The sequence below is a fragment of the Hippopotamus amphibius genome, chromosome 2, assembly GCF_030028045.1.
Source record: "Hippopotamus amphibius kiboko isolate mHipAmp2 chromosome 2, mHipAmp2.hap2, whole genome shotgun sequence".
NCBI lineage: Eukaryota > Metazoa > Chordata > Mammalia > Artiodactyla > Hippopotamidae > Hippopotamus > Hippopotamus amphibius.
The window spans coordinates 31,907,215-31,979,303 of record NC_080187.1 but is presented as its reverse complement, the minus strand read 5'-3'; the positions used below and the strand labels follow the sequence as shown (position 1 = coordinate 31,979,303).

General features: G+C 39.4%; 3 protein-coding genes and 1 pseudogene across 5 annotated transcripts; 1 reads left to right on the top strand and 3 right to left on the bottom strand.

Annotated features, from left to right (window-relative positions):
• Positions 1–4,848: 4,848 nt before the first annotated feature.
• On the bottom strand, positions 4,849–12,027 carry MRPL50 (mitochondrial ribosomal protein L50). Its single transcript, XM_057723024.1, has 2 exons — positions 11,926–12,027; positions 4,849–6,786 (listed from the first exon to the last, which is right to left on the bottom strand). The coding sequence occupies exons 1-2, from the start codon at positions 12,015–12,017 to the stop codon at positions 6,399–6,401; spliced, it is 480 nt and encodes a 159-aa protein (XP_057579007.1). The 5' UTR covers positions 12,018–12,027; the 3' UTR covers positions 4,849–6,398.
• Positions 12,028–12,306: 279 nt separating this feature from the next.
• ZNF189 (zinc finger protein 189) lies at positions 12,307–23,663 on the top strand. 3 transcript variants are annotated; one of them, XM_057724437.1, is made up of 3 exons: positions 12,307–12,623; positions 13,371–13,452; positions 20,918–23,663. In XM_057724437.1, exons 1-3 carry the CDS (start codon positions 12,591–12,593, stop codon positions 22,636–22,638), a joined length of 1,836 nt encoding a protein of 611 aa, XP_057580420.1. In that variant the 5' UTR covers positions 12,307–12,590; the 3' UTR covers positions 22,639–23,663. The 3 variants fall into 3 exon arrangements, with proteins under 3 accessions (XP_057580420.1, XP_057580419.1, XP_057580418.1); XM_057724436.1 differs by having other exon boundaries at positions 13,368–13,452; XM_057724435.1 differs by having other exon boundaries at positions 13,326–13,452.
• A 10,028-nt stretch (positions 23,664–33,691) lies between these two features.
• On the bottom strand, positions 33,692–50,526 carry ALDOB (aldolase, fructose-bisphosphate B). The gene is made up of 9 exons (XM_057724823.1): positions 50,454–50,526; positions 45,746–45,867; positions 44,747–44,958; positions 42,675–42,729; positions 41,520–41,680; positions 38,240–38,323; positions 37,196–37,370; positions 36,581–36,780; positions 33,692–34,226 (listed from the first exon to the last, which is right to left on the bottom strand). Exons 2-9 carry the CDS (start codon positions 45,855–45,857, stop codon positions 34,131–34,133), a joined length of 1,095 nt encoding a protein of 364 aa, XP_057580806.1. The 5' UTR covers positions 45,858–45,867; positions 50,454–50,526; the 3' UTR covers positions 33,692–34,130.
• Positions 40,294–41,401, bottom strand: LOC130846590 (NADH dehydrogenase (ubiquinone) complex I, assembly factor 6-like; annotated as a pseudogene).
• Positions 50,527–72,089: the final 21,563 nt, after the last annotated feature.

Here is a 72,089-nt window from a genome sequence, read left to right as displayed (position 1 = left end):
GCAGAGATGAGAGGAGTACAATGAACCAGAGTGGTCTGAGTCCTCGATTGCAACTTTCTTTAGAGACCGTCATGCACTGGCTGTACCTCAAGCCTGGTGTGGGGAGAGCAGCTAACCCCTATGTAGCCTGCCAGGTAAAGACTCTGTAATTGCCTATGGTAAGGCCTGAAAAATCACACACAGGTTTTTAACCAGGAGCTGTAACTCAGTTACATATTGTAATCTCTAAAGAAAGCACCTGCACATGTGGGCGTGTGTGTGCGTGCACGGGCGCGCGCACGGGCGCGCGCACACACAGTTAACCCAAAACGAGGCAGGTGTTCCAATTACTATGGCTGTGTAACAAACTACTCCAAAATTTAGAGGTGTGCCACAATTATTCATTATATTCATATATTCTGTGGGTCAGCAATTAGGAGAGGGCTCTGTGGGATCAGTTTGTCTCCATACCATAATGTCTTGTATTTCAACTGGAAGATCAAAGACGGGATAAAATCACCTGAAGCCTGATTCTTTCACAAGTCTGAGTTGATGCTGGCTCACAACTGGGGGCATCACTGTGGTCTTTCTGCATGGGCTAGTTTGGGCTCATAGCATGGTGGCTAGATTCCAAGGGTGACCATCCCAAGAGGGACGGAGCCAGGTAGAGGCTATATTCTCTTTATATCCTAGCCTTGGAAGTCATATGACATAATTTCTCCCCTTTTATATTGCTGTAGCAGTTACAAGTCCTCATCAAAATTCAAGTGGAGAGAACATAGACCCCTCCTCACAGTGGGAGAAATATTAGTCACATTGTTAAAAAAAAAAAACCATGTGGGATGGGACGTGTGTGTGTACATGTGTATTTGGGTAGCTGTCCTTTGGGAAATGCAATCTGCTGTAACAGGAAAGAAGGAATACATAAGTAAATAATAAATGAGATGAATATAAAACATAACAAGAGAGACTTGAATCCAACCATATTAATAACTGCATTAAATATAAATGAACTAAACACTCTAATTAGCTAAGGATGCAGATTGTCAGGCTAATTGAAAAAGTGACTATTTTTTTAGAAAGGTATTGTCAAGATAGGACAGACAGATTGAAAATAAAAGGGAAGAAAAATTTATGCAACACAGATACTGAGCATAAGAAAGCTAGTGGAACTATATTTATATCAACTTTATATCAATTTAAATCAAGACTATATACAGGACTTCCCTGATGGTCCAGTGGCTAAGACTGCAAGCTCCCGGTGCAGGGTCCTTGGTTCCACCTCTGGTCAGGGAACCAGATCACACATGCTGCAACTAAAGACCCCGCATGCCACAACGAAGATCCTGCCTGCCACAACTAAGACCGACACAGCCAAATAAATAAATATTTTTAAAAGATTACATATAGGTATATACAGATATACATACTTATATCCATTTAAGACAAAGAGTATTACTAGAGATAAAGGGGGTTATTTCAAAATAATAAAGAAATCAACTCATCAAGAAACTATATTTTTAAATGTATATACACTCTGTAATAACAGTTTCAAAATACATAAAGCAAAATTCAAAGAACTTTAAAAAAAGTCCACGATTATAGTTGAGAATTTTAGCAATTGTCTCTCAGCGAATGACAGATCAAGTTGATTTTAAAAATTCAGTAAGATACCAAACATTTGGACAACACTCCCAACCAACTTGATCTCATTGACATTTATAAAACACTACACCCCAAAACTGAAATATATATTCTTTCTAAAGAAACCAGGTACTGATTTCTGCTTAGAATGTAGGCAGCTGGAAAGAGTCTTGTTCCATCAATAACAAGAAAATGTGATTAATCTTGAAAATCATAACATATTGAATCTATCAGAGAGCTGAGGTTGCAGGGCAACTAATTAGCCTCAAAGGTAGGAAAAGAATGGCGCCTTCAGGATGAAACAACCTGGTAAACCTGCAGCAAAGCACAAGATGGTGCCTCCATACTAGCAGATAATTGGAATTTGGCTAAATTTTTGGTCAATTGCTAAAGGCTGAGTGTGAGCTAGTATAAACATAGGAAACACCCAGAAGCTGCAGCCACAAGAGAAGTTCACACCCAACAACTAGCTCTTCTCCATGTACTTCACCAGATGGTTATGAGAAAGATTGGGGTAAGAAACTGGAAAAATGTTTTCTGACTTGTGCAGTCCTTGAGGAGGGTAGTGGCCACCACTGCAAGAAAGGAACAAAGCCCCACCTGAAACTTTTTTCCCTGAGGAATAAAATCTTTAAGCCACTGGGAGAGAGGTAGACCAACTGAGCCAGTTTCTTAGGACTGACGCATTTCCCAATATGTAGGACTTTCAGTGCCAGAAAAGTCCTACAGTGCCAGAAAAATCAGGAGTTGTTCACCCTACTGGAGAAAGAACACCAAATCCCGTCAATGCCAAGGCATAGGAGACCTATTGCTGCTGGGGACAGGAAAAATGAATGGCAAAAAAAGAAACCTCTACACCTGGAGAAGGACAAGAAACCATCCTGGACTCAAATAATTAGAGGTCTCTCATCACTGGGAGAGGGCAGGATCACTGAGAAATCTCCACCCCCAGACAGAGGGGCACAGGGTCTGTCAAAGACAGATGCTCATCTAGGATAATGGAAAACCATCATGACTTCCCCCACACCAGGCTAGAAAGCACCAAATAACAAGCAACAACAGTCTATCATTTTGTCCAAAAACATGGGAAGAAACACTTTCTAACATGCAGGCACACAGGGAAGGCCTAAAGTTGAGGGTGGAAAGTGAACATTCAGAAAAATTATCTAGCAAACCTACCTCCTTTCTAAACACAAAGTAACACCAAAAGAATTTGAAGTTGGTGATTATAGTGAATATAACCATAGCAACAATGACAACAAAAAAAATGAGCTCAACTCTTGACTAGATTGACCCCACTAACAGACCAGCAGCAGAAGAGATATTTCTAGTTCAAGATGTAAATATATTAGTTTTTACTGTTCTATATACTATGTCTGACATTCAATTAGAAATTATGAGATACAACTCAATTGCAAAAATAAACAATCTGATTAAAAAATGGGCAGAGGATCTAAATAGATATTTTCTTAAAGAAGGCAAACAGATGGATAACAGGCACATGAAAAGGTGCTCAATTTCACTAATCACCAGAGAAATGCAAATCAAAATCACACCTGTTAGGAGATCTATTATCAAATTAACAAAGACAAAAGTTGGTTCTTTGAAAAGACCAACAAAATGGATAAACTCCAAGCTAGACTGGTCAAATTAAAAACAGGATAGAATACAAATAACAAATACCAAAAATAAAAGATGGCTTATCATTGCAGATCATGGAAGACATTAAAAGGAAAATAAGAGAATATTATGAACAACTATATGCCGACTTTGACAACTTAGATGAAATGAATAAATTCCTTATAAAATACAATTTACTGAAAAATTGTTTCAAAGTAAAGGAGGTTAAGCAGACATGATAATGAAATGTAAAGCATGAACCAGGAATAGACCCTGGATCAGGGGGTGAATTGCTACGGAGATCATCACTGGGACACTGGTGAAACGTGAATATGAACATTGTATAGTCCATGATGGACAGAAGCAGAAATTTGATGGCAGCTGGTCTGCTATAAGCCAAAGAAGCAGGACCAAGTTGTCCATTCCTAGGTTTACGGTCAAGAAATTTACAGTGGAGTGACTTTTTCTGAGGAGGAAGGAGTTTTATGGCACACCAACACTCAAAGAACTAGAAAAGCCAGATAAAAAAATAACATAAAAGCAAAAAATTGGCAGCAACTTAAAACCCAGTAACAGAATATTGGTTGAATAATTATGTAACATGCATTTATGGAATAATGCTATTACTGAAATCTGTTATTCTTAAGACTATTTAAAGAGGAGTAGAAATACTCATGATGTGAAGGGGTCACAGGGTACATGATGTAGCAAATTTTAAAATACAGGGAAGAAGGTTTTTTTCATTTGTTAATACACGTGTTAGGTGATTATCTGGGCAATGGGAAAGATATTTTTTGTCTTTCCCAATTTTCTAAAAAAAATGCCACCTTTATAATCAGCAAAAATATGGCAAGTTAAAATTAAAAAGAACAGAAGATAAGAAGTTTCTTTTATGCTGCTTGAAATATACACTGTTGTTAAAAAGGAGACAAACACAAAATGAAGTCATTTGTGCTAGGCCACGGGCAGCAAACCTCATTATAGGCTCAGCCCTCCCCAGGAATGTGACTTTTAACTAGCCAACCTGGAATTTCCTGGTTAGCACTAGGAAATCCACTGATAGACCCTATCCATCCCCCTTAAAGAAGGTGACCTTGCCTAAAACAATACATTTTTGCTAGTAATTTTTTTTCTGCTCCCTACCTTTAAAAACCTTTCCTTAAAAAAAAAAAAAAAAAAAAACCTTTCCTTTTCTGAAACTCAAAAGAGCATTGCTCTATGGCTGGATGGGATGCTGTCTGATTCATTTAATAAAGCCAATTAGAATCTTCAAATTAATCAGCTGAATCTTTGTTATTTAGCAACGTTTATGTAAGACCATTCTGACTCGGAATCTCTTATTAGCAGTTTTTATGTAAGCATACACACTGAGCTCAATGGCCCAACAAAGTAAAAATGTTAAGTTATTAGCAATCATTTAATTTTTAAAAATGTAACCCTTTTACAATTATATCATGTCTTTTAGTTACCTCAGTAAAGTTAGAAAACCTAATTTAATCTTTCCGGGAAAATTAAAGGTCATTATTCTGATATTGGGCTGTAAACCAGTGACTAACGCCCTCTAGAGTTATCGACGAATGTGCAGTTTACCTGCCTGGTCAGCTATACGTTCCAGGACTGTTGTTTCAGCGGGTAGTATTTGTCTCCCACCTCAATACTAGTCTAGGGTCATGATACTCAAAACACCATCAGAATAACCTAGGGGCTTTTAAGACAAGCTCAGGACCCATTTTTGACCTACAGAATTAGAATCTGCATTTTAAAAAGATCCCAAGTGATTCATAAGCACATAAAATTTTGAGAAACTGCTCCAGGCTAGAGAGGAGTAATTTCTTCAGCCATAACATTTACATGAAGGCTGGCGTTGCAGCTCTCCAATGAAACCAAGTGTTTTTCCATACTGCCCTCACCATCCCCTACTTCCACCTTGTCCTTTGCACGTTCTGTGTCTCCAGATTAAAAATTGTGCGGGAAATGAGATAATCAAATCCTGTATGTAAAATTCAAATGTTTCCATGCTGAACCCATTTCACATAGAAGCAGAAGGGATACAACAGCTCTAATGTTTAAGTTCCAGGGCTCCTAACATTTTGACACTCCAGGTACTTCTAAAGTTCTTCAATGTAGAGGTTATTGAAAATCTGATTGTCCGCTGATGACATTTATAGGGCATGACTATACTGTAATTTATTTTTCTAATAAACATACCAGAATTTATATACCCAACTAATTTTTGCCCTCTTCAAAGGAGTCACCCTAGGAAAGAAAATAAATAGAATTTCCTTTGTTTAAAACCTATCACTTTTCCTTCAGAATTATTAGTAAAGATAAAATATAAGAAATTCCTTCTCATTCTCTCTAGTCATATCTAAAGTCTGAACAAGAATAACTCCTAATTTAACCATTTTCTCATTTTTATCATTCAGAATCACCTGGTTAGCTCACTATTTGAGTAATTTCCACAAATTAAATACATTAAAGTCTGCAAAGACTTATCACCCTAGTGGATAAGTCATAAGTACTGAAGGCCACTTTTTAAAAGTTACAGAAAAGAAAAAACGTTTGAAATAAACGTCACGTCCTTTGAAGAGAATATCCATTTAGGTATAGAATCTGGTGTATCTGTTACCAAAAAAGGTCACAGCTCTTAACAGCTGGCACATACTGTGACTTTTTCATTTATAATACTTAAATTAAGAAAATGAGAAGGTAGAAAAGCAAATTTCACCTCAGAAAAATTAAAAACACACTTCAAGAAATCTTTAATTCCAAGAGATTAATCTAGATTGAACAGTATCATCTTCTACTATTTCTACTTGTACAGTAAAGCAAATAGTGAAACAACTTTCATAATATACTACACAGATTTTTGTTTCTTTTATGAATGTTACCTTGTTATGTAATATGTATTTTCATAAATTATTAATGACCTGGTTCCATTAAAAAAACAAAAAACAGAAAAGTTTCAGCAAATGTGAAAAAAAATCTTGTTTGTCAATTCATGGTGGTAAAAAAAAAAAAGAGAGAGAATACATTCTTCCACAGAAAAAAGTAGGTTTAGAGACCAGTTCTGACAGCATTTCACATGGTAAAGTATCAAAAGGTCACATGGTAAAGTATCAAAATTATTTCAATGTGCTCCTCCTTTGAACTTCTCAGTAACCCCAAGTGATTTTTAAATTGGGAGGTAGATTACTAGCAATAAGTTCATCAAATTTAGATATATCCTGAACAGGCACACTATAGAAATCAAGAACATCTCTGACCCTGCACATCTGGTGAAGCCTGGAGTTAGGCACTGCATGGCCTAAGTCATCAGTTAAACGGGCCAAGAAGCTGAACTTCAGATGAACATCTTCCAGGGAGATGTCCTGCCAATTGCTAGTTGCATATGAGCCAAAAACTTCTTTGACGTGAGATTCCAAACGACTCTGGAGATCTTCAGGTGGTATGTATGTTCGGCTTCGTAAGGGCGGACACACTGGGATAGGTTCTTTCTTCACCTCTTCTACTGTCTCAGCCACCACCGGCTGTTTCTCTTTTCTGGAATAATCAAAAACAAATGTGTGAATCTTTAGTTCACTGCAATTAACGAAGTTGGCAAGTTGACCAACACAAGACCTAATCTTGCCCATCAACCTAAATCAATATACTGCACACTTACTACTCTTCTGGGCACTGCTGAGAGAAGAATTAGATAGGCCCCTGCCCTTGGAAGTTTATAGTCGAACTGGACTGGCACGAAGAGAAAAAAGTTAATTTCAGATTTTATATGCTGTAAGAATTCCCAAGAACGGGTGAAGAAGATAAATCCTTTGAGATTTCCGGTCCTCCCAGATCCAAACCCAATCTACCTCTCTAACCTCATCTCCCACATGCATTCTAAGCCCTACCCAAACTAAACTACATTCTGTTTCCCACTTTCCTGATCTCGTTAGCTCAAGTTATATCCTATCTGAAATAACTATCCTTCATCTCTGCTTATAGAAATCTTACTTATTCTTTCAGTCCTATGACAAAACTCCTCTCTCAAGCTTTACTTGAATTCCCCAAATATAACTGTAAGCTCTTCTGATCTCTCATAGCACATTTTTAAAATTGAAGTATAATTGACTTACAATGTCATGTTAGTTTCAAGTACACAGCACAGTGATTCAGTTTTTCATATGTATATATTCTTTTTCCCTTATAGATTATTACAAAATAGAACAGAGTTCCCTGTGCTATACATTATGTCCTTGTTGGTTATCTATTTTCTATATAATAGTGTGTTTCTGTTAATACCAACCTCCTAATTTATCCCTCTCCCCCACTTTCCCCTTTGGTAACCATAAGTTTGTTTTCTATGTCTACTTCTGCTTTATAAATTCATCTGTATCTTTTTTTTTTTAGATTCCACATATATCATAACACTTTATACGGCTCTCAGGGCACACCACATCCTACCTGAATTTTAATTTTATTTACATTCTACTTCTCTTACTAAATCAGGGTTTCTCAGCCCAAGCATTATTGACATTTTGAACAATTCTTTGTTGTGGGAGGCTGTCCTGTTCACTGTAGGTTGTTCAGCAGCACCCCTGGCCTCTAACCACTAAATGCCAGTAGCACTCCTGTTCTCCAGTCATAATAACCAAAAGACATTGTCAAATGTCCCCTGGTTAAGAACTACTGTGCCAGATTATAAACTCCTGAATGCAGAGATGTATTATATTGATTTTGGGGTCTGTTAAAACTACTTCTGTAACTATTATTGAGTACATGGGCCAATGTAAGGGAATCTGTCTTGACACATTATTTCAGTGCTTAGTATTTGCTCATGAACTAACTCCTGTCTTCTATGGAGCTGGTGTCTGATTGGGATTGGTCATCCCTATAGAAACTGGAGGGTAGCAGAAATGAACAATGTCTAGCCAAGAAAATGGCTTGTAACTCTACTCAGACTCTTACAGTGATTTATCCCTCTTTCTGCATCAATTCTTTATCAATTTCTCCCTATCTACTAGAGTATTCCCATGACACACAAACATGCTGTAGCATCTACCCTCTTTAAAGGAAATTCTCCCCAGGTTCCACGTTCCACTCCACCTTCCTTTATAACAAAACTTTTCAAAAAGAGTTGCCTATGCTTATAGTCTCTACTTCCTCACATCCCATTTTCTCAAACTACTCCAGTCACATCTCATCATAATGAAATGTAATCTATTCCTTTCATGTCAGTATTCTCTTATACTGGCATATCTCATCTTACTGCACTTCACAGATACTGTGTTTTTTAAAAATTGAAGGTTGTGGCAACCCTGCATCAATCAAGTCTACGGGAGCCATTTTGCCAACAGCATTTGCTCACTTTGTGTCCATCACATTTTGGGAATTCTCGCAATACTTCAAACTTTTTCAATATTATTATATTTGTTATGGTAATGACCAGTAATCTTTGACTTACTATTGCAATTGTTTTGAGGTGTCACAAACCATGCTCATACAGACAACAAACTTAAATGATAAATGTGTGTGTTCTGACTGCCTCACCAACTGGTTGTTGCCCAGTCTTTCTCCCTCTCCTTGGACAGCCCTAGTCCCTGAGACATAACAATATTGAAACTAGGCCAATTAATAACACCACACTAGCCTATAAGTGTTCAAGTGAAAGGAACAGTTGCACACTTTTTGCTTTAAATCAAAAGCTAGAATGATTAAGCTGAGTGAGGAAAGTATGTTGAAAGCTAGGACAGGCTGAAAGGCCTCTTGGCTGAACAGTTAGCCAAATTGTGAATGCAAAATTCTTGAAGGAAATTAAAAGTGTTACTCTAGTGAATATACAAATGTTAACAAAGCGAAACAGCCTTATTACTGATGTGGAGAAAGTTTTAGCGGTCTGGATATAAGATCAAACCAGCAGCAATATTCCCTTAAATCAAAGCCTAATCCAGAGCAAGGCCCCAACTCTATTCAATTCTATGAAGGCTAAGTAAGGTGAGTTAGTTGCAGAAGAAAAGTTTGAAGCTAGCACAGGTTGGTTCATGAGGCTTAAGCAAAAAAGCTGTCCCCATAACATAAAAGTGCAGGATGAAGCAGCAAGTAGAAGTTGCAGCAAGTTATCCAGAAAATCTAGCTAAGATAATGAAGGTGGCTACACTAAACAACTGATTTTCCATGTAGACAAAACAGCCTTCTATTGGAAAATGTCATCTAGGACTTTCATAGCTAGAGAGGAGAAAGTCAATGCCTGGCTTCAAAGCTTCAAAAGACAGACTGACTCTTGTTAAAGGCTAATATAGCTGGTGATTTGAAGTTAAAACCAATGCTCATTTACCATTCTGAAAATCCTAGGGCCCTTAAGAATTATGCTAAATCTACTCTGTGCTCTGTAAATGAAACAACAAAGCCTGGAAGACAGCACATCTGTTTACAACATGGTTTACTGTATATTTGAAGCCCACAGTTGAGACCTACTGCTCAGAAAAAAAATTCCTTTCAAAATATTACTGCTCATTGACAATGCAACAACTGGTCACCCAAGAGCTAGCTCCCTGATGAAGATGTACAACGAGATTAATGTTGTTTTCATGCCTGCTAACACAACATCCACTCTGCGCTCCATGGAGCAAGGAGTAATTTTTACTTTCCAATCTTACTATTTAAGAAATACATTTTGTAAGGCTACAGCTGCCATAGGTAATAATTCCTCTGATGGATCTGGGCAAAGTCAGTTGAAAACCTTCTGGAAATAATTCATCATTCTAGGTGCCATTGAGAATATTCATGATTCATAGGAAAAGGTCAAAATATCAATATAAACAGTAGTTTGGAAAAAGTTCGTTCTAACCCTCATGGACGACTTTCAGAAGTTTCAAAATATCAGTGAAGAAGTAATTGCAAACGTACTAGAAATAGCAATAGAACTAGAATTAGAAGCAAGAGAACTAGATTTAGAAGCAGACCCTAAAGATGTAAATGAATTGCTGCAATCTCATGATAAAACCTCATCATTGAAGAGATGCTTCTTATGGATGACCAAAGAAAATAGTGTTTTGAGATCCAATCTACTCCTCGTAAAGATACTGTGAAAATTGCTGAAAAGACAACAAAGGATTTAGAACGTTACATAAAATTACTTGATAAACAAGGCGCAGAGTTTGAGAGAATTGATTCCAATATTGAAAAAAGTTCTACTGTGGGTAAAACGCTATGAAACAGCATTGCATGCTACAGAGAAATCATTCATGAAAGGAAGAGTCAATTGATGCTGCCAACTCCCTTGTTGTCTTATGTTAAAAAATTGCAAGACATCTATCCTTCAGCAACCACCGCCCTGAACTATCATTAGCCATCAACATCAAGGCAAGACCCTCTACCAGCATAAAGATCATGATTCTCTAAAGGCTCAGACGATGGAGAGCATTTTTTAGAAATAAAGTACTTTTTAACTAAGGTATATATATTGTTTTCTTAGACATAATGCTATTGCACATTAAATACACTACAGTACAGTGTAAACACAACTTCATGTGCACTGGGAAACCAAAAAATTTGTATAACATGCTTTGAGATACTTGCTTTATTACAGTGGTCTGGAAATGAACCACAGCATTTCCAAGATACGCCTGTACTGCTCTGGTTTTCTTCATAATTTACTACTTTCTGAAATCATATTTGTGCAATTTTTCCTCCACCAAAACATATGCTCTATGAGGACAAAGATTTGGTCTGTCTTATTAACAACTGTATCCCTCACACCTAGACACCTGGCATACAGCAGACACTCTAGAAATACTTTTTGAATGAGCCAATGAAACAAATTTGAAGGAGACTTGAGAGATAATAATAAATATTAACCAAAATAGAGAGAAAGCTAATAAATACATGAGCTGATGATAAAAATCCTTTTGGATTGAAGGAGTTTTTGCTTGAAATCTAAGAGGGCATACACTGTTCCCTTAGGTTCCTATAAATTTTGGTGTCCTAACACGGAGTCAGATAGGCTTACCCTCACAAACTCCACATGGCGCTGTGGGGAAAGCAGTAGATGGGGAGTTAAGAGACCTGGGTTCCAAATCCAAATCTGTCATAAACCTGCTTTATGACTTTTTAGCAAAATACTCCCTCTCTTTGCGGCCTCAGTTTCCTCTTCCCAGAGTACTTAACGCTCTAAGAAGGGGCTTTGTTTCCGCTGCTGTATCCTACTTAGAGAAATGCTGGCCCAGGACAGCTATCTAAAAACTATTTGCCAAGTGAATGAATGAAAAGAACAAAATGAGGTGACTGCACTTCATCTCCGAATCTTGCTTGCGAAGAAATACACCCTACAAATGAATTTAGTTCACCAAGCACTTTCATGTTCTCAGCTGCCCGTCCCAAACGAGTCATTTGTTTCCTGACACCACACTACGTTGGGTGTAAGGAACACACGGTCAGTATGGTTTACTTAACAAATTAACGAGTGAAGTGGAAGGGGAAGGAGGCGGTATTTCGGTTCTAAAATGAGTAAACAGGCCAAACGAAGTGACTGGACCCCACCACTCGCGGAAACCGGCGCTGAAGCTCCTGAACTCAGAACTCTAACGCACTGTCTCGTTTTTCCCTGGTGGCGCAGGACCAGAGTCCCGTCTTAGTTCATCGTTCTCAGTTTCTCTCCTTACTTTCCATGAACATGGCCCACCGTCTAACCTTCCGCTTTACCTGAATCGTGACCAAAATTCTCTACGTGGAGCACCTGAGACTATCCACGTGAGGCTTCTTCTAGCAGTGCCGGACACGCAGAGAGCCGCCATCTTCGATAAGAGCTGCAGGACAGAGCTCCGCCCCAAGCCGGCGGTGACGCACCAAGTTCAGCCAATCAGATGTAGGCTTAGTGGCACGTGTTCCCTTTTTTTCCTCTGTTAAGACCCACTGGTGGCTCCCTCGCCCTTTGCACTCTGGGAAGTGTGGTTCGGTAGCCATTGCCGGGGAAGGCTCAGCCAAGCGCTCTCTCAGAGCACGACGGGAATTGTAGTTGAGGGGCGTCCCGGGAAGGTTCCGGGTGACGCCTTCTGGTCCGGGGGCGGGCGGTCATAGCGCTCTTTGGCTGAAAGCAGCAGGAACTGGCAACCGGGAGGAGGCTCTAGCGAGGCCTGGAAGGCTGCGCAGCCGGGCAGGGGAGGGGATTTGTGGTGGGGGAGGCCAAGTAGCGCATCTGACATGCTGCTGGGGTCGTGACCGCTCGGGGACCGAGGCAGGAACTGGCCAGATCCACCCTGGAGGCCTCGCCTTCTTCGGGCCTAATCTTCAGCGGCCGGGTAGGCCTCGCTAGAGGCTCCTCTTCGTGCGGCCACCCCGGAATCCTGCCCCGATTTTCTGTCCGAGAGATGGCCTCGCCGAGCCCCCCGCCAGAGCCAAAGGTAAGTCCCCCTCTCCGGGTATCCCCGTTCTCTTGCCATCACCCAGCTAGGCCGCGCTAACCGCCCCCCCACCCCCTCCCGCCCGCCCCGGATCGCGGTCTTTAGGGCCAGCACGGTGCAATGAAGTACCTCCTAATGTGCTGGGGTATCGTTCGCGATCAAACTGCCCACTGGCTCCTTTTTTCAAGAACGACTTGATAAATCAGCTGAAGAAAATTAGTAATGCCCGAAACTAGCGTTTTCATTTATGAGTTCTCCAGGTCAGGTATCTTTTTTGATCCTTACCTGTGTCTTCTGCACCTGCCGCGATGCCGGGACCCAAAGTAGACTTAACGGAATTGAATCGAAGAGGGTCTCAAGGCAATGCTAGTAAAGAATTGGAGCGATTGGAGCGAGGCAATGAGGTGCAGGAAACTTGGGAAGGCCTTGGGGCAGCTTACTAAAATTAAAATATTAGCGCAAACCAGAGTCTTATCGTTAGGCTCCTCACTACAGAGGACAAAGATCCAGCTCAGTTGTCTTCTAATTTGAGGTGCCTGTTTGAATTCTGTCAGTTCCTAGAATTGGGCCCCATTTGGAACTCTTAGTTATCTTGTTCCTCCTAGCCTACCCGGCCCTGATAAGGGATTGTTTCTGCTACTTTCAGTGGCAGAATTGTCCTTGAGACAACAAGAACTGACTACAGAAATCATACTATTTCAGGGGTTGCTGACATTTGAGGATGTGGCTGTGTTTTTTACCCAGGAGGAGTGGGATTATCTGGATCCAGCTCAGAGAAGCCTGTATAAAGATGTCATGATGGAGAATTATGGAAACCTGGTCTCACTGGGTAAGACTCTGCTGTTTCTCTGATTAAAATATCTAAGAAACTATAAGAAATCAGAACACTTGAACTAGTACCATACCAAACTGCTTTGTTCCAAAGTTCTGATTTATACTTTTCAGCCATGAACTGTTTCCATGACTCTCATCCCTACCATTCTTGCAATGACCCAAATGCAAGCTTTTCTGGCTTCCTATCTTTGTAATCTCATTCCCATATTGCTCTGTACTTTGCCTCCTGGCTCATCCTCCCACTGCTTTCCTCCCACCCCTTTTCACTTGCCTTCTGGAGCTCCTGTTCCTCTTCACATAATGTTCCCTATCCCTCCTGGCCTTAACCGAAACCTGGCACTTTCCCAAGGACACCACTTCTCTGGCAGGGGCTGCTTATTCTCCCACATCCTCTTCTTTCCTCATCCTTTGTCTCAAGGCTGAAAAGGAAAAATAATTGTTCTCCTAACTTTTCAGTGCTGTTCCCAAAGCATTAGTTTTCCACCTTCAAACACAATTTCTCTCTTTTGAGGTCTCAGCTGTCTTGCTCTGCTCTCTCAATTCCTTTTCACTATCATCTGTCAACTTTCTTGGTCCCTCACACATAGATTTTCTCACATTTCAGAATCTTCTCTTTGCTAACCCATACCATCAATCATGCAGTGATTACTTCAACCTCACTGTATCTTGACCATATTGTCTTCAGGGATCCTGCTTTCCATTTTTATTCAGCACCTCACATCAATGATTGTACCCTCAATTTTGTCACAACAGGCAAATCTTAAACCCCAATATCTTTTACTTTGACCAATACCTTATTTTTATTCAGACAGTAGATGTTTATTGACTATAACTAAACAGGGGTTACCAAAACAGACATAATCTCTGCCCATGTGGAGCTTGCTACAACTTCTTACCTGTCTACCTTTCCTGCTCCTTTCCTGCCAAACCTATTGATTCTTAATCTTTCCTGTTCCTTGACTTCATTGTTTTCCCCAGGCTCTCTATCCCCTTCTGACTTCACTTCCTCATCTAATCCATGGACCTGTGTATAAGATGATCACTAGCATGCTCTCTTGCCACCTTGTCATTATATTCTACCCATTCTGCAAACTTCAAATCCTCTACTGATTATAAAATCTGCCTTTTCTTTTCTCCTACCTGAGTTGCTAAACACAGCAAGAGAAATTTTTTAACCAAAAGGATTGGTGTCCTGTATATATACAGTACATGGCTTTTATTTTTTCTAGTCTCCACTGGGTTTTTACATCTCAGCAAATTTTTTATCATTGATCTGCTTATGCCCCTGTTCCTTTTAGTGACTATTTCCAAAACTTAGAGTTTTCCTTGGGTCCATCACGCAGTGGTGGACCTTACCTTCTGTTTCACAGAGAAGATAGAGGCCAGTACACATGAACTCTCAACTTTTCTGCCCCTCATTGCACACTTAAGGTTGCCTATCTTCTCACATTCTCCAAGAATTTATCAGTCTTTTTTTTTCCTTATAGTTTCAGTCTCTATTCTTTCTCCCCTGGTACCTTTATTCTGATGAAAGATACGTTCATGGCTCTAGAACTTTTCTTTGAACCACAGTGTCTCTTGCTGCTCCCTGTAACCTACCACTTGTTTGCTTCACAGCTAGATTTTTGTAAGAGTAGTTAATGTGTGTTCTCTACTTCTTTACCTCCCATTATCTCTAAACCCCTTTTTGTGCCTCTACCACTTGCCTTCAGTTGTTTAACATTGGTCTATAATAACCCAATTATCAAATGCAATAGACTCTTTTTTAACTGTATTTAATTCCACTTCTCTATAGATATTTAGAACTTTGTATTGCTTCCTTCTATTGCCTTGCATTCTCAGACATCCTCTTAGACTATATATCTTCTTTGGCAGACCTTATTTACACTCAGGTTATCAGTTACTGCTATGTGATGATAAGTTCCAAATCTTTATCTCTACTTAAAAGAGGCAATATGGAGCCTAACTGTCCAAGTAAAAATCCTGATTCTACCACTTAATAGCCTTGTGACTGTGGGTGAATTACTTATCATTTCTGTGCCTGTTTCTTTTATGTATATATGTAATGGAAATAGTAGTAGCACTTACTCTTAGGATTATTGTGAGCAGTGACTCAGTTAATATACGTAAAGCATTTAGGACACCCGTAGAATATAAAGGTTATCTTCATCATCATTGTCAGTATCGTCTCTTGTTGAACTCCAACTTCTTAGTCATCTGCTTTCGAAGACCACATAAGTAACTCAAATAATCCACTAAGGTCACAAGGGCCTCCTCTTCAGACTTAAGTACTCGTTTCTCTGTGCTATATTGTATATGCTTCCATTGTTGAATTTGTTACAGTATACTATAATCATTATGTTATTTCTCTAAACAGACTGATCTTCAAGAGGACAGTAACTGTAATTTCTTCCATTTGATTTCTCCAGCATTTAGCACAGAGCCAGGCATATATTATATGCTTCTTAAATATTTGGTTGACTGAGTGAATATACTGAAGATTCAATATCTTTTGACAAAATCATTGCATTAGCCTGTAAACTAGCGCTTTGTTTCCAGTCTCCCTTTTTTCTAATATATTCTCTTTACTGCCACCAAAGTGATTTTGTATTAGTTAACCGCTTACAGCTTTTGGTGATTTCTGACAGCTTAAAGGATAAAAATCTTAATTTCTTGTTCTACATACTAGGACATCCTTATATAGCCCCTACCTAGCTTTCTAGCTTCATCTGTTATTTCCAGCATATCACTTCAGTCTCCAGCCAAATCAGGTGCTAGGATTTTTTTGTTTTGTTTTGTTTTTTCTATTATGCTATGTTATCTCTGAGTCACTGACAGCTTTTCCACCCATATGGTGTCCTGGTTGATAATATCAGGCAAATGCCCAGCCTTGCCTGTGCCTAGTACTGTAAAATGGCAGTGAGCCCATCTGTGATCTCCTACTTTTAGGCTCTCTTCTTTATTGTAGCTGAAATACAGCTTTTCATCAGTAATTATTTCTTCCTCCACAGTCTTTTTGTCCTCCTCTGTAAACTCTATATCCATCCCCTTGATGAGTGTGCTCCCTTGATGAGAGATTACGGTTACTAAACTATTCCACTATAGTGTTTTCCTCCACTTCATCCTGTTGCTCTACTTAACACAACTCATCTAGCTTTGTAATTTTGCCTCTTCAGTCATACCTATCCTTTCCATGCTGATTTTTCTTTAAAAACTTTAATAACTACATTGATGATACAGCTTGATCTCTCAGTTCTTGATATTTCAGTTCTTTCAATTGAAATAGACTTCTTTGGTTTTAATGGCTTCACTCCAGACTACTTGAGCCAGATTGGACCTTGACAGAATTGGGAATTGCTGTACCTGTAAGACCTTAAATTCATTGTTTCCCTCCTTTAATTATAGTCTCTTTCCAGTTATTTGTTCAACTACTCATTAATTCAGTAAATAATTATAAAACACTGTGCTAGGCCTAGGAATGCAAATTCTTTTATCTAGAAAACTGGGAGAAATGCACTTTGAGGCAACTGTCTACTCTAGAAAAATTAGCTATGACCAGAGGATGGGAACATACAGTACAACCACGGCAGATACCTCAGAAGGTGGTTATAGCTACCAAGCCGAAGTCTAATGGCTAGTTATTTCTAGGCTGCCATGCGTGGAAGCCTAGACTCACATATTTTACCTTTCTGTTTGACCTATTTGTTTTCATGCCAATGCCTCTCTGTTTTATTTACTTCAGGCAGTACATTATATTTCATGTCTGATAAGATTAAGTCACTCTTATATTCTCTTTCAGGGTATACAGTTGACCTTTGAACAACACGGGTTTGAAATGCATGAGTTCTCTTATACATGAATTCTTTTCACTAAATACGTACTACAGTACTACACAGCCTGCGGTTGGTTGAATCCACAGGTGCAGAACCATGGATATGGAGGGCTGACTGTAAAGTTATAAGTGGATTTTCAACTGTATGGAGGGTCAGTGCCCCTAACCCTCGTGTTGTTCAAGGTGAACTGTACTTAACTAGTTCTCTGCATTCTTCTGGTTGAAATTTAGATTCATTGGGGTTTTTAAATTGGTTCATGAGATTTTGGTTGGAATACAGTTAGTGTCATTAGTGGTTTGGGAAGAAAGATCTCTTTGGCAATTTGGTTGACTATTTAACTATGTTCTTCAGAACATAGTTATGGATTATTTTTATGGATCTTGCATTTCTTGTTAGATATATTCCTAGGTTTTATGGTTTTTATTAGTATGAAGAGCATATTTTATTTTTGCATAATATTTACTAACTGGTTATTCTTGGTAGTAAGAATGAGTATTTGTTTTATATGTTAGCCCTGTCATCACTATTATCTATCATTTAATTCTTTTAGGAATTTTGGGTAGGCATTCATATCATCTGCAAATAATGTAATTTTGTATTATTCCTTTGAGTAAAACCCTGCAACAATATCCACTGGGTAAACATTATGAAGAGAATTTACCTTCTTGAAAAGAATTTACAATCCAATGGAAAAGACAAACAGTTAAAAGTATAATGTAATAATAGCTATAATGCAGTCATGGACAAGGGCTAGTGATCAAAAACAGAACACTTAAATCATCTAGTGGACTAAGTGAAGGCTTTATAGAGGAACTGTTGCTTTGCACTGAATATTAAAGAGGAACCAGGAGTTTCTCAAGTAAACAGTGTTGGTAGACATTTCATAAATGAGACATGGAAAGAAATGGCATAAAAGACTAAAGCACAAGCAGTTTGCCCACTTGAAGTGTGAGAGCACAGGTAGGCGGGTGAGTTGAAGCTTAGAGACCTCATGAAGTGCTGAGTTTCATTGTGTTCGATGGATTTTGGAGATAATGGAGTGCTAGTGAATCTATAGGTGATAACATTGATTAGAATTCCATTTTATGAAAATCTCTCTGGATTCAGTGAAATAGATGCAGCCTAAAAACCAGAGCCAAGGATTATTAGATGGCTTTTGCAATAGTCCAAGGAAAACAGAGAGAGAAGGCAGATGCTAAGGAGTAGAATCATTGATTTTGGTGATAGATTAATGGTAAGAAAAAGGGAGAAATTTAGGATGATTTCCTGCTTTGGGACTTTAGGGTGATGGACAGTGATGCCTCTCAAGGGAAGATAATTAGAGGTGGAGACAGACATGACAGCAAATGATGATGGTCGTGTTAATTGTGAGCCCTTTTTGAGACATCTAAGTGGCAGTATTCAGAGAGTGTGTATATAGAGCAAGATAAGGATGTAAATGTGGGTAACAATAACCTTAAACAGTTGATGAAGAGAAATACATGAGGGAAATGTATTAGAAAAGGCCAAAGAAAAGAAGTAGGGAGGGAACTAGAATATAATAGCATAGCAACCAAAAACAGTGTCAAGAAATAGGAATAGTCAACAGTATCAAATGCTGCCGAGTAAAATAAGGACTAAAAAATGTCCATTGTATTTGTTACTTGAAAGTCATTGGTGATTTAATGAGACGTTTCTCTAGATGCTGGAAACAAAAACCAGATTTTATAGTAGGTTGTAGAATAGATTGAATGGGAAGAGGTTGGGCATTGAAAACATAGTTAGGAAATGGAGAGGTACAGTGTTAAGATTTTTTTCAAAGCTTGGATTTCATCTAGAAAAGGATTTCAGGTTCAAGATAAAGTTGGATACATTTTTATGTTGATAGGAAGCTGTCAATGGAGAATACAGATTGAACAAAGAGGAAGAAATGATAATAACTGAACAAGTAGCCCAGAGGCAAATGGGATCAAGAGAGAGTAGATGAATTAGCCTCGGATAAGAATGGGATATATCTTCATGTACCATTGAAGGTAATTTTATAGGTAGGAGGTAGAATGGTGAAGGAGTTCTCGCATCCTTTTTCACTGAGGGAAAGAAAACACACTCTACTGAAAGTGAATTTGAGAGAGAACACTGTAAGTAGACTTAAGTAGAAATAAAGTTTCTTAGAGGAATAAGAGAAGTTTTTTTGGAATAAAATAATGACTGCATTGAAGTAAGTGAAAAGAAAATTCGAAGATGACTCCACAGTTAAAAGACTAGAAAATTGAAAGAAAAGAAGAAGTGTAAAAAGGGAAATTGTTTAGGGCCAAATATAAATTTGGTGGTGATGGAATCTTTTCATGGAGTTATCCAACTGGCAGCAAGAGACAGAAAATCAGGAAAGAAATCAGAGGCAGACTTAGGTGTCCTATATGCAGCTCTGTTATATCATAAACCATTATGTTATCTTTCTTCCAACACATGCAAGATTATCATTTCTCAGATGTCATGCAGGCTTGCAGTTGGAAATGGATGGTTCCAACTTGGGTCTTGTATCTTTAGAGGAATGAGAATCATGTATACTTGAAGAATGTGGTATTTGTGGTAGGTGAAGTCATAAGCTACCACAGACTGTTCTTTTTCTTAGTTTCTTCTATTAGCCATAACCATGTTCCCTTTTTTTCTTTCTGTTTTTCTATATCATAGAGTCCACGTCCCTTCAACCCAGTTTTTTAAAAGCCATTTGTCTCTTGATGTAGGAGCTATTTTACTTAATATTTTCTTTATCATATTCTTCCCTCATTTGTACTTGTCACCCATTCCATTTGGTAGGGGGCTTCTTGCCTTATCTCCAAATCCTAACTCATTAGACAATGCCTGGAATGCTTTTGATCACAATAAGTAAACTCTTAATAATGAATGAATTGTTGTTTCCCCTGTTTTTTTTTCTTTTATCCTTCTCAGCATCATTTTATGTGTTCTTTTCTCTTATTTGGTTTATTCACATTCCAATAATGCTACCTTATCCTAAATTTTCCTGAATCTACTGTTTTCTTCCTATGTTATCCTTTTTTCCTTGATAGGCTAGTTTATCCTGCCACTACTTGTTTTATTTCCTTGCCCATATTACCTTGCATAATTTGTTGTTGATTTATCAGCCCTTCCTCCTTTCTCCTACTGATGCATTTTGTGCCTTGTAAACACTTTTCATATCCTTTCTCCAAAAAAAGTTTCATTTTATCAGACAACTAATACTAAATAAATATTTATATAGCTTGTACTGTTTGCCAGGAAGTTCTGAATGCTTTATGCACAAGTCAACTCAATGCTTGGTGATGACCTAGAGAGGGGTGGGAGGGAGACTTAAGAAGGAGGAGATATGGGAATATATGCATAAATGCAGCTGATTCACTTCGTTTTAAAGCGGAAACTGGCACAACATTGTAAAGCAACTATACCCCAATAAAGATGTAAAGAAAAAATAAATAAATAAATGTTTTATGTATATGAACTAATATAATCATCACAAGGATGCTGTGATGTGGTAAACTACATTTTATGCACATAGTAGGTAATTTATGTTAATTATCTTATTTTTCTGACAGTTTCTCCTTGCTGGCAAAGAGCCAGGCTGATGTTTCTGTTTTCCATTTATTATTCCAGATGTTTTGAACAGAGACAAGGATGAGGAGCCAACTGTGAAACAAGAAATTGAGGAAATTGAGGAAGAAGTGGAACCACAGGGTGTAATAGTTACAAGAATCAAAAGTGAAATTGACCAGGATCCCATGAGTAGAGAAACCTTTGAGCTTGTTGGTAGGTTAGATAAACAGAGAGGAATCTTCTTATGGGAAATACCAAGGGAATCTTTGACCCAGGAACAAAGAATGTTCAGAGGAAACACTAGCATTATCCGTAAGAGACCAAATTCAGAAGAGAAATGTCATAAATGTGAAGAATGTGGAAAGGGTTTTGTCCGCAAGGCTCATTTCATTCAACATCAAAGGGTCCATACTGGAGAGAAACCTTTTCAATGTAACGAATGTGGGAAGAGTTTCAGTCGCAGTTCATTTGTTATTGAACATCAGAGAATTCACACTGGGGAAAGGCCCTATGAGTGTAATTACTGTGGAAAAACCTTTAGTGTGAGTTCAACCCTTATTAGACATCAGAGAATCCACACTGGAGAGAGACCCTATCAATGTAATCAATGTAAACAGAGCTTCAGCCAGAGAAGAAGCCTTGTTAAACATCAAAGGATTCACACAGGTGAGAAACCCCATAAATGTAGTGACTGTGGGAAAGCCTTCAGTTGGAAGTCACACCTGATTGAACATCAGAGAACTCACACTGGTGAGAAACCCTATCACTGTACCAAATGTAAGAAAAGCTTTAGTCGAAATTCATTACTTGTTGAACATCAGAGAATTCACACTGGGGAAAGACCCCATAAATGTGGCGAATGTGGGAAAGCCTTTAGATTAAGTACATACCTTATACAACACCAAAAAATCCACACTGGTGAGAAGCCTTTTCTTTGTATTGAATGTGGAAAAAGCTTCAGTCGAAGCTCATTCCTTATAGAACATCAGAGGATCCATACAGGTGAAAGACCTTATCAGTGCAAAGAGTGTGGGAAAAGCTTCAGTCAACTTTGTAACCTTACTCGTCATCAGAGAATTCACACAGGGGACAAACCCCATAAATGTGAGGAATGTGGAAAAGCCTTTAGTAGAAGCTCAGGTCTTATTCAGCATCAAAGAATCCACACCAGAGAGAAGACTTATTCATACAATGAAACCAAGGAAAGTTTTGATCCAAATTGCAGTCTTGTTATACAGCAAGAAGTCTACCCTAAGGAAAAGTCTTATAAATGTGATGAATGTGGAAAAACTTTTAGTGTCAGTGCTCATCTTGTACAACATCAAAGAATCCACACTGGTGAAAAGCCCTACTTATGTACTGTATGTGGGAAAAGCTTCAGTCGGAGCTCATTTCTTATTGAACATCAGAGAATCCACACTGGTGAAAGACCCTATCTGTGTAGACAGTGTGGCAAAAGTTTTAGTCAACTTTGTAATCTTATTCGACATCAGGGTGTTCACACAGGTAATAAACCCCATAAATGTGATGAATGTGGGAAGGCCTTTAGCCGGAACTCAGGCCTTATTCAGCATCAGAGAATACACACAGGAGAAAAACCTTATAAGTGTGAGAAGTGTGACAAAAGTTTTAGTCAACAGCGCAGCCTTGTCAACCATCAGAAGATCCATGCAGAAGTGAAAATCCAAGAAACCCATGAATGTGATGCTTGTGGCGAAGCCTTCAATTGCCATATATCTCTTATTCAGCATCAAAAACTGCACACTACATGGATGCAATAAATGTAGTTTGACTTTGAGACCAGCTACCCAAGTGCAGTTTCAGTATGGCTCAGTGTGAGTCAGATTTAGTGATAAAGCAGATTCTCTTTGGCCTCAGGCAAATGGTTTCTAAAGATTCTGTGAATAATGGGCAGCTGCCCACAGGCAGTTGAAGACTTCCATTACTCTTTGTTTTGAGGATCATAGAGAAAGACTCAGTAACCTAAGCATCTTTCTTTTACAAATCTTTCAGCAGAGAGGTTACACCCAGGTTCAGAGCACTTAATTATAATTAATAAAGGAAGAACAAAGTTGCATTTGCATAAGGGAGTTGGAAGCAGCTGATGTTAGAAAACTAGCATAATTACCCCGAGTCCTCTGGCATCATAATATTTGTGACGGTGGTTCTTTCAGTTCCACGATACGTTTGGCTATGCATGCCAAAGTCCAGTAATTAAGCAGATGATTAAGTTTTCAAGGAAATAAAACCCCCATTTTTAAAAAACTGGCATCCAAAGCTTTTGTCATTGTTTAAGCCAGTTGTTTGGCATGTGGGTTAAAGGCAGTTCCAATGCCATGTGATTCCTAGATCTATGAAATGAGTGGACCATTAATTTTACATGTAAAGTAAATGTAAAGATTATGTGAGTAATTAACAAAACTAGCAAAGGTGTTACCAAGAAACCTTTGGGAGTGCCTTTTTTTCCCCCAAGATGGGCCCAAAAAGTTGGAGGAAGACACTGTTCTTATTGTGCCCTCCAATCTGTGAAAGGTATTTGAAGTACTAGACAGATTAAATCTTATTCCTCCACTACCAGTAGCATGTGAAAGTGTAAATATTTTGATTACCAAGAGTTGGAAATAAAAAGACCTGGAGTCTGTGCTAGGAAGCTGAGATATTTTGGTATTGCTTTGGTTTTTATGGTAACTAGACTTTGCATGCAATTTTAAAATCCTTATTTCTGGTTCTAGGGCTTCCCTTAGTTAATGATTATTATAAACCTATTAATTCATCTGTTCTAATCATTAAACCTGTTTTGTTTTTTGCTTTGTGTAAGAGTTATTTGTTACTCTAGTATAAAATCTAACCTGTCAAATATATTACTGCATTTAAAAATTAGAATCAAGGATTTAAAGGAAATTGCTCACTTGTTCTACCTCTGACTAGTTCCCTTTTCTGGAATAGTTCAATTGAAGTTAAGTCCAGGTTCTTTAGTTCCTGAGTATATAATTCCAAGTCACCAGCACTCTGTAATTCTAATTTCCTAATAGTTAAGCAAAAGCCCTCACTTTCTCCTATAACCTAGAGACATTTTAAACACCACCTCCAAACTTTCATCTTCCTATCTCTGAATATGTGTACATGTGTGTGTGCGTGCATGTGTAAATGTAGGTGTTATGGTATGTGTAGAAATACACCTCTCTCTGTGTACTTCAAATTAAGTACTCATAGTTACCATATAGTTAACTTTTCAAAACAGAGTTTGTAGCTCAATGAAAAGCACAAAACATAACTGATAATGCACTTAATTTTTCAATAAAATTATCCTCCTGCCCTAAATCTCCCTGTTTTACTTATTCTGAACCAGTGGTTCCCCAGCCCAGGATCACAACTAATAATGAGGTTCTTAGACCTGTTCTCGAGTGTTTTGAAAAACCTAATGCAAAGTGTATGTTTTTGCTGCATGCACACTAAAACATTTCTCTGTTTTTTGCTGAAATTGCATTGTTGCATGTATGGTTATCTTGCTGAGCAGAAGTTCTGGCTGTTGACCTCATTGTAATTTGGGACCATGGTCATATGAAATATTCCTGAAAGTACATAATTTTTAACATCTTTGAATGTGAATCTGGAGCGACAGCTCCAAACTCCAGTAACAGCAAAACAGTTCTTGCTTATATGTACAATTCATTGGCTATAAAAAGCACAGCCAGAAAAGGTGATTTTTTTTTTTTTTAAAAACAAGTCCACTGCAGTATGCACTGCTGTTTTCCAAGAAAAAGAAATATGTGGAGGGCTTTAGAGAGGGATATGAAGTGCTTAGAAGAGAAGGGAAAGAGAAAGCTAAATCTTTCAAGAGGAAATGATGCCTAATATGAGATTAAAGGTGAGAACCAGGAAAGATGAATACTGTCTGAAGATGGAGTTGTGAGAGGATCTGACAGCTACAGAATGAACTGGTTGCTTGGTGATGGGAATGTGGCAGGAGATAATGTCTTTCTTGTATAAAAGTATGGTGTGTGTGGGTAAGAAAACACATTTTAAGAATACAGCTCAGTGGATTTTCACAACTAAACCCCTATATAACTGGTACCCAGCTTAAGAAATATTACTGGCAAACCAGATTCTTCCCTTATGTACCTTTCCAAATGCTGTGCACACAACACACATCTTGTGGTGCCTCCATTTTAACTCGAGGTGATGTGGAAGTGAATAGGAGTGAAAAGATTGGTTCTTGACCTTTATTAGGTCTGGGAATCTTATCCTCAGAAAATTGCTCAAAATAAGGGTTCAAGGGCCTGTTTTTTCCATGTTAACCTCAAGAGTCTCTTAGAGTAGTACTCTTGAAAGACTGTGGTGCCTTTAAGGTTGTGGGAATGAAAGAAGGAAATCAACTTGAGAAAGATAGAGTAGGACTTGACTGCTAATTGGATGAGGAAGGTGAAGAAGAGTAAAGATTCAAGGTGGGTTTGGGTGGTTGGTACTCTTATTCACTAAGAGGGTGGGGGAGAAGACAGGTGCACCTGGTATGGAGTGAGGAGATTATAATAAAGTTTTTGAGCATGTAATGTTTGGTCTATCTGAGATAGTAGAGATGTCTGAAGATAATTGGAGATGTGGATATGGGGCACAGGGACTATCTAGGTTAGAAATTGATTCTGGAATTCACCAGTGTTTAGACACAGAAATGAATTAAGATTTAAGGAAAGAATAAAGCAAGAAAAGAAATCCAGAGGCAGAATCCTGAGGCCCACTCTTGTTTAGTGGATAGGCATGATTCAAAGTTGACTGAGAGAGGAACAGCCAGAAGTATTGAAAACCCAGTATGTGGTGATAACTGCTATAGGCAAGTGACCTGGAAGAGTGCTGCAGAGACATCAAGAAAGGGTCAAAGAGTGTCCTTTAGATTGGGTAATTTATTAATGTCATTAATGAGTTATATAAAAGCAGCTTCTGAAATTGGAAAGAGCCAATTTTCAGGGGCTTAAATAGTGTCTGAAGAGTGTAGATCATCAATTCTCAAATACTATCAATTCATGGTGAAAAGTTTACTGTTCTACATTCAAATGCTAAAACAAGAACAATGTAGTATCTTTGTAAAAAAAGCTAAATCCATTCAAGGCCTTAATCTTATTCTGAAATAATGCCCCCCTTTTAAAATTAAAAAGTCGGGGACTTCCCTGGTGGCACAGTGGTTAAGAATCTGCCTGCCAACGCAGGGGACATGGGTTTGAGCCCTGGTCCAAGAAGATCCCACATGCCGCAGAGCAACTAAGCCTGTGCACCACAACTACTGAGCCCGAGTGCTGCAACTACTGAAGCCCGTGTGCCTAGAGCCCATGCTCTACAACAAGAGAAGCCACCACAATAAGCCTGCTTAACCGCAATGAAGAGTCACCCCCACCTCGCTGCAACTAAAGAAGCCTGCGCACAGCAACGAAGACCCAACACAGCCAATAAATAAATAACAAGGAAATAAAATTAAAAAGTCCTTTCATGAAATAATAGCAATTTTGGTCTGTTGAATGTATGTCTTTAGTTAAAATAAAATGGCAATCCTTTTTCAACTATTATTCTTAATTTTACTGGTTTGTAAAAGGGTATAAAAAGTAGATTGTGAATATGAAGAGGGATGTAGATCAAGATTGAAGAGAAAAAGTATTTTTCCATTCTGAATAGATAGCCAGTTGAGGGAGAAGTTGAAGATAAAGGAGAGCAGGTAGAAATTGAGTTATTAGATATGCAAAAGTGAATTTTAGCACTAATGGAAGGATTTACGATGGAGGCTTTCTCCCTCCCATTTGGGAGAAAAGGAAAGAGGACTAATTTAGTGTCTGGCTGGGGGAAGGGTAAAAAATAGAACATACTTAAGATGACCCATTTACAAAAAATAATCAAATTCATGTTTTGAGAGTCAGGGAAGGAAGAGAGGGGTGGCCACCATGAGGGGTAAAGTTGGGAGCCCTTGTCAATAGTAAAAGTTTGGAGTAGCAATTAGAGACAACGGGAAAGAGAACCAAACAAAAACTTGGGGAGGGCTTGTGGGGTTTTGGTTAGGGCTCAGCTGAAGTAAGACTGAGCTTTTACAACCTAAATGCCCATCAACAGATGAATGGATCAAGAAGATGTGGCACATATATACAATGGAATATTAGCCATAAAAAGGAATGAAATTGAGTTATTTGCAGTGAGGTGGATGGACCTAGAGTCTGTCATACAGAGCGAAGTAAGCCAGAAAGAGAAAAACAAATACCATATGCTAAGTCATATATATGGACTCTTAAAAAAAAAAATGGTACTGATGAACCCAGTGACAGGGCAAGAATAAAGATGCAGATGTACAGAACGGACTTGAGGACACAGGGTGGGGGGAGTGAAGGGGAAGGTGGGACGAAGTAAGTGAGTAGCATTGACATATATACACTACCAAATGTAAAATAGATAGCTAGTGGGAAGCTGCTGCATAACACAGGGAGATCAACTCGATGACAGGTGATGACTTAGAGGGCTGGGATAGGGAGGGTGGGAATGAGTCGTGGGAGGGAAGGGATATGGGGATATATGTGTAGATGCAGCTGATTCACTTCACTGTACAGAAAAAACTGGCACAACAGTGTAAAGCAATTATATTCCAATAAAGGGCTTAAAAAAAAAAAAGACTGAGCTTTTAATGGCATTACTCAAATTCCTTGTAGGAATTATTAACACATGGAACAATTATGAAAGAAAATTAGGGTTAAAATAGATGAAGCAAAATATTAATTAGTAGGTGTTTTGGGATTCTCCAGAGAAGCAGAACCAATAAACCAATAGGATGGACAGATAGATAATAGGAATTGGCTCATGTGATTATAGAAGTACAAGAATTCAGTCTGGGTCCAAAGGTGCCTAAGAACCAGGAGCGCTGATGTCCAAGGACAGAAGATGGATGCCCAACTTGGGCAGAGAACAAATTTGCCCTCCTTCACCTTTTTGTTTGATTCAGGCCCTCAACAAATTGGATAATGCACATCAGCACTGCTGAAGACAATCTTCTTCGCTCAGTCTACAGACTTAAATGCAAATCTCTTTCAGAAACACCCTCACAGACATACCCAGAAACAATGTTTCACTGGTATCCTTTAGTCAAGCTGAAACATAAAATTAACCATAACAGGAACTTCCATGGTGGCACAGTGGTTAAGACTCTGCATTGCCAATGCAGGGGGCTGGGGTTCTATCCCTGGTCAGGGAACTAGATCCCATATGCATACCTCAACTAAAAGTTCACATGCCACAACTAAGGAGCTAATGAGCCTCAACTAAGGAGCCCTCGAGCCACAACAAAGGAGCCCACCTGCTGCAACTAAGACCTGGCACAACTAAATAAATAAAAATTAAAAAAAAAATTAACCACAGTAGATTACAGTTTAAAATGAGCAAGTAAAGGAATTCCCTGGTGGTCCAGTGGTTAGGACTTGGTGCTTTCACTGCTATTGGCCCAGGTTCAGTCCCTGGCTGGGAAATTAAGATCCCACAATAATAAAATGAGCAGGTGAAAAGAATATCTGGTGACAAAAAAAAATTACTGTAATCCTCCATTTCTCTGTAATTTTGATGAGTGAGGCCTTTCACTTTCATCTCTCTTCCTAAAGGAGGATGTCATCAGCAAATCTAGGGGCATACACAACATACCCAGTTGAGCATGACATTTGCTTGCAGAGTAAATTTCAACTTAAAAAAAAAAAATCTAGTTCAGACATTCCAATCATTTTTTGAAGTTATTGTTCCTGATTTATATTTGTTATCCTTCACCTTCTTTCTCTACCTCCTTCAAAAACATTTTGTGGCCTTGGGTATATGGTAGGGGTGAGTTGACTGGTTTCTTTTTTATTAAGGCCATCTCTATAACCATGACGCATGGGTAAATAGAAAAAGGACAGATACACTTACTTTACTACACAAATGATCCAATTAACATGTATTTTTTAAAGTATCTGCCAGGTACGATGTTAATACTGTAGGTATTGGTTGCATAGCTGCATTAAGCAGTCCTTCATTCTCATCCACTGGGGAGTGTACAGTAAGTCATATGTATTCCATAGCATAAAGACTGAGGGTAAAAAAAATCACCCAGATTTCCAAGACAACTAGTTTTGATACATTTTGCACAAATAAAACATATTTCATATCTTTGCCTGTGCTATTTCCAGTCCAGGAGCCATGTTCTCAAGAACATACTTCTGATGTCAGTCCAATGACTAAGATAAACCTTTAAATCGCATGACAATTATTGTGTCCCTGGATCCAAGAACTGCACTCTGACTTCTTTGGCCCATAAATTCCCCCAGGGTAAAATGAGAGCAGGACAAGGAAAAGTTGGAAGTGGCTGCATAAAGATGCCTTGACCTTGGATATCTTAAGAGGGCAGGGTAGATTTCTCTGACACCTGAGAGCTGGTAGTTGTGAACTGCTGGAAGAAATAGTGCTATGGTTAGAAGATGCTCTATATTTCACTGTGCCACCATACTCAAAGGGCTGAGTCTATGCGTGTATGTAAGCCTCTTTTTGAGAATTAGATGTAAAAGAATTTTGAATTTTCATTGGTCCCAGTGCTTGCCTCTCAAGTTCCAGTAAAACAGAGACTTATTAGGATGGTAAATTGCTATGCTACATACATTGGGTTGTTTTTTCCCCAATCTAAAGATGTCACATCCACTCACCAGCTTTCACCACCAAGAGGTTAGACCCTATGTTGAATTGCTATTATGCACACTTAGCGGGCTTCCAGTTTCCTCTCAATTTTCTACATGCTAGAAACTAATTTTCAGCAATATCCTTCTATTATATTATTCTCTGCTCAAAATTATTCACTGGTCCCTATTTCCTTATTACTTCAAGGCAAAACTTTTCATAACATCCCTGCCCAATCTACCCTCCCACTCCACTGTGCCACTCCACTTGGCCTCACCATTTTAATCTAATTTCCCACAATTTCCTCAAGATATACAATCTGAACTCTAGTCAGGACACAGTTAACTCATCTTCACTTCCACTCAAGTGCCTCTGCCATTCTTCAAGAGCCAACTGACAGAGAAAAATTATATTTATTAATGACATGTATCTGGCACTTTACATAAAATATTGCTAACCTCACAGCACCCCTATTTTACAGATGGGAAAACTGACCCTCAAGATCCCAAGATCATATAACTAGCAATAAACTGGCTGCAATTCATCCCACCTCCTTTGATTTCAACACCTTGCCTATGCCACTGTAATTCAGCACATTGTTGTGTACCATTTTGTTTCCTAACTGTATCCTTGCCTTCCTCATCTCAGTGGTAAGCATACAGGGACCGTACAGTATCTTCACAGCACCAAGCATACAGTAGTGCTAAATGAATACTTGTTGACTGATTTTGTATATGTCTACATATAGTGACAGCCAGTACTGAGTGTTAGACTATTTCAGGAGGCTTAGGACAGAGTATGTCACAGCCAGAAAACCATATTTGAATAATGAAAAAAAGAGCTGTAACTGACTGTGTCAAGTTTTGCTCTTACTCCTGTCTCTTAATTTATCCTCTCTAGAAAACAGGCTTACGGAAGTGGTAGCATTACATGAGCCCTCAGGGCTCTACTGAGCATGGATAGTTCATCTGTTACTCTAGAAGCATGGCAGATATTGTTCTAAGGATAGGTTCACAATTCTTTACCCAAGAACTTAGAGGGCATGTGTGTTTTGGAAACCAGAATTTTTCATATTTTAGACAGCAAATATATGTTTATGCTATATACTGTAGAACTCCCTATTGTATAGCTCCCTCTATAGCATCTAAGTCAGCACCCACAATCAGATACATCTCTGCTTCCCATCAAGTGGAATCAAGATGACAGTCTTGAGTCAGGGTTTGCCACCAAATAATTCGCTGCAAACTTTTGAGAAAATTTTTGGGTTTTAGAGCTTTTCAGATTTCAGAATTGTGGACAAGGGATTTTGAATGTGTAATTGAGATGTATTGATTCATTTAATCTCTCAATAATTTGCGATACTATTCTTTCCTTTGAAGCTGAAGAAACTGAAATGTTGTATAAGGTGTCCAAGGTCGCATGGCAAGGAAGCAGCAGAGCCAGCATTTAAACCTAGACTGTCTGACTCCAGCACCTGTGCTTTTCACCAGCATGAGTGCTGCCTCCCCAGAGGACTTCACAAATCACACTGGCCTAAGTCTTACCTACTGATTATGTGACCTTGAATAACTGCCCTAGCACACTGGATGCCAGTTTCCTCCATTGTTGCTGTGAGTGAAATGTAGATGTCAGCTTGAGTCTTTCACCCTAGGATACCTAGACCAGATGGTCTTGAAGTCCCATTCCTGATTTGCCTAGAGCCTGCTCCAAGATTTCTGCAAGTTTCTAGAGGCTTATAATCTCACTGTCACAGTTGGCTTCTGCTTCTGCTAAACCAATTCACATTATGAATCATTATGAGTCATCTCAGCATCTTGTTTTTGTAAAGAACGATGTGGACTCATGTGAAACTCAGCTCTCCCGCTCAAGAGGACAAATATGTTTAGATGGTTGATATTTCTCCTCTTCTCAAGTCTTTTAGTCACTTCCCCACAATTCCACATTGCCCTAATTTCTCCCGCCTTCTCCTTCCCCTCCCTTCTCACTTCTTCCTTTTTTGTTACTCATTTTCCTGCCCTTTTCCTCCCTTCTCTCCCTCTTCCTCTTCAGAGCAAAACCAAATTCCTCTTTTTTATTCCTCCCAACATTTAGTAATTTTTTTGTGGCTTGAGCTTTTGCTGCTTATGCCTTCAAGATATCATCTTCTCCCAGTGAATTATCAAAAGTGTTTTCTCACACAAAGGCAGTTCCTTTTCTAAGAGTTCCTTCCCTCTTGCCATTCTGTGATGTCCAGCCTAAATGTCACCTCCCCTCTTTCTGCACCCAGCCATACTGACAGACTCCTCCCCACTTCCCAACCCCTGGTCAATGGCATTTGTGTTTCTGGCTTAGCTATGCAAACTTAATTGTTTGGTATCCAAATACCATGGCTACCCTAAAGCTAAAACTTCTCTTAATTACTTTCAGTGCCTACTACCAGGTTTTACTTTTAGTAGGTGTTTAATAACTACTAGAATAAATCTGACCAAAGCTAGGATGCAACTAATATGTTCACTCAGTGATCACACAGTTAATAGGAACTGAAGTCTGTAACACTTGTCTTTGTATTACCGTGAGTGAAGGAAATGACTGGGGTTGAGATTTCAAAGGCAACTGTAGTGCTTTAGTCAGGAAAATATATCAGATGATAGCCAGGGAAAATGCATTATATAAATCCTCACCCCCAGTGAAGTGTAATTTAGCCTTGACCAAAAGACATAAATAGCTCAGCCTTGATTATAAATTCATACCCAACCCACAAATGAGAATTTGAAAGATTTCTTTACAACTTAGTGTCAGTAATGCTGAATAAGCTCTAGATAAAAATTTTCTGGCAGAAAAGCTTGGTAACACCAGGTGTCACCAGCATTTAGGACAGCTTAGCACATAAACTACTTGCTGATTGAGTGGATGAATGCAAAAAAGAAATGTAAAAGACCTATAGCACTGATGGTAGAGGTATTGAACACTGCCTGTTGCCCTGCCCTTACCTGCCTCCCTGGTCATGTGTCCATTACACGAGAAAGAGAGCGGAATTCTAATTTCTCAACTCTATCCTAAATCCCTAAATGTATGACCCTCAGTAAGTAATTTAATTTCTCTAGGCTTGGTTTTATCATATGTAAAATGAAAGCCTTGAGTTAAATGACCTCTAAGGTAGTTTGAATTGCTTATATGAATATATAGTAGTTGTTTTTAGAAAAGTACTGGAGGTACCTGGAAATAAACACTCAAATGTTGTAGACGCACATAAGTAAAAATCTTCCCTGTGCCCTATTTCCAGGTCTTTTTCCTCAGAAGTCCCTTCGAACTAATTCTGTTTTATTCCTCTAAATCACTTGCTTATGCCTCTATTTCCTAATTTATTTACTCTAAATAATATCATTTATCTTTGTACTCTTCAAGATAAAGAATTTAATTCACTACATTCTATATTTTAATTATAGGTATGAATATTTTAATGATTTATATCCATTTCCCTTGTTACTTTGATAGACTTAAAGAACTGTTTCTTTTTTTTTCCAAAGCACTATTTCTTAATCCATCAATTTCAAGTAGTATCCTGACTCCCCACTAAGTAAAATAGTATTCCCTTTGCTTTCCTCCACTTCTCTTCCCCCTGAATTTCCCAGCTCCCGTCAGTTAAATCATTAACTTTTTTTCACCAAAATCATTACTTTTATATTGTCCAAAGTTATAATGTTTAAATTCTCTCTTGCAACTATGGTTGTGTTTAATGCTTTTTCTATAGGTTAATTCTGAAAATTGGAAGCCAATAAGGTATAATTATGTGAATATTACTTACTGCAAAACTAGATAGTATGCTTGGATGTGCAGAGGAAGATGGAGTCCTGTGTCACCAAGCTGGGCCACTTGAAGAGGAAGGCTCCCAGCATCAAAGTCACAGTGACTCTTTTATTACACTCCATATGTTGCTTGAAATTATCTTACATTGTAGTTGGCTTCACATTATGAATTGCTTTCATTTCTAAACACCCTCAAACTTGAAATCTAGCTTGGTAGTTCTCAAACTTGACTGGAGTGCGGCCTGAGCACTTGGGTTTTTAAATTTTTCCAGGTTATTTCAATATAGCCAAAGTTGAGGATCCTGACCACTGATGGCAGTCAGGTCTGTAGAGTCAAAGGTAATAAAATATATTGAGCCCTTTGAAAGCAAGAACAGAAAGTAAAACCTGATACGAACAGAAGGATTGTAGAAGATTTTATTTCCTTTTTGGTTGCAGCTGTCTCCTTCATAACCTACCACCGCTAAGATTGCTTAATAAGACACACTTCTCTGCACTCAGCTTATGAGGTGTTTCATTTGGTTATTTGGATGGAGAACTGATTCTGCTTTAAACCTTATTCTTTTCTTAGATGGATACTGTGGGACATGGGGAGCTGGAAGTGTTGTAAGGAAACCACTGTGTGAAATTTCATCAGATCCTTGATATTCAGACTTAGGTTTCAATAGCTGATTTTTTTCCTTGTGTCTAAGAATTTAACATGCGTTGTGTTCCCATTAGTTTCAACCTAATTTTGTCTAATTTCCAGGGTCAGTTGAAAGGTTGTTGTTTCCTTTCAGCCCTCCTACCAAGACACCTAGAAGTGCCAGAGCCAGGCTGACTGGCCTCAGATTCTAGTAGGTATAGCTGGCTGTGAAGAGCGACTGGGTGGAAGCAGCACCAGAAGAGCCCGTGTGCACATACTGTCCTTTGGCTGCCTGGCAGTTAGCCTAAAAAACAAGTGTGAGAGAGGAGACCAAGTTAGTGCAACCCTCTGCTTGACCCTCTTTGCTTCTCATTTGAAACCAGCTACGCCTTCATGTAGATTTTTTTTCCGTAGAGCAATTTTGCTAAATATTGCTGCTGATACCATTCCTTCCCTTCTATAATATGTTACTTCCTTTTTTCATCCCAGTTTCCTGAGCATTTCTCAGGCAAGCCTGAGGTTTGTGTTACTGAGAAGGTTTCTTTTTAGTACCAACAATATTGCAACAACAGTACTAGAAATTAAAGTTGAGAAACTTCTCATTCATATAGTGAGAAATAGAAATAGAAATAGAAATAGAAGTAGAAATAGAAATAGAAATTTCAATCCCAATTTGGGAAACTTGAAATAGCTGAAGTAGTCTGCTAGGAAACTGACATAAGGCCAAGCATCAAGGAGGTGCAGCTAAAGCTTCCCTATAGCAAAAAAAAAAAATTTTTTTTTAAATAAATCTTCCATTTTCTACCTATATTTGTCCATAAGAATATGTAATTTTTAGGTAGTTGTTATCATAATATCTTTTGATACCCTGTGTAAATCCCAATTAAAGGTGAGTTCAGAATTATGAAACATGTAATAATACTCAAATGCCAATTAGCAGTACCCCATCTTCAAGTCACTGTTGCTATTATTTGATCTTTCCAGGACTTATTTCTACACCTTCAGTGATTTTCAAAGATAGGTTTCATGCACCTAAGCACTTGTTAGAAATAGAAGTTCTCTAGCTTGACCCAAGGCCTTCTGAATCAGAAACTCAGTGGCTGCGTCCAGCCACCTGCATTTTAACACAACCTTCAGGTGATTCGGATGCATGTTCAGGCTTGAGAATCACCATTCTAGATGATAAACTTGACATTCCTTCTTTTGTGTGGGTGGCCCCTCTGACCCTTATTTTCATAATCCCTCCATTATATTAGCTATATCTTCCCACCTCATCAGCTACACTTCAGCACAGCCAAACCCATCATCATCACAAGGTAAAGCACTACCTCTAAAATCTCACACCTCTCTTATGCCCCTGAGATTTTTTTTCGCTTCTCTGTAGCCTTCCTTTCCTTTAGTGCCTCATCATCAAACTTCTGGCTACACCTGATTCCTTGCCCAGTCTCCTCTGTCACCAGCAAGCTGAAGAAGGCTATCACTCAAATTTAGTTCCATCACCCTGTTAAACTTTAATTCTTCAACCCTGCTCTTTCCCATTTACGTTGCTCTGAATCTCCCTTCATGCTTAAGAGAGCTGTTAGGAACATGCAGGATATAAGTTAAGAACCACAAACTCTCATTTCAGCTGCACCTTGCTTAATGCTTGGCCATAACCTCTGCTCAATTTCCTAGCAACTACTTCAACAGCTATTCCAAGTTCCCCACTATAAAGACCGAAATCTCCATTCCCTTATCACTCTCAACAGATGCCCTCATCTGTAATCAGTGATCAACCACTGCATCTCTCCACCTCTACAGACCTGATTCCAAACCCATTTTGTTTCTTCCTTGCTATCTCTCCCTCCTTTCTAAGACCAACTCTGCCGCCTATATTTAATATTTAGTCTCATGTAGTACTGTTTCCTCTAAGTCCTTGTCCTCTCCTAATCTTTGATTTCTCCTCTGGCTTCTTCTGCTTTACAGTTAAACATGCCAAACTCTCTCCTATTTGGCCAAACTCTAAGCTCCCTGAAGGCAGTGGCATTGTCAGCTTTGTTCACCCCAGTCCTTGGCTCCTAGTAGGTATTTAAAAAGGAATGTTGTCCTCATTGTTTTGTTAGTCCTTTTTTGTCCTCATTGGTCCTGGTAACCTTTCTGTCTCTTTTTCTGACAAGCATCTTGAATGGGCACCTTTCCTTTACTGAATCTGTTTTACTGAGGGTCATTGATATGCCCCTCAATGCCAACATCAGCCTCTTCTCCGCCTTTATTTTTAACCTCTTTGTAGCATGTTGTTATTGACCCTTTGAAACTTCATTCTGCTTGTTCCCAGAATCCTTGGTTCATCCTAATACATTATTGCTGCTTGTCTTGGTGGCTTCTCCTCTTCATCTTCCCAAAATGAAAGGTGTCCCAGGTTCATTCCTTGGCCCTCTCATCTTCCCTCTAAAGTGTCTCTGTGGAAATTGTCCTTCAATCTACCATCATCAACTACACTCCCAGTGCAGATATTTCAAAACTCTCTGCAGGTTTAACCTTCTTACTAAGCTCTAATGCCACATTTTCAAATGCCTGGTAGACACTCTCTGGAGATACCTTCATGGCCTGAAGAAAGCAGTGAGAGCCAGGCCCCAAGTATCCACTTGGTCGAGTAGATAAGAGGTAGTAGCATCTTACCAGGGCCCGCTTCATAAAAGCCTCCTGGGTTGCCTTCTTGTTTGCAGCCTTGCCACCCCAGGTAGCCAGTGCACTGGCCTGCAGGGCCCGTCCGTAAGAGAAACTTAGTTTCCAGGGCTTTGGTAGAGGGCAAAGGTTGATAGCATTGAGGTTGAGAGTAGCATCCTCTTCACTCATGCCACCAGACAAAAAGCAGATGCCTGGAAGGAGAGAAGCCATTCCACTCCACTAGTCCCAGCTATGTACCCCGCTTGAGAAAGCAAACAAGGAGCCTAAAAGAAATGTAATGTCTCAATCTTTTCTCCACTTGATTTGCATGGGACTAGGTTGGAGAAATTAGCTTGCCTTTGCTGAGGCTAGCTGGGCTAAGGAGAGAAGGGCTTTAGTAAATAAGAGGGCAGCGAAGTGTTGAGGAAATCAGTGGATTGTGTGCATTTGGACAGACTCAGAATGGGTGGTATCATGGAGTTAGAGGGGGAAGTGCTGGCTGCCTGTGAGACAGCAGAGGTCTGTTTCATGGCTAGAAGCAGACTCCTGGACAAATATGAATACTTACAGCACTCCTTCAAAGAATGAGGACTAACACCTCAAGTTAGAGAAGAAAGAAAACCTTACCAGGAACAGCTGCAGGAACAGTACGGTAGAGAGCTGTGACAGTGGCCATGGCCACCTGCTCTGGAGTATACTTCTTGGTGCAGGAATGTCCAGCAGTCACCATGTTGGGCTTCAATAGGGTGCCCTCCAAGTAAACATGATGGTCATTCAGGGCCTTATAGACAGCAGCCAGGACCTGATAGACAAGAGGCCCAAACAGGTGAAACCTAGAGCCAGCCATACAGTCACCTGACCTTGGCACTTCTACACTGCAGGGACACAGGATGAAGGAATTCCCACATGCTGTTTGGTCAAAGCTTCCCAACCAGCTGCTAGGCTCAGTCAGGGTAATGCCTGCAAACCACAGCCACTGAGCACTGCCCAGCTGGCCTGTCCCTGCTGCCCCTCCCCTAACTGCTCGATGCATGGCCTACTGGCACGGCTCTGCTTCCTAGAGGCCCTTCACGCCTTCCTTCCCATTACTCCCTTTGGTAAATTGAGCCTGCCTTGATTTATTTCGTTGGGGACATGTAAACTGGCCTCCACTCTCCATCCCATAGAAGCTGAATGATCATAAAAATATACATTTTAGAGACAGAAGTGCTTTCAGATCTCATTTCAGTCCACCTCATTTTGCAAGTGGAGAAACTGAGGACTCACTTCCTTACAGATGTACTGTGGCTAATTTAGAAAGTCACATGTGAAAAAATTACCTTCTAATTACATTTTCTCATGGGAGCCTCATATTTTAAAATTTCTTTGTTTAAACATAATGGAACTGAGGTCCAAAAAGATAATATGACTTGCCCCCGGGGCCCAAAACTGGGAACATTGGATGCTCAAACCCTAATCTTGGTAATGCAGAGCCTGTAATTTTTCATAAGGAGTATACCATGTGCTCAAACAAGTGGAAGATTTGATAATACCTCTTTACCTTCTCAATGCTACATAATGATTCTAACTGTAGAATATTTCATGTATAACAGCAGATATATGTTAAGTAACCACTGGTGCTTAAAAACAGATTTTTCAACCGGCATTGGGACCTTTATATTTGAGACTTACCTTCTCAGTAACATACTGGCAGTGTTCCATGTCATGGTCTCCATCAGGAATCACCTCTGGTTCAACAATGGGTACCAGCCCATTCTAAAAAGGAAAAAGCAGGGGACAGAATGAAGCTCTGTTCACTGGGATCCTTTCTTTAAGAAGATAAATTTAACAGTTGCAATTGGTACAAGGTTGAAGCTCTTACGGAGAAATACCATATAGGTGGCTTAAAGGCAATGAAAATAAACTTAATGGGATGTCTAGTGAGCATTTGTGGCTTAGCCAAAAAAAAAAAAACAGTGAGGAAAAAAAGTTTTCCTGGAAATGGGGTAAAATAAATGGAAACTTTTAATTTCTATATCTTATTCTAGAGACTATTCTAGCTAGCTCAGAACCTAGCTGTCACCCTTTGAGGGCGGTCAAGCTTAAATCGCCAATAAAGATGCCTCTTATATGAGTTAATTAAGGAATTCAAGCAGAGTTTACAATTCTGATTGGGAAGCTCCAGGTACCCACAACTCAGGTGACCCCAGCATAGCACCCACACAAGCAAATCAGACTTAACTTGGACCCCAGAGATACTCCAACATATGTTGGAAACTTCGGCATCAAGCTACCTTCCTCCAAGAAATTATCTGAATTGGGACCAGATTAAAGCTGTCACCCTTGAGCTGGGGGTTTAAGAGGATCATGTCCTTGGACATGGTGGAGCATAGATAAGTAAATGCCCTGGCCTCAGGAGCCTATTGCTTTTTTTTTTTTCATTTATACATTTATTAATCTCCACTTGCTCTAAATCAGAAGCCATACTAGGTGCTGGTGGAATCCCAAGATGAAAAAAACAATGTATTCTTGCCCTCAAGCAGCTCTCGGTTTCAGTTTTATTTGCAAAAATATAATATTTTAAGCCATCAGTAATTCACAATTGAAGTAGACACTAATTCATAGCAGAAACCAACGGCCTGAGATGGGACAGAGAAATGGTACAACAGAGGTGAGAGTGGGCAGGAGACAAGATCACTAAAAAAGAGAGGAAAAGGAAACTAGGGCATAATTCTAGTCTTAGGAGTCAGAGACTCATTCAGCATCCAGATCTGTCAACTACCAGCAATGCAAATAATTGGGGGTTTTGCAATTAGTATGTATTTTATAATTAAAAATTTTTAATTAACAAGGAACCAATTAACGTTCCTTGTTTCATACAGTTTTGAAGATCAGATGAGAGCACTGATGGAAGTATACAGCACAGAGATTTTTTACTGGGAAGCCCGACTAGTATATTAGTTTTCAAAAACAGAGTAGCCCCTTAAGGAATGCTCAATACAATTTTGTTAGTTTAATTGACATTAATACACATTTTGTTAATACAGTTTTGTTGATGATGATAACACTCAGTGACAGAGAGTGAAGCAGAAGGGTAAACAAAAAAGTAAAAGCCTTCAGATCAGCCAGATCTAAAGTCAAATTAGGGTTTGAGCTCTTGACAGCCAGCTGTCTTACCTTAACGAAGTTATTTTATCATCGTGGACAAATTGTCACAGGGTGGTAAGATTAAAAGTTAGAGATATAATAAGGCCCTCAGCACAGCGACTGACACTCAAATATTAACTTCACTCTTCACAATCCCTAAATAAACGCACTTCCCAGCTGCCCTGGACACCTGGGTTTTGGCTGCTCAGCATGCAAACCTAGTACTGCTTGAGCCCCTACCCCATGCTTCCCTAAGGGTGAGGAAGGGAGGAGATGCACCTTCGCTCTGCCCTCTGATGGCTGAAGCCTGGCCTGCAGCCTAAGCACAGCTAAAACAATGCTCCCTCCTGGGGCTCTGACTCTACCAGGATGGCACAGCAGACACTGTCTGGGCTGCTGGTGCCAAGGGCGGTGCCTGTGGCAGAATCTTGGCACCATGGCCCCACAGCAACGTCTCATCAATTCTGTGACCTATGCACTCATCCAGTAAGTTAATTTTCTCCTTAAATAAACAGTTCCTGTTGTCCGTAAACAGGAACCCTAAACTAGTACACTTTTGTAAAACTAATAAAAGTAAATATCAGTGCTATGAGATTATTTTAATATCTTTTTCTCCATGACTGAATATACAAAGATAATGGAAGTAAAGTATTCTTCTGCTGTGAAGATGGATGGAATATATCAAAATCCACCTGCTGAATTTTCTTTAAATAGTCCTCCAGAGCAACTGGCTGAAGAAAAGCAGGAAATGCTTTCACAGGAACACTTTTGTGGAAGGACCTTGCATGCTTTAGGTACAAGTGTGCCTGGCTGGCAATGTCATGTACCACATCTCTCACATTTTCATCTTGGCTCTTCTGTAGAAAATCCTCTTGAGAAACACCATGCAGCATACAAATATCCATGGGAAGGAACACTCTTCTTCTGCTACCATGATAGGGCGTTGCCCTCAAGCAAGCAACAATGCCTTGTGCTTTTCTAGTATGACTTGCATGATCTGCATGAAGGTCCTTTATACCCAATATTTCTAGTGTTAGATAAAGAAGAGAGCTCTGCGTGTTTTCAGCATAATTTTCCAGTTCCTGGATATTACGATATGCTTTGTCATCCAAATTTTTTTCTCTTTCATCAGTGATTTTCGTAAGCCGTCTTTTAGTCAGATTATGTCTCTTGACAGCCTTCCATAGTTCAATGGCCACAGGCTGATGTGGTGGACTGTCACGTTATATATCATCCACAGTTTTTTTCCAAAACTGCATTCACATCAGTCCAATTGTTTTCTCAGAGACGGAGTCCTTAACCAGCCTGAGTCAGTTCCACACTGAAGGCTCTCAGTGCAAGAGTAGAGCTTCTGGATTCTGCAGGGAGCAGCAGGGAGCATAAAAAGCCGTCATAATCTCATTTCCGCAGCAGCTCCAAGCAGTAGCGGTCAGTACCCGAGGTGCCAGGTCCGCTGGCCGCGGCCACGCTCCGTCCGAACCCCGCGGGCTCCGGAAGCCGCCGTGCGCGGGCACACGGGTCCCGGAGAGGCCGGCGACACAGGCCGGGAACGCCGAGCCACAGCGGGAGCCTATTGCTTTTAAGACTCAGCTTACAGTGCTTTGGTAGAGGGCTACACTCAATGGCGTTCGCCTTTTGGACTCACAGCTGACTTGTGGCACTAAATTTTACCCTATTACACCTAGTCAAAGTAGTGAAAACTGCCATCAGGATACACTGGTGAGAGAAAAGGGGGGATCACATGTGGTTACAGTAAAATTAGAAAGATGGGCTTTGAAGAAAGCCTTCGCTTACTATATTTTAGCCCAAGGGGAAGGAAGAGTACCTGCTGACAGATGCTGGCATAGCGGGCCAGGGTGTTGGCGTTTTCCTGGATAGCAAGGTGGGATGGACACTGGCTGTCTATCTTCAGCACAGCACGCCACTTCCCAAAGTCAGCACCTTCTTTCTTATACTGAGCACAGCGTTCAGAAAGGCCATCAAGCCCTGCAAGTCACAAGAGAGAAAGGCTTCTTTGCACCCCTGACGCCTGGGGCTGCTGATAAATGAAGGAGTTCACCCTTGGCTTAGCTTTCAGTCATAGAGCTTGAGGACCCAAAACATCCAGACATAAAGAAACATTACATCCAGCAAAGAAATAAATATCCCAGTACTGAGCCAAAAGACCTGGGTTTCATAAATATGGTTTTGATATATAATACATATTGGATACGCTATAAGAAGAATAAAGGGAACTAATACTTATTTAGTACTTACTTTGTTCCAAGGTATGATTCTAGGCATTTTGCATACCTTACCTTATTTAATAATAGCTTTTATTAAATAACAACAGTATAACAACCCTAGTAGTTGTTATACTGTTACAACCTAAGAGTTGTTACATTGTTAAAACCTAAGAGAATATACAACCCTCCTAGTTATATATTCATTTTACAGATTTGGAAACTGAGGCTCTGAGAGGTAAAGTAACTTCAACAAGTTTGACAGAGCTGGGATTCAAATTCTGCTTAGCCAACCCAATGCTATGGTTTTTATTCGCCTACTTGGGCAGTGATGTACCTTGCAAAATTATCTAAACAGTGAGTGATGGAAGCAGCATTCAAATGCAAGTGTGTCTGATCCCACAGGTTGAGATCTTTCCTCTCTACTGCCGCTAGGTTTTTCTAAGATAATATTCCCAAGTATAAAGTATCTTCTCTGTGCAAGGCACTGTGATAAGCACTCTATGTGCACTGTCTAATTTAATCCCCACAACTATTCTGCAGGTAGATATTGTTATTCCATTTTAACTGAGACAGAACATTTAAGTGACTGGCCTGAGGGCACACAATTGTTAAATAGAGGAACTGGGGGCTGAAGAACAGGTGTGTGGCTCTAAAACCAGTGTGATGTTCATATTTTGTTTTCCCTCGATCCCTTCTTTGCTTCCTTCACTCTGGCATATATTGGCATGATTCTTATCGATGGGCAACATCCTTACCTTGAATGGTGGTTTCTTTGTTTGTTCCTGCAAGGGGAGCACTTCCTTTGTCTAACTGTGAATATAAATAATTAACAAGTAATTAGCAGGTGTCAGGTGTCCCAGTAAAACACAAGCAGAGCCCCTGGTGCTAAATAATAGTTTGCATCTTTCAAAAACCAATGATTTAGAGTGAAGTAAGTCAGAAAGAGAGAGACAAATATTGTATGCTAACTCACATATACGGAATCTAAAAATGGTACTGATGAACTCAGTGACAAGAACAAGGACGCAGATACAGAGAATGGACTGGAGAACTCAAGGTTTGGGAGGGGGCGGGGGGGTGAAGGGGAAGCTGAGACGAAGCGAGAGAGTAGCACAGACATATATATACTACCAACTGTAGAATAGATAGTCAGTGGGAAGTTGTTGTATAACAAAGGGAGTCCAACTCAAGGATGGAAGATGCCTTAGAGGACTGGGGCGGGGAGGGTGGGGGGGACTCGAGGGGGTGGAGTCAAGGAAGGGAGGGAATACGGGGATATGTGTATAAAAACAGATGATTGAACTTGGTGTACCCCCCCCAAAAAAAAAATAGTAAAAACTGTTTAATCTGAAAAAAAAAAAAAAAAGATTACTACTCAAAAAAAATAAATAAATAAAAAATAAATAAAAACAGATGATTGAACTTGGTGTACCCCCCCAAAAATAATAAGTAAATAAATAAATAAAATTAACATAAAAAATAAAATAGGAGATTAATTATTCCATAAGAATTACAGTAAAAACCCCCACAGATTTTGAATTATAAAACTAATTATAACAAATTTTAAATCAGTTATTCAATTCCTTTAATGTTTATAATTCTAATCAAGTTTTTTTTCTCTTCTTGACTCAGTTTTGTCCAATTTTGTTTTCCTAGGGAATGGTTCAGTTTCTCTAAGCTTTGAAAAGTATGGGTATAATAACATTTAGAATATTTAGTTATGGATTTTTTCATTGCTACTACAGCTCCAGTTATGTTCTCCTTTTCAGGCCAAATGCTACTTACAAAAATTTCTTATAATTTCTAGATAAATAATGTCTAAGAGTTATTACTCCAGAAAATAAAATAAATTTGACTTTGTTAATACTCAAAAAAAAAAAAAAAAAAACCAATGATTTGAGTTAGGAAGGTATTGTATATTAGTCACTGAGGGGACACAATTCAGTCCATAGCAGAAGGGAAGTTATCTGGAAAGAACAATATAAGTCTATCAATCCTAAGAGGATGGAAAGCATAGAAAGCACAGGTCTGGAGCTTGGAAAGTAAGAAGTCATCTGATAGTACCTGGGATGCAGAGGTGTCATGTAAGAGCCACTTCCTTTAAATTATTCATTCATTTATTCAAGAGACATTTATTGAGCACTGCACATACCAAGCCCTATGCTATTACAGGAGATAAAAAGAATAAGGATGCAGCCTCTTACTCTCAACCTAACACAGGCTAAGGTCATGAGCCCAAGAGGTAGACAGTCTGGGCTTGAACTGGCTCCAATTTTGCCTTGCTGTGGGCAAGTGATACCATTCGTTGAAATTCTGTTTTCTTGCCTCATCTCTAAAATGGGGATAATAATTGAGTCTGCCTCCAGAGGTTGTGAACAGGAGTAAATGAGTGCTTGGAGTTGTAAGCACTCAGCAAATACTAATGATCACTCTTGAGAAGTCCACGTAGTTTTTGGAAGACTTAGTTACAATAGAACAGTAAGTGTTTTAACAGTAATAGCTATCATGAACTAGATAATAATGGTGTGACAGGAACCGTTTTACAAACTCATTTCATCCTTACAAGAAACTTAAGAGGAAGGTTCTATTATTCCCATTTTAGAAATGAGAAAATTGAGACACAAAGAGATTAAGTACCTTGTAGAAAAACGGTTGAAAGAACAGGTACTGGAAAGGTCTAGAAGAAGATGTGGTTCTCAGTGGGAAGGTGATGATGGAAAGGAGTGAGAAGAGCAGTTAGATGATGAGAGCAGTCCTCGTGTTGGCCCTGCCTCAGCCACTGTGTTGGGAGTGGGGCTGCGGTGAGGTGGGAGCGAGGTGTATTCACCTTGATTCCCACCACAATCCCTTTTTTCTTGAGGATGTCTCTGAACAGCACTCCCTCGCTGTCCTTCTGGTAGAGGGTCTCATGGAAGAGGATCACGCCCCCGATGCTCTGGTTGATGGAGCTGTCCACGGTGAAGAGGATTTCGCGGAACTGCCGGCGGTTCTCTTCAGTGTTCTCCACCTTGATCCTCTGCAGGCGGTTCCCCATGGTGCCTGTGTGGGCAGGTGAAGGCAGCACAAGGAGCAGGCCAGGGCTTCCCTGCCACCTGCCTCCACACCAGCCAGGGACCCTCACCAGGATGGGCAGCAACACTCTTTTTTATTCAGAGCATCAGAGCTCCTGCCTCATTTTTGTCTCCCCAGGGAAAGACTATCATTGCTGTCAGGATGAAGTTCATGGGCTGGGTGTGGGTGGAAGCCACCATTGGGTCCAAGTGGGGCTGCAAGGCCCTCAGGCCTCTCTGCTTCTCCCTTGGTCCAGCCCTGATCTGACTGGAAGTACAGACAGTGGAAAGAGGGGTGGGGCAGGCTCCTGACTTCTCTGGTGCCTGTCGTTTTATGGTGGGCATGCAGACCTGCCACAGCTCTCCCTTGTGCCATCCTGAGGTGCTCTCAGCCACAAGCTCTGCCTGGTTCCTGATGTGGACACTTCCCTGCTCTCATTGCCCTCCCTTGGCTGACTTTACACTGACTTCTCATTGGCAGCAGTGGTCTCATCCTGCTAACTGAGTTCCTGGCCTTGCTACAGCTTGGATTCAAATGATCCCTGGCAAGGAGGTCTTAAAATGGAGGGCTGGAACCTGTTCACTTGGTCTTCAGAAATCTGCCTCCTGGAATGACAAGACTCAAAATGTCAATGCTCACTGAGTCTTCTGCTCCCACTCCTGTATATATAAACTTTTACTTCCTCTGAGAGGAAAGAGAATATGATCATCAAGTTGCCTTTGCTAAGTGTAGAATCAAGAATACGGTGGTCGTGTGATTTTTTTCTTGCACTCACCTACAGACTCATCTGCAGCCAAGATTCCCTTCCCATTGGCAACAATGCGCTGAGCAATTTCTGAGAGCTCCTTCTTCTGTTCTGAAGTGAGGGGTGGAAATTGGTGGGCCATGGTGACAGGTCTGGAAAAGAGTGCAGGAGAGTCAGCTGTGAACAGAACTGTGGGTCGCTCACACGGACTCATGACCAAGACAGTAGGTGTGCAGAAAAGCCCTGCAGGCCCCTCTGACATTTCTGGCCCATTTCCACAGCTGGCTAAACAAATGAGGTCTGTTCTGTTTTGGTTTTTTCCCCTTAAGCCTAAATAGTTGCTATTTGCCATAATGGATGAAGGTGGGATGCCAAATTTCACGGTGATCCTGAATAGAATGCCTTCCAGGAAACCTTTGGGATCACTGATTCTGACACTGAAGCAGCTAATGCATATCCACTTAAATCTGACAAATAGAGGGCGTGACAGTAATTGACTATCCCTCTATTCTGTGGATTCCTGGTGCTGTCAGGGGCTGGATGGCTAGAGGTCAGGACAGTGAGGCTTTCAGCCTCTATGGCCATTCCTCACTTTGCTCTGTTAGCCTGGAATCCCACCAGAGTATTCTCTAGGCAGCAAACCTGAGAGGAGAAAGCACTATTTGGCCTTGAATTTAACCTCCTTTCAGCTTTGGGACTAGAGGGAGGGGTGCGTCTCGTTTTTCTTATATTCAACCACGTACGAGACCATTTGGAGCAGATGGGGAAAATTTACCCTAAGCACCTCTGGGCTAGAGGTTCCCATTAGCTCTAAGGATGCCAACGTCATTTGTTGATTCCTACTCCAGTAATTTGCAGCTTCACTGCTTTTGCAAGGAGAGACTCTGGTTCAAAGATCCCCTACCCAAGCCACTTCTTAGCAGTGGTCACCTGAAGGGGAATATTGCTCCTATTCAGCTGCCACTTTGTGCCCGTCTTGAAAATGCAAGCTCACAGGACTCTCATCTTGGATGTTAGAAAGAACGGTTTTGCATAAGTTGGATTATCAAAGAAAAAAAAATGGTAGTGAAGATTATCTTCAACAATTTCTTATCCAGCCCTGTGGTGTCCTCTTTTCCCTAGTCTCCTCTCCCCTCATACACTCATACACAGGGTAGATGCCCTGTGTCTGCTTTCTGCTTCCTGGAAGCTAAGGGACACCTCAGTTTTCATTCGATCCATTCAACAATGAGGTAACCAGGACAGGTATTATCTTCATTAATTAATGAACAAGCTAAGACTCAGGGAAGGTAACTGACTTGTCCAAGGTCCCAGCTAGAATGAGGCACAGTCCCTCACCCAGCTCTCCTTCTCATGGCAAACTGATTTCTTCCCATTTTCTGCATCCCTTCAAGGTAAGTTCTCAGAATGCTGTCCCTTGATATGAGAAGTTAATGACTACAGAACTAATTCCTGAGAAGGTATAACTGATGGCACTCTTACTGTGGCTACTCTCACTTCAATATTTAACCCCAAAGAACGGAACCACAATGCTGTCACTGGGATACCAGGACAGGCTAGTGGGCAACAATTTCCAGAGAAGATGATTTTCCAAAATCCTTCACATCCCAGCCAACTGAAGGTAGTATTTCTTCTGTTTATATATTAGTTCCTAAATTGTAGTCAAGGACTGTTAGCTTTGGACCTGACCACCAGATCTTCATGGCAGATAAAAGTCAACTTGAGGTTGGTAACCTTCAGGCCAAAGTACATATTTTCTCTCTCAGTTCAGATGTTTGCACAAAGGAGTTGACAACTACCAAACAATGTCTCTTTAATGAAACAAAAGGAAAACATAGCCCAATAATAACAAATGATCATTTATTGCCAAGCACTCTGCTAATTGCTTTACACTATAAAATTTATTCCTCACAATAATCTCAAAAGGGAAGCCAGGCTTCCCCCTCCCCCACCGCCATATAACAGATAAGAAAAGAATATAAGACAGTTTAATTATTTGTCCAAGGACAAATAGCTAATAAGGCACAAAGTTGGGATAAGGGGCAGTACTCCCTCTTTCAAGTAGAGAATGAGACTGGTGAAAGAACTGGCCTTTGGATGACCCTAAGGTCCTTGACGACACACCCCCCAGAGTGCTTGGGGGTGACACACCCAGAGTACCCAGAACCCCTGGGCTATGGATCATCATCCCCACACCACGCTAACAATTCATAAATATCTGACACATTCACATAGAAGTAGATCAGAAGGACCTTGCTTCAAGGACCAGCTCTGCCTCTTCCTCACTGCGACCATGGGCAAGGTGGTAAGTTCTTTGAGTCTTAGCATATTGTGGATTAAGTGGCTATAATATCTACTCTAGTTGTCTCACTGCCAAATGGATCACATGTGACCTGTGAGCACCCTACTTATTGTAGTTGCTCAGAATATATTTGTTGAATCGCATGATAAACATGAAGATGCTTTATAATGCATTATGAAAATGTCAGGTATCACTATTCCTCTTTTTTAATTTAAAAAAATAATTGTCTAAGGGACTTCCATATTTCCATTTACTACCAAGTTATTTTCTTCAGTCTGAGTGTGCTGACTCAACCAGAAATAAATTAAAAAAAAACCAAAAAACAGAGAAAAGGTCAGATTGAACCAATACTGTTTATGAGAAGTTAAACTTCTACAGAGGGATTAAAGTTCTGTACCACATCAGCACAAATGTTGCCTCTCTGTTAATCATAAAACAAGGTCACAGGCCAATGTTCACCACTGGAAGTGAGGAGGCCAGCTGGAAGTGGGTAATGATAGAGAATGATTTCTGTGCCCATAAGCCTCTGCTTTTTACTCTTTAAAAAGTGTGATGGATACATGTTACTAATAATTATAAAATAACATAATAAATACAATCTAAAAGGAAAAAAAAAGTGTGATGGAAACTTGTTCACATTATATAATTAAGTAAAAAAAAATTAAGCAAGTTTCATAAAAGTATGCAATACATATTACTTTTTAATTAAAAAATGGTATACACATATACCATTTATGGGTCTATATAAGCAGAGAATAACCACACTGAGATTATTCCTGGGGAATGAAATAGGGTGGGGTGACTCCCACAGTTTACTCTATGGATTTCTTTGCCACGTTTGATTTCTCAGTGAATAAATTTATATATTACATTATTTACTATACATAATATATTAACAGGTAATATTGATATATATGCAAATCTGCAAGAAGGTTGCAAGTACAAACATATATGAATAGAAGGTAACCACAGAAAAGCAGAGCTACAAGTGACCTCAGAGATATCTTTATCAACCCCGCTAACTTCAGAGATAAGGAAATTGAGGCCCAGGAAGAATATGTCTGATGCCCCTTCTAAGTTGTGATGTTTTAGGACTGTAAATCACATCCTACTGGCTTATGACTTGCAATTCTTTTTCCAATCCTTCTTCAGCAGAATAACAGATGAAACCCTATAGTATAGTTCTTTCTGCCTTCTTTGAAGAGGTTCTGTGAAAATATAATAATTTGTAAAATATCAATATTTAACTGCCGAAGAAATATAAGGGAATAGAGAATCTATCTGCTTCTCCATGTACAAGGCAAGTGGATTTTCAAGAAGACATGAGGGGCTTATTCACTGAAAGCCCATGACTGTCAGGCATTGCATGCAGCACTTTTATGTACAGATGCAGGAAGACGCCCACAGCTTCGTTATGTATCTGATGCCACAGTGACAAGCACAGTGAGATGCTCTAGAACAGCCTGATCCATGATGCCTTTGAACATACATGGAGCAGCTCAGAAAGAGACCTGAGTGTTGCTCTTTCCCCTAAACTGGAACCTAAGCCAAAGGAACTCCTAGGTTTGCAGCAACTACACTCCATTCCCTGCCCCAGCACCGCAGGTCTAGCCTGGGCCTGGGCTGTCTGAAGATGAGCCTTGGCTAAATGATGGTGGCAGCAGAGCTGGAGCCCCTGCTGGATCCACAGTAGTTAACAGGACCCCAGGTATCTATTTAAAGAGAAGTTTATTTTAAAAGGCAGCATATCCTCTCAACACGCCTATTCTTCAGATAGTAGAACAAATGTACCAAAATACATCAGCAGCTTTTGATTCCAAATATCTTAAGCTGTAGGGTCTTCAGAGAAGGAAATGTTACAGAAATTATCAAACAAGGGAAAGGTTTGACAATTCATAAGCAAAGGGTAACTATGCTCTGTGACGCCCGTTCCATTTTCTCATCTGAGCAGTGGGTGAAGACGAAGGGCAAAACAGGCCAAGAGTTCATTTCTGTGACAAAGAAATTTCAGTGCTAGTACTCGTAGGTGTGGGAAGAGAATGAAGAAAATGACATAAGGCGAAAGATATGTAAATAAATCACTGGAATAAGCAGTTGTTATGGAGGGGGTAGAAATGAGCAGGAATCTCAAAAACTGAGTAGAACCCAACCAAATAGGAGTATTGAAGCTGTTTTTCCTTAGCCAAAGACTCAGAAGAGCCCTCCTGCAGGTAACACTGGTAACTGGCATCAATCTTGGGTATTTGCCACCACTCAAAGAGCCAGGGGAGGTAGGGAGAAAAACAATCATTTCAGCAGATCACCACGTTTTCAGCCACCATCATGTTTTTCCTGAAAACAGAAGCAAACAAACTTCCTCTCTCCGTGCTTAGTGCAATCATTAAGCCCTGACTCCCTGGTGCTGTCCTGGTAGACAAGGGAAGTTCTTTTACTTACAGGTGGAGAGAGGAGAGTCCTCTAGATCTATCAAAAGCTCTGGATGAGGCAGCAGCTGCCAAATAGGATGAATATTCAGGAACACACAGTTTTTATAGACTTCTCACCCAAGTTTTTTTTTTTTTTTCAACTTTACCCTCCCCTTCCCACCTTCGCCAAGTACAGAGGTGTTTAACCAATAACTCTGATTGGCTCATAAACAGCCAATCCTTCTAATCACGCTCACACACTGTCTGTACTCACAGAACGTTAAAGCTATAAGGACCATCTGGAGACCTTGTAGTTCTCAATCCAGGCTCTTCATTTTACAAGTCAGGAAATGGAGACACGAAGGATTAGGATCAGTCATGCAGTGAGTAGATGACTGGGCTCTGGAGTCCACCAAGGAAAACCGGGAAACATGTTAGCCTAGCTCCAGCACTTACTACACAACATGATCTTGGTCAAGGTTTTTTTCACTTCTCTGAGCCTGAATTTCCTCCTCTGTAAAGTGGGATCTGAACTTCACAAAAGCATTAAGTGCTTGAATACAGGAGGCATTCAAAGATCCTCCCCAGTCCCCCCCAAACCAAGCTGGGCTCCTTGATGTTTTTAATGTCAGGATACAATGTCTTTTGCTCTATTCTCATTCTGTCTCAATCTGTAGGTTTTTGTCTTTAAAGTTGGTAAAAACTAGAATAAAACTCAGTGATTGATGTAAGCCATCAGCTCCCCTAGTTACAGCACTGTCTGGGTACAAGTTCATTCTACAGGGTTTTTCTCTGAGCATTAAACCAAAATATAATTCAAGAGAAAGCAAATAAAAATAATGTATGCTTCCTGAGGCAAATAATGAAAGAGGCAAATAAAAGTTGTGGGAAATCTAAAAATAATGGAATGACCATGATCACAGCAAAGTATACATTGTCAGGAACATACTCCTTTGGAATAACTCATAAAGTTGGAGAAAAAAAAACCTAAAAAACAAAAATGCTCTATAGTATAGAGTGTAACACTATAATAAGTGACGTATCAATGAAATGAAGGAAAAAGAAGCAGGGAACTGGGTTGTCTAAATAGAGTTTAGGCTCAGATAGCTTCTAAAAATGGAGCGTGTTAGACATTGAATGTGATTATTGAAAGAAACTGAAATGTTTGAAACACAAAATTGAGGCTCATTTGTCTAGGAAAGTTTGGCCAAGCCCTGTCCTAAGGATAACTGAGGGTTAGACCAGGTGATGTTCCCATCAGCTCTCTTGACTTCACCTGCCTCCTCAAGGCATACTTTTTGGTTTCCCCATCTCCACCTGGTGCCTGATTCATCAGACCAAGACGATTGATCCGGGGACATGAGAGGTTTCATAAAATTTGATTTTCATCGAAGGGAAAAGGAGGAATAAGAGGTGGATGGTGATGAAAGAATGGAGAGTGGGGTTAGTGATAGTTGTCGGGGGTCAGGGCTGGGGTGGTCAGAACCACAACTGAAACTTTTTACCTGCTGAGAAATGTATGGTAGAAATAATTTTCCTTAGGATACCAGTACTAATTATTCTTGTTATGACAATGACAACAACAATAATAATAATAGCTCTTTGTTGAAATTCTATGAGGCATCTGGTTCTTTTTATATATAATCTCTAATCTCAGCACCTCTTTGAGGAAAGGTTTATTAGCCCCACTTTCTGGATAAGGAAAGTCTGGTTCAGAGAGGTTAAGTAACTTGCCTAGAGTCACAGGGCAGGTAAAAGGAGTGCCTGTCTCACTGCAAGTCAGTGGTCTAAAGCAGAGCTGCTTATGTTTTGGTGACTTCAGACTGCAGAGATTAGCTCTTTCCCTCTCTGCCTCCTAGCAGTTTATAACCTTGGACGTTAAACCTGCATTAATCAGGGAAGAAAGATTTGCGTCAGCAGACCTAGAGGGCTGTGATCTGCTGAGCATCATTTCACGTGAACAGCAGACCCGCCAGGCATGTCGGAGGAGCATGAGTGCACTGGCCCCTGAGTGGTGCCGCCTACTGCTGCTGCTCCCATGGCATCAGCATTTGGCTACCTCCAGGGTCTGATGTGCAACTGAAACTCAAAGTTCAGTAAAGCAAGGGTAAGGCTTACTGGACCTTAGAGAAACAGCAGCTCCTGAGCAACACAGACTGCTTGCAGTTTTTAAAACCTCTTAACTGAGTAAAATGTTGAAAATTGCGATATCATGATATATGGACTTGGAGGCTGTGAAACATTGTGGAATCCCCCAACATTTTTAGTCCTTAGTTTCACTATCTGTAAAATGGGCTAGTAATGCCTCTGCCAGAAACTGATTACAAAGATGAATGAAATAACATACAACTAGGGATTTAGTAGTTATTTCATTAAATAACTGGATCTGAATGTATAATTCTGATTTCAAGGGCTCCAACTGCAGACTCTTGTCATAGGCAATAATAATATTATTATTCAGGATCATTACTTTCAAAAACCTTCAACTGCCTCATTTATTCTCCACTCTTTGGCCCACTCTAGATACTTCCAATTTGGATATGATTTTTTACATGAGTTAGATGTATTCGTGCACAGTAGGAGGTCTTAGTCCACAAACTTGTACGTGCAAATGTCTCACGTTTCATAGTTATACTCACTGTAGGGTTAGTAATATTATAGACAAAGGACTTTCATAAAAAGGGGCCACATCTACACAATGCAAGGAAGAACCAGGGATGGATCAACATGGCATTTAAAAACATTTTTTCTAATTTGTGGGACAGATTTCTTTATTGTACTGCAACCTGCTTTGGTGGATGGGATGGTTTCAGGACCCACAGAGACAGGGCTAGTGTTATCTCAGCATAGTTCACAAACTTGTTCTTGAGGTTCTGTGTGTATGGCACTTTGTTAGCTACAGGGACCTTTTGTAGAGGATACACTTTTGTAGAAAACACAAGATGAATAAGACTGGCCTGTTCTCAAGAAACTTATCATCTAAGAGGAAGGAGGAGAGGGTTGAAGTCAGAATCAAATCAAACCAAATCAAGTAAGAGAATGTATATGAAAGTATCAAGAGATAGTTTGGTGGTGGTTGTTATTGCAGTGTTTATGGAAGACTCTATGAAACACATGAATGAAAAGTCTAGATATTCTGGATTTTTACAAGTCTAGGGCATGTTCCATATCAATTGATTCATCCATTCAGACTGTAGAAATTATGAGGGTCAGGGCAGCAACGCCTCGCCATTGTCTTCCCAGCATCCGACACCATGCCTAAGCACGGTAGTCACACAATCAATATTTGTGAATAAATGAATAAATATATGAATGCTTTCCCATCAATCTCAGAAAAGTCTGGAGTGACTGTCTTATAATTCTTATGCCTGACGACTCTGAAATAATTAAGAGGTTGAATGTGACCATTACTTTCTTCTAAAACTATACTAGGCTCTGAAAGCTCTTCTATCATTGTTTATTTGGAATTTCACAGGCATCCAGGCTGCAGCTCTCCTGAAATGGTACACATAAACCATGGCCCCATCTCCCCTTTTTAAAAAAATTGTTGTAAAACACACATAATATAAAATGTACCTCCTTAACCACTTTTAAGTGTTCAGTTGTGTTCATTACCTTCACACTGTTGTGCACCCAATCTCCAAAACTCTTTCCATCTTGCAAAACTAACACTTTATATCCATTAAACAACTCTCCACTTCCCCCTCTACGAGGCCCTGGCAACTATATTTCTAACCTTCTGTCTCTGAATTTGACTACTCTAGGTATCTCACATAAGTGGAATGATACAGTTTTGTATTTTTGTGACTGGCTTATTCACTTAGCATCATACGCTCAAGTTTCATCCATGTTGTAGCACGTCAGATTTTCCTTCTTTTTAAAGGCTGCATAATATTCCAGTGTGTGTGTATATACACATCATATATATCATATTTATAGATATATAGATAGGTATAGATACAGATATTATATTTTGCTTATCTATTCATTGTTCTGTGGACACTTGGGCTGCTTCCACCTTTTGGCTACTGAACAATGCTGCCATAAACATGGGTGTACACATATCTCTTCAAGACTGTGCTTTCAATTCTTTAATGGTCCCTTTATTACTTTAACAGCTTGATTGAAATAGAATGAACATACCATACAACTCACCTATTTAAAGTGTACAATCCAATGATACTTGGTATATTCACAGAGTATTAAATGTCAATTTGTAAGAGACATGTGGTAGGTTTTTTAAGAGCTCAGAATCTCAGGGTGTAAATTTAAAGCACCAGAATGAAGCCCAAGGGCAAGAGCCATTTGGGTGCAGCAGATGTGGGATGGAAGAGTCAGGGATCACCTTCCACTGCCTCGTGGTGATTTTGTTCTATATTTAAAATTATCCAAATGCTACAGTTTAGAATACCACCCCCGCCCCCCAAGACTAGAGAGAAAATTGAACTTGAAATGTGATAAAGAACTTGAGGTTTTCCTTGTCTGAGGAAATGTGTATGTGCAGTTATTATGCTGCAGAGGCAGAATGAATTGGAAAGAATGGGCTGGAGAATTTTAGAATTGCTGAGTGAGCAGTACTTATTTGACAAGGAAGAGTTACACTGTGGTCATCTGTGACCACTGCTAGCATTTCCCCTATTCCCTCATGGTGGGTTGTTTACTGCTTTGCCAATGTTTTCGCTTGGCCTTTTGCTCAATCATCTCAAAGTCCATTTTTTCTCTCACTATCTAATCAGGATTGTCAGTTACTTATGTCATTTATGACCTCCAGCATAATATTTCTGTCACTCTTCCTTATCTCTTTAGTGAAACTGCCTGGTGATCTAGTTGTACCCCTGACTAGCCATGAGACTAAAGGAAATTGCCTTCTCCTAGTCTCCCTTCCCTGATGTGTAAAGTGGACCCAGCGATACCATTCCTGTCTAACTCTACCATGTTGTTGCACTGATTGAATGATATCATCTAAATGATTACTTGGAAAACCATAAAGCCCTACAGAATTACAAAGTGTAATAAACCATGTTACTTCATGGAAGCAGACATTACACTGCTCTGCAGCATGTACACACACACACACACACACACACACACACACGTTGGAGAACCAGAAAACAAGGTTCTGGCCTTAGCTCTACCCTGAATAGCTGGATGACATGGCCCAAGGAAGGGCATTGCCATTTGTTGAGCACTTACTTCTTACAGGGCCTTTCCTAGGCACTTCAGAAAGAACACTTCACTTAATCCCCACTACATCCATCACCAGGGTAGGTACTGTTTTGGAGAGGAGGGAGCTGATCCTGTCTCTGGCTGAAGAGATATTACACCATTAGTAAGCAGCAGGACAGAGACTAAAACACATATCTGTGACTCTAAAGCCAGCCTAGGACCTTGAACTCATCATCTGCACAGTGAAGGAAGGGGTCCCTTCTAACTATGATATTCTGTGGTCTTTTCCGCCAAAATTGCATGTTTTTTACATACATAGTTGTCCTAAAACAATGGAAATGGTTTTAAACAACAATATGGCACTTAAATTAGGTCATAAGAAGTTTTCTTTGGGGAATTATTGTTGAAATGGGTTATTTACTGACTAGAGTTCTGCAAAATACGGGCATTTATGAAAGAAACTGATTGGTTCTAACCCCCTGTCTCTTATTTCCCTGCTCTTTGGGTTTATTTTATCCCACCTCAGTACTCTTTAGACATGAGGAGTTCCAGGCTGACCAGATCCAGAATTACACTTTCCTGGAAAGCTGAACAAAAGGCCCAGACACTGAGGGGCAGATAGCCAACCAGCATATGCAGATGGTGGACTAGTCAATTGCTTAGTGACCACGTCAGTGCCACCTACCCTCTCAAAAATTAAGAACAAGGTCACTCAGCCTCCCAGGTAGTTAATCCAGTCACCTATAAGCTCAACTTTCTGCCTCTCTGAAGGTCCAGCCATAAATTTTCTTGGTGAGTCAATTATAGCTTAGTCATCAAGAATTTGGACTTCGAAGTCAGCTAGAACCTGCTCCAAATTCCAGCTCCAAGTCTCCTGGCTGTGTTACCTTCGGCAAGTTCTCTAACTTTGTTGAGCCTCAGTTTCCTCAGCAGCAAATGGATAATAAAACTTAACCTACAACATTGTTGGAGAATTGGACTGAATAATGAACAAAAGAGTTAAGTATAATGCCTGGCAAAAATTAAGTACTGGATAAATAGCAGATATCACTGTCATCATCATCATTCTTTTCTCCACTCCACATTCTCCAAATTCCCTTCTCTCTGTCACCAAAGAGAGTTGATCCAAAATTTTTACTCCCACATCACCCAACCTCATCATCTCCTGTGCCCTTCATCCTGAATCCTTCCATCTCACATCCATTAAGCTGGATGCTGAGTCCATCTCAAAGGTTGCATAACTACACCCAAGAAGAGGTACCCACCTCCCCTTTAGAAGGTGGTAGAGAGCAGTGGACAAGGAACAACTTTTTTCACCCATTATGTGAACCAAAGAAGAATATGACTTATCCACTGAAAGAGATGAAGAGAGGTTGAAACAGGTTGGAGGACGTCGAAGAAAATGCCAACACTATTTGTGGAAAGCATAAAGGGGAATGAAGGAGACGAGATGAATAAAGAGAGAAGGCAGACTTCCCTGGTAGCGCAGTGGTTAAGAATCTGCCTGCCAATGCAGGGGACACGGATTCGATCCCTCGTCTGGGAAGATCCCACATGCAATGGAGAAACTAAGCCTGTGAGCTACAACTACCGAGCCTGTGCTCTAGAACCCGAAAGCCACAACTACTGAGCTTGCATGGTGCAACTACTGAAGCCTATGCACCTAGAGCCCATGCTCCTTAACAAGAGAAGCCACTGCAATGAGAAGCCTGCGCACCGCAACAAAGAGTAGTCCCCGCTCACAACTAGAGAAAGCCTGTGAGCACAAATGAAGACCCAATGCTGCCAAAAATAAATACATAAATAAATAAATAAATTTATAAAGAGAGAGAGAGAGAAGGCCATGCAGCCAGGCTTCCAGAGTTAGAAGCAGATTGAGTGGCAGGAAGGGTCACCCTGCCAGGCAGGCAGACAAGCCGACTTCATTAGTCCCTGCTCATCACAACTAGAGAAAGCTGCTGCAGCAAAGAAGACCCAATGCAGCCAATAAAAATCAATCAATCAATCAATCTTTAATTTTTTAAAAAGTGATTGCCTTTTTTCTTCCCAGTTTTTAAAGTGGCAGCTTTTACATTCCTCCCTGAGATTAAAGATCTCTGTTCTCACTTTGCAAATGGCCAAAGGCGAGCCAACAAAATGAGAGGCAGAAGAGGGTAGGCCCAGGACAGGAAGCAGAATGCTCCCCTTATCCTCCCTATAGGGGAACCAGGGCATTCACTGCCTGATCACAATCATTCTGCATGCAGCCTCCTCTGCTGGGGTACCAGTGATTGCATAAGGACCTCTCTGGGCTCCCTGCCACAAAGATAATTTGTTCCAGCCTATTATTTACACCTCCATCTGGCAGCCCAGTGTGGCCTAGCATGCCTAGGAGTCAGCTGTGCCACAGAGGACAGGCATGCAGTGGCCATGGGGCAGGCCAGTCGTGCATGGTGAATGGTGAGCTAGATGGGAAAATCCACTCCTTCAATTAGACTTCCATAAAAAAGCAAAAACAGACAAAAAGTTCACTTGCACAAAGCCCTTCGGTCGTGTGAACAGAGAAACTGAGGAAGATTAAACATTTCAGAATATATTTGAGCAATGCCAAGTGGTTAGAAGTGCTCTGTGCAAGGGAGCTGGGGAAAAACTTTATAAAGAAAAGGTGGAAGCCAAGCAAAGAACGTATGGACTGGCAATAGCTTAAAGCCTAGTTGCCTGTATGTGACTGGCTGTCCTTAGATTTCGATTTCCTAACCTTGAGGCACCTACAGGTTTAGATTTTGGCTTGCTTACACAGGTGCTACGGCATTAGAGCCAGCTCTGTCTCACGGCCTCCTTGTTTAATTCATTTAACAGCAGACATAACTGAAGGTTCGCAGAGAGGAACGGGAATTACACGGTGGCCGTAGAACAATTTAAAACTGAGCATCAGTCATCCCTCTTCCCAAGAGTCCTCTGAAACACCCACCGGATGTCAGATGCTGCAGTTTCCATTCCTCTCCTCTCCCATTGCTCCTCCTCAGTTCTTCTCTCACAGATTGCCCTGGGAAGCCGGAATTGTTTTCATTCTACCAGTTGAGGCAGTACCCCCGCCCCAACTCACCTGGAAACCTTTGTACCTCCAAACAAATCCGCGTGCTCAGAAACCCTGAGACTTCCTCTAAAGTGTTCCACCTTCCTTAAAAGGCACTTCTGGTGTTACATCACAACTTTGGTTTTGTCATTTAAGGATATTCGAAGGTTGTGTGGCCTGGGCCTGGAGAGTTGCAAGCCTCTTGTTAGCGAGTTCCAAAGAATGCAGTCTCTCCCAGGGAGGAATGCAGCGTTGGGCTTGTGGCGAGTTTCCGGCTCTGACGCAGAACTTCCGGTGCGTGTTGTGAGTGCGGAACCAAGATGGGTGCGGAGCTGTGACGAGGAGCAACCTTTCTGTGGGCCTAATGCCCACCCCACCCCACCCCCACTGCCCTTCTCCTCTGTGATTGTGGGAATGAAACAGAACCAGAAAACACCAGAGAAGAATTAACACAGGACAAGCATTCCTTTATACCAGGTGATGCAATCTCATTTTCTTGAGCTAGACATGACCAGGACAGATGGTGGCCCTGTTAGCTAATCATGCCAGGAAGACAGGCAAGGGAAGATATGGACAATTAGGTTGTCCCTAGGTTATATTTTTATAGACTTCACCCGCCTTTAAACTGGGTTGTAAAAATCCAGCCCCTACAGGAGCGACCAGCCTCCACTTTTGTGTGTTAAAGCCAGGAATAGCATTGTTTTAAATTAGGTAGGTATCAAGAAGATTTTTATCTTGGCAAAGGTGGGAGTCTAGCCAGAGTTTAGAACTACATGGCCATTAACATACAGACTGCACCTCTTTTTGGCATTTCAGGCACCCATTTAACATGAATAAAAAAATTTTGTATTGGCTTCCACACCTGTGGTTTTCTGCTGAGTAACGGGTGGTCTCCTATTTAGGCTCATCCCGACAGAATCCTCACCTGTCACTAGGACCAGCGCCAGAGTCCAGGAGGGGCTGAGATTCACATTCAAGAGAGACCTCAAATTCTCTTTAGATGTTAACGCCAAATGAGTTAGACACAGTTATTTCTTCATGTATGTGTTCAAAACATTTATTTGCTAAATGTATGCATTCAGATTATACCACAGATTTAGTAACTCTTACTTTGCCTTTCTTCATTTTCAGTATATTTACTGAAAGCTTAAAATTATGGAAGTAGCTTGGATCTCTCTTAGCCTCTGAGAGGCTGTGTCCTACACCTACTTGATTGTTTATATACACAGAGAGATCTTTATTCCACAACAAAGGAGTATAAACTTGGGCTCAAGTCCCCTAATTATTTATCAAAAGATCACCTAAAAGAAATATTAGGAAAGGATTCTTTGAAGAATATGCAGTCCATTTAGTTTGATAATATCAGAGGTACAGAAAATGGGCACATTAAATACCCAGTCCTACAGCTTTGCTGCTGGAATTGTTCTGGGTAAAAGGCATTAGTGTGCTTTCGGTGTGATGTCATCTGACTTGCCTGAGGGCCATCATCAAAAATATTTCTGTGCAACTCATTCTCTGGTTGTTGTCCAATAAAATCCCACCACAACTGTGTTCATTATGAAGTGCTCAGACAAATTCTTGTCTGACCTGAGAACTAAGAATACTTAGTTCTTCTCCTGTGTAATCAGTTTAATTTTATCTTATAATATTGTGAAATTGCCTAACTGGCCAGGTTTCCATTTCTCATTGCCTGCTAGTTCATTCAGAGACACATTTTTTTTTTTTTTTTGGCTCGCTGTTTGGTCAAAATTATCTTTTTTTTTCTTTCTTTTTTTTTTTTCCATCTCTTTTTTAAAAAGAACTTTTATTGAGATACAATTGACATACAATAAACTGCATATATTTAAAGTGTACAATTTGATATTTTTTTCTTATTAGTAATGTATATATGGCAATCTCAATCTCCCAATTCATCCCACCCCAACCTCCCCCCCCCCCAACACTTGGTGTCCATATGTTTGTTCTCTACATCTGTGCAGAGACATGGTTTTGATCTACTCATACCAAGTGGTGCACCACTGTGGTTATTATTTAATTGTAATTAATTTGACCGTTTCTTTTCAGGTTTATTTCTGGGGTTTTGCCTTTGTTTTTGGTGATTTAATGTATTTTTTTAAATTTTGGTTTTTAATATTTTAGTCCTTAATCCAGATGTATTTTATTTTTGTGAATGGTATGAGGCAGGAATGTAAATGTATTTTCCCCCCAAATAGTAAATTGTGAGTTGTGGATGTTCTTAAATTGCAAATAACAGACTCTGCTTATCTTAGCATAGGTTGCTATAACAAATAGCATAGATTGAGTGGCTTAAACAACAACAAACATTTTTCTTACAGTTCTGGAAGCTGAGAAGTCCAATATTGAGGTAGATCCAGGGTCTGATGAGGTCCCTCTTCCTGGTTTGCTGATGAGTGTCTTCTCATTGCATTCTGATGTGGCAGGGAGCAGAGAGAGGAAACAAGCTCTCTTCTGTCTCTTCTTATAAGGGCACTAATCCTATTCATGAAGGCTCCACCCTTAAGACATAATCACCTTCCAGGTTCCCCACCTCCTCACATTGAGGGTTAGGATTTCAACATATGGATTTGTGGTAATTCACAAACCTCTGAGAAAGCTAGAGAACTAGACTTTGTGAGTTACACAGCCAAGAACAACACATCCAGAAGAAATACCTGACAACACTACAGGATAGTTGCAGCAAAAAAAAAAAAAAAAAAAAAGACAAAAACAAACAAAAAATTTTTTAAAAAGAAAAACAAACAAAAAAAAACTTTTAGCCTACCCACCATCAGTTCCTCCCATCAGGAAGCATGCACGACGAGCCTCCTAGATAGCTTCCTCCACAAGAGGGCAGACAGCAATATCAAGTAGTATTAGCAGTATTTCATCTTGTGGAACTGAAAAGCACAGCCACAGAAAGATAGAGAAAATGAAAAAGCAGAGGACTTTGTACCAGATGAAGGGACAGGATAAAACCCCAGAAAAACAACTAAGTGAAGAGGAGATAGGCACCCTTACAGAAAAAGAATTCAGAATAATGATGGTGAAGATGATCCAGGACTTTGAAAAAAGACTGGATGCAAAGATTGAAAAGTTTACCAAAGACCTAGAAGAAGTAAAGAGCAAACAAACAGAGATATGCAACACAATAACTGAAAAGGAAAATACACTAGAAGGAACCAATAGCAGATTAACTGAGGCAGAAGGACGAATAAGTAACCTGGAGGACAGAATGGTGATAATCATTGATGTGGAAAAGAATAAAGAAAAAAGAATGAAAAGAACTGAAGACAGCCTAAGACACCTCTGGGACAATGTTAAACGCACCAACATTTGCATTATAGGGGTCCCAGAAGGAGAAGAGAGAGAGAGAAAGGACCCGAGAAAATATTGGAAGAGATTCTAGTTGAAAACTTCCCTAACATGGGAAAGGAAATAGCTACCCAAGTCCAGGAAGCGCAGAGAGTCCCAGGCAGGATAAACCCAAGGAGAAACATGCCAAGACATATAGTAGTCAAACTGACAAAAATTAAAGACAGAGAAAAGTTATTAAAAGCAACAAGGGGAAAATGACAAATAACGTACAAGGGACCTCCCATCAGGTTAACAGCTGATTTCTCAGCAGAAACTCTGCAGGCCAGAAGGGAGTGGCATGATATATTTAAAGTGATGGAAGAACCTACAACCAAGAATACGCTACCCAGCAAGGATCTCATACAGATTCGACAGAGAAATCAAAAGCTTTACAGACAAGCAACAGCAAAGAGAATTCAGCACCACCAAACCAGCCCTACAACAAATGCTAAAGGAACTTCTCTAAGCGGGAAACAGAAGAGAAGAAAAGGACTTACAAAAACAACAACAAAACAATTAAGAACATGGTAATAGGAACATGCATAGCGATAATTCCCTTGAATGTAAATGGACTAAATGCCCCAACCAAAAGACACAGACTGGCTGAATGGATACAAAAACAAGACCCATCTATATGCTGTCTACAAGAGACTCACTTCAGACCTAGGGACACATACAGACTGACAGTGAGGGGATGGAAAAAGATATTCTGTGCAAATGAAAATCAAAAGAAAGCTGCAGTAGCAATACTCATATCAGATAAAATAGAGTTTAAAATAAAAAATGTTACAAGAGACAAGAAAGGACATTACATAAAGATCAAGGGATCCATCCAAGAAGAGGAGATAACAATTATAAATATATATGCACCCAATATAGGAGCACCTCAATACATAAGGCAAATGCTAACAACTATGAAACAGGAAATGCAAGGCAGAAATAGAGACACAGATGTAGAGAACAAAGATATGGACACCAAGTGGGGAAAGAGTGGCGGGTTGGGGGAGAATGAATTGGAAGATTGAGATACCAAATTGTACACTTTAAATATATGCTGTTTATTGCCTGTTAACTGTATCTCAATAAAAGTTCTTTAAAAAAAAAAAAAACTTTTAAAAAACTGATTCAGTGGGACACTTGCAACTCTGATGTGGCTGCTCCAAAGGAGCAAACACTTTTGACACAACACTTGCCAGACTGGTCTCTCTGAATATGCCCCGTACCTGGCTCCCTTCCACATCAGATGTCAATGGTGGGGGGAGGTACAGAATCTAAGTCACATGGCTGATTTATAGATTCTCTTGGGAAAACAGCACTTGCTTACATAGTAAGACACAATTAGAATCTCAGAAGGGTATTCAAAGGATGTTGGACAGCCATAATGCAGAGTTCCACTACATTAATCAGTTCTCTCAATACTCTTTCTAAAACAATTCAGCATTCTTTTGCAATGCTGCCCATAAAATATTGATTAATACATAAATTGTAGACGTTTGCACAGCATGAACACACACACAAATATATTATGCTTTCTATTTTTCCACTAATGCATTTTCATTTATCTTTGTACTACTCAATGCTGTTTTAATTTTTGTAGCTTTATGATACATTTAAATATTTAAAAGAATATGTCATTACAATCTTCAAAGATTTCTTTTCTCTTCTTACATTTTAATTTTCCAAACAAACTTTAGACTGGTTTCATGAAATTCTCAATTTGGCATTCTGATTGAAATTATACTAAACTTGTAACAAATAAGGAAGTAATTGATGTGTTATTAAAGTTTACCATCAAGAAAAATAATATGCTGCTCCATTCATACCTTAATTTTTGTAATTCACTAAATTTTTGTAGTTCTTTTGCTAATTGGCCCTTTGCATTTCTTGTTCACTTTGTCCCAGGAACTTTTGTTGTTGTTGTTTCTATGATAAACGGAACATTTTTCATTATATTTTAACTTAATGCTGTTAGAAAATCTACATATTATAGAAAAATTTTCTTTAGTAACTCACCTCCTTTTTGACATCTATAACTAGTTCTAATTGTTTTTCAGTTGATTATCTCCTGTTGAAAAAAAAATCTAACCTAAGAGAAATGATATCATGTAGAAATAAAGGACAATTGTTAGTCCTTTTCAATAGCTTCTTACTTATACATTAGTTATGACACACAAAAAGGCTAAAATTTTGTGATAATAGTGTGCTTCTCGTTATTTTTCATGATGATGTTATCAGTGTTTCATTAAGTGTAATATTGCTTTTTAGTTTGAGATATGAGATATTCGTTCTTTTAGAAAAGTATCTATCTTAATTGACATAAAAAAAAAAAAATTGAAACAGATGCTTTGGCCGGAGGTGCAGCAGGAGGTACTGGCTGGGCCCGGTTGTAGGAGGGGACTCTGCCTGAGCAGGGCATGGGGTGCGGGGCTGAGGCAGGGACCCTGTCCGGGCCAGGTAGCGATCTTGTAAAGGGGAGAGGCTGTCGCTGGGCCTAGCGGAGTCGTGGCGCAGAGGCAGCGAGGAGGAGCGAAGCGCGCAGAGCCCAGGCATTCTACAGGGAGCGCGCTGACCCTTTGATAGTGCCCGGAGTCCGCGCTAAGCAGGCCGAGCAGCCACTAGGCGGCGCATGAGGACGCGGTGGCCCAGGCGGCAGCCCAATGCGTGAAGTTGGATTCCAGAGGCGGCAAGCGCCACCACTGGCGGGACATCATCAAGCGGAGCAAGCTATTTTTGGCCTTGAAATCAAACGGATGTGAGCTTCCCAGAGCAGGAATTGTTTTCTTGATCAAATCTCAGACGGATGTGCAAGAAAAGGGGATGAGTAACCATGTAAACCACGTGTCTCCAGGCAGCTTAGTAAAAAGTATAGTTCATGGTAACCATAATTCTAGGTGCCAGCACAGTCAGCTGAATTAACTTTAGAAGTACAATAAAATATGTGACCGTAGCAGTATATTGCAGGTAAAGAACAGAAGCAGGGAGAGATCCTTGGATACAGATATAGATATAAAGATATAGATATGTATCACCTTCTCACACTTCCAAAACAAACTGAAGGTATGCAAACACTTCTGAGTAATAGAAGAGTAAGGGTGTGTGGATGCAGTCAGTTATTTACTAAGACATTATTAAAGGAAATAGAAAAGCTGTTTGTACAAGTAAGATATAGCTTTGAAGTGCTTCTGCACCCCCTCCCATCTGATAGAAGGAAATTAAAAATCCTTTCCTGAAAGAAGATAACTTCATTTTAGGCCCGAAGTTATTTCTACACATAAGCTTTCAAATACAGTATCTAGCACACCTTAAAAGATGAGCAGACAAATGAATTGAAAAACATAACTGAAATCAAGAACTTGATGGATAAATTTAATAGCAGGTTAGGCATAGATGAAGAGAGAATGGGAATTAATGAACTGGAATTAACGGTCAGTAGAAATATCCAGCACAAAGCTGGGAGAGAGAAAGAGAATAAAACTATGAAGGAGTATGTTAAATACATAGGGAATCAGTGAGAAGTTGTAGCCTACATATAAAAAGACTAACAGAAGAGAAAAAATGAGGGAGAGTAATATTTGAAAAGAGTATGGCTGAAAATTTTCCAAACTGATGAAGCATCAACTCACAAATTTAAGAAACCCAGGGAATTCCAAGCAGGACAAATATTATTCAAAAAGTACATCTAAATGCTTTATAGTAAAACTGTAGAACAACAACAAAGAGAAAAATCTTAAAAGCAATCAGAGAAAACATAACTTTCAAAGGAACCAGTCAGACTTACAGCTGACATCTCAACAGCAACAACAGAAGTCAGAAGAAAGTGCAATGTTATCAATGTGATAAAAGAAAATAACTGCTAATACACAGCAAAAAAAAAAAAAAAAAAAGCTTTAAGAATAAAGGAGAGGGACTTCCCTGGTGGTGCAGTAGTTAAGAATCTGCCTGCCAATGCACAGGACACAGGTTCGAACCCTGGTCCATGAAGATCCCACATGCCTTGGAGAAACTGGGCCCATGCCCCATAACTACTGAGCCCATGCACCACAGCTACTGAAGCCCACGTGACCTAGAGCCCATGCTCCCCAACAGGAGAAATCACTGTGCTGAGAAGCCCGCGCACTGCAACAAAGAGTAGCCCTCCCACACTGCAGGGAAGAGTAGCCTCCGCTCACTACAACTAGAGAAAGCCCATGCACAGCAATGAAGACCCAACACAGCCAAAAAATAAAAAATTAAAATAAAAAAATTTTAAAAATATAATGGAGAAAAGATGTATTCTATCCAAAAGAAGGTAAGAAAGGACAGAAAGAGAAAAAAAGGAAGAGATAGTAACATAACATAGTAGAAGTAACATTTATCAGTTGTGATAAATGTAAATAGATTAAAGTCTCTGATGATTATATCCTCATAGCAGATTTTTAAAAAATCAATATATGCTGTTTAAAGCAACACAGCTAAAATGTAGAGTCATAAAACTTCAAAGTAAAAGAATGAAAACAGTTATGGTAGGCAAATAACTGATATAACTATATTAAGTTCAAAGTAGACTTTAAGGCAAAAAGCATTAATAGAGAGGCTTACTACATAATAGTAAAAGGATTTATTTACTAGGAGCAAGTAATTTTTACCTTATAATTAATGAGACTAGAATAGAACCTCAACCTACATTAAGAAAAAAACAGCTATAAGGATGAACAGATAAATCCCAGGATCATGAGGAGATTTTATTTACACCTTTCTTAGTAATTTTTTAAGGGTATAAAAGTTTGAACAGCATAATTAACAGGTTTGACCTAATAGAGCACTGCATCTAATAACTACAGAACATACGTTATTTTTAAGGATGTTTAGAACATTTACAAAAATGGACCGCATCCCACTCCATGAAACATGTCTTAGGAAATTGCGGAGGCTTACTATGTTATGCAAACCTTAATATGAGTAACTTTGAAATCAATATAAAAAATAACTAGAAAAAATCCGTATGTTTGGAAATAAACATATTTCTGATTAACCCATAGGCCAAAGAAAAAGTCATAATGGAAATTAGAAAATATTTTGAATTAAATAATGGAAAGAATTTGTTTTAAAGATTTTGGGACGCAGCTGAAGTAGCGCTTTTTTTTTTTTTTTTGCCTTAAGTACTTATATTAGAATAGCAGAAAGACTGAAAATTGAACTATGCATGCTACTTAAGTTTAAAAAATGGAATAAATCTAAAGAAAGGATATGAGTAGAAAAAAATGAAGATAAAAGTTGATTCCTTGAAAAGATGAATGACAAACCCTCTGCCAAGATTATTTTGCCTTCTTATCTTCATCGTTAAAAATTTTAAAAAGGGTTTTAAAAAGATAGCAAGGATATCAAGAAACTTGTTGCCCACATATCTGAAAACCTAACTAAAATGGACAATTACTGAAATAACTAACAAAATTGATTCCAGAAGAAATAGAATAACCATTAAATAAATAGAAACTTAAGTTGCTCTTACTACAAGGAAAAAATTCTAGGGCCACAGTTTTATTGCTTTGTTTTAACCATAGAACAAATGCTTCTGATTTTACTCAATACTATTCCAGAGGGAAGAAAAGGGGGACGCTCCCTAACTTATTTATGAGACTCACGAGAACTCGAAAGTAAAACCTGAAAAGATGGTATGAAAGAGAAAAGTTACAGTCAATGTCTTTAGTGAACATAGGTGGAAAAATTCTAAAGAATATCTTAGCCATTTGAATACAATAACTCGTAAAAGTGACCATGAGATGGATTTATCTCAGGGGTGCAAATGTAATTTATTATGAGAAGATAAAATAATCATGAGAAGATAAATGTACTTTATCATGAGAAGATAAAATGAGAAAATAAAATAATAAAGTTATATTATCAGATTACAGGGAGAAAAAAATAATCATCTCATAGTGAAAAGGTGTTAGAAAAAACTCATGATTCAAGACTTTTTATCAACAGAAGGAACTGTCCTTAATCTAATAAAAGCATCTATGAAAAACCTGTAGCAATCATCCTAGTTAATGGTGAAATAGTAGAAGGATTTTGTTTAGGATAAAGAATAAGACGAAGGTACCCAACATCACCATTTCTGTTCAACATTGTCCTAACCAATAAATAAAATGAATTAAGACAAGAAAGAATAAAAAGTATAAAGATTAGAAATGAAGAAACAAAATTGTTCATTATTTGTGGATGATAAGATTGTCTACCTGGATGGAATTATTAGAATTAATCATAGTTTAGCAAGGTTATAGGATACAAAATCAGTACACAAAGATCAATTATCTTTTCAAATTCATCACAAAAAGAAAATGGATCTTTAAAAAAATATATATATATAATTCTATTTAGATAGAATTCTGTGAGGGAAAGGACAATATGCATGTTCTGAACGATTACGTGTATTTTTCTTTAAAGAATGATACTCAATATTTAATCACTACAGTATTTTAGATCCCCTTGTATGTATTTAAAAGAGTGACCAATATTACAACATTGGATATTACATCCTTTGGAGCCCTTTAAATTTAGATGGAATAATAATAATAATAATAATTTTTAAAAGCATCAAGCAACATGAAGTAGTTAGAAATGAGCCTAAAAAATAGGTATCTCTATGGGAAAATTAGAAAACTTTCTAAATTTAAAATTTAAAACAAATATAATTAAAATTTAGTTTCCTAGTTACTCTAAATTCATTTTTTAATAAAACCTATTTATTTTTATTCATTTATTTTTATTTTTAAAGATATTTATTTTATTTATTTTTTTTGGCTTAGTTGCAAGCATGCAGACTTTTAGTTGTGGCATGCAGGACCTAGTTCCCTGACCAGGGGTCAAACCTGGGCCCCCTGCATTGGGAGTGTGGCGTCTTACCCGCTGGAACACCAAGGAAGTCCCCCTAGTCTCATTTTGAGTACTTAATAGCCACACATGGCTAGTGGCTACAGTATTGGGTGGTGTAGACTTAGACACTGATGATTACAGAAAACTAAGCAAGTTTTATTAGTTTGTTACATAGAAATATGATTTAGTGATCGATATGACTTTCAAGCCTAAAAATATATATAATTCTATTTAGATAGAATTCTGTGAGGGAAAGGACAATATGCATGTTCTGAACGATTACGTGTATTTTTCTTTAAAGAATGATACTCAATATTTAATCACTACAGTATTTTAGATCCCCTTGTATGTATTTAAAAGAGTGACCAATATTACAACATTGGATATTACATCCTTTGGAGCCCTTTAAATTTAGATGGAAATTGTATATGTTTTTAAAGTGCAAAAGTGTATATAGCTCTTCAAAATTATTTGTGGAAACACACAAGCACAGTATGAAGACAACTATCTTAAAAGTACCTACTTAAGAATTCTTCTTCAGTGGATACATATATTAAATCTTCTCATCTTTCAAAAAATAAAAACAAATGAATATTTTCAAAGTCTGGTGCCTTTTTTTAATATAAGTTTTTGAAACTGTTGATATAATGTAGGTTTAAAAATCATAAATTACTATTGTATCTTGTGTATCCCTGGAATATTACTCCAGGGTCCCTTCAAGATCACATAACCAGAAGCAATTGAAAAAGAATTCAGATTTATTCATGTTTCTCAAGGGACACTAATGAAGGTCAGGCTTATGACTACAGCAACACTTCTTTAAATCTCCTTTTGTTTTTATCTTATACCCCATAAGCTTCAGAGTCACTATGGCAAACTCTCCATCCCCACTCTCCTCGAACGCTCTCCCACACACCTCTCCAGACAGAATCTTCTCTATCCGCCTTCCCTTGTACCCCTCCACATTTCTCCCCCACAGGAAATGGAAGTCAAAACTTCTGTTCCTGATCACCAGCTACAGGATTCTTGAAAATGGCTGAGGACATAGGGGCTCTATGCCTCTGTTTCTCAGTAATTCTTTACAGAAAGACATTTAGACTGCTCTAAAAAATGTGTTTGTTTTCACACTGGGGCTGCTTCTCTCGAAAAATCCTCATGGAGAGTTCTTTAAGAATAAGCACTCAACTTTGTTACTGGACTGAAATTTGCTTGGTGTGCTATAGTATCATCGAATATAATGTAATATTTTATATTATATTGCCCCCAGGGAGGGCACCAGCACCTAGTAGGGCACTGCATATATATAATATACATAATATGTGTGTATTATATATATGTTATATATATATGCAGTTCATGTCATTATTATATGTCCTCATAAATGAATAAACTTGCCTTCATGGTGTATGTATTTATCTTATGATTCTGGTTAAAACGTCTCATTCTGAGAGACAAATCTGTTCTGAGTCTGTAAACAAAATCCAGTTTCTGATCCTGCAGGGCTGTAGTTCAAACATATGCTGTGAGAAATTTACTCTGTGAGGTCTATAGTCTTGTTCCCTTGATCTGTGTGATAAACCCAGACATATCCATTTAGCTGGAAAAGTACTTCTAAATGGTATTGTATGCAGAGTTTTGCATTCTGCTTTTCTCATGTACCATTATATCTTGAGCATTTTCTTATATCACTGAATATTCTTTGAGAACTTAATGGGTCTATAATTTTCCAGAATATAGATATGCCTTTATTTATTTGACCAATTTCTGTTTTGGAAATCTGGGTTGTTTCTAATTTATTTGCTGTAATTATAAAAAGATGCAGTGAATATCCTTATACTTAAAACTTTTTATACATTTCTGCTATTTCCTTAAGATAAATTCTTAGGACTGGAAATATCAGAACCAATTGAATGAGTACTGTGGCAACTGCATGTTGTTCCCAATACCCATTTTCCCCTTCTAAAGTAATAGAGTTTTAGCTGAGTATATAGTTGCTTGGCTAAAGATATTTCCCAGCCAGCTTTGCAGCTGGATATGGCTGTGTGACTAAGTTCTGGCCGATGGGATTTGGATTTAGTGATGAGGACCCATAAAAGAGCTCTTCAATTCCCTGGTCTTGAACCTCCCTGGCAGTGCAGTGGTTAAGAATCCGCCTGCCAATGCAGGGGACACGGGTTCGATCCCTGGTCTGGAAAAATCCCACATGGCATGGAGCAACTAAGCCTGTGCACCACAACTACTTGAAGCCCACGCACCTTTTAAATGGAGTGCAGGAACGAGAGACACTTACTGCGTATTCCTCTGTTCACATGTATGTTTCATTATCCCATTGGACTTTACTTTTAAAACACAAGTTCAAAGATAAAATTATTAAGAATTTCAAGATGGCACGAGTAGCACATTCAACCAAGCACTGGGCCTTTCTGAGCCTGTGGTTCTGTGGGACCTCACAGGCCAAACCCCCATTAGGCCAGCCTTTGACTGCCTAGCTGCTGGGTGGTAAGTGAGACTGAAACACATTTCTACCTAGTTTAAGCTGTTGTATTTGGGTCTCTTTGTTACACTTTGTACCCTGCGCTGACTAATGCAAACTTTTTTTTTTTTTTAATTTTTTGGCCTCGAAGCATGTAGGATCTTAGGTCTCTGACCAGGATGGAAACCTGCACCCCCTGCATTGGAAGCAGAGACCACTGGATCACAAGGGAAATCCTATGTTTATTTCTCAAAACATCCCATTCTACAACCCTGGGACTATGCGCTACAATGAGTACTCTAAGTCATACTTTTAATATTTTTGAAACTGGAGTGAATCTTATAATAAGTGTACTTTTAATATATTACTTTTACTTTTTTGCTGCTAAAAAGCCATTAAAAGCTAGAGATATAATGTCTTTTATAATTAAAGACATCTTCAAATCGGAGAGAGAATATATTTACAAAATTCATTTACAGGAGAGTCATAAAATATTTTAGCTAGTAGGCACTAACGGTCAGATGATCCAGCAGATTTTAAAGACTTTTTTATTTTTTTCTTAAACATGGCCTTTTTTGGAATAAATTTTTAGAGAAACTATATACAGACAAACAGATAAAAGCACAGTGGGGTGATAGGTAACCCAGAACACCCGCCCCTCCTCTCTGCTGACCTATACTCTACAAGGAACCTTTAGAGAGCAACTTGAAACATCATGAAAAGATGCAAGCCAGTTCTTTTGTCTTTGCTTGGTGCAAACCACTAAG

Excerpts from the sequence above, each read along its gene's own strand:
- ZNF189 (XM_057724435.1), top strand. The coding sequence starts at position 12,591 with ATGGCCTCGCCGAGCCCCCCGCCAGAGCCAAAG. Across the intron at positions 12,624-13,325 it reads GCCCCCCGCCAGAGCCAAAG|GGGTTGCTGACATTTGAGGA; the intron begins GTAAGTCCCCCT and ends ATACTATTTCAG. Across the intron at positions 13,453-20,917 it reads TGGAAACCTGGTCTCACTGG|ATGTTTTGAACAGAGACAAG; the intron begins GTAAGACTCTGC and ends TTATTATTCCAG.
- MRPL50 (XM_057723024.1), bottom strand. The coding sequence starts at position 12,017 with ATGGCGGCTCTCTGCGTGTCCGGCACTGCTAGAAGAAGCCTCACGTGG. Across the intron at positions 6,787-11,925 it reads GAATTTTGGTCACGATTCAG|AAAAGAGAAACAGCCGGTGG; the intron begins GTAAAGCGGAAG and ends TGATTATTCCAG.
- ALDOB (XM_057724823.1), bottom strand. The coding sequence starts at position 45,857 with ATGGCCCACCAATTTCCACCCCTCACTTCAGAACAGAAGAAGGAGCTC. Across the intron at positions 38,324-41,519 it reads ATGCCAGCATCTGTCAGCAG|AATGGGCTGGTACCCATTGT; the intron begins GTACTCTTCCTT and ends TTTCCTTTTTAG. Across the intron at positions 37,371-38,239 it reads GCCAGTATGTTACTGAGAAG|GTCCTGGCTGCTGTCTATAA; the intron begins GTAAGTCTCAAA and ends CTTGTCTATCAG.